Source organism: Theobroma cacao, chromosome 1 (assembly GCF_000208745.1).
Source record: "Theobroma cacao cultivar B97-61/B2 chromosome 1, Criollo_cocoa_genome_V2, whole genome shotgun sequence".
NCBI lineage: Eukaryota > Viridiplantae > Streptophyta > Magnoliopsida > Malvales > Malvaceae > Theobroma > Theobroma cacao.
This window is the reverse complement of record NC_030850.1, coordinates 4,235,011-4,298,747: the sequence shown is the minus strand read 5'-3', so window position 1 is coordinate 4,298,747 and position 63,737 is coordinate 4,235,011. Positions and strand designations below refer to the sequence as shown.

At 35.1% G+C, this 63,737-nt stretch overlaps 4 protein-coding genes, 2 long non-coding RNA genes, 1 other non-coding gene and 1 pseudogene across 8 annotated transcripts in view; 3 read left to right on the top strand and 5 right to left on the bottom strand.

Annotated features, from left to right (window-relative positions):
* Window positions 5,343-7,635, bottom strand: LOC18611419 (L-type lectin-domain containing receptor kinase IX.1). Its single transcript, XM_018116521.1, has one exon. The coding sequence runs from the start codon at window positions 7,501-7,503 to the stop codon at window positions 5,548-5,550; it is 1,956 nt and encodes a 651-aa protein (XP_017972010.1). The 5' UTR covers window positions 7,504-7,635; the 3' UTR covers window positions 5,343-5,547.
* LOC18611416 lies at window positions 23,918-26,129 on the bottom strand (annotated as a pseudogene).
* Window positions 28,261-30,437, bottom strand: LOC18611415 (L-type lectin-domain containing receptor kinase IX.1). The gene has a single exon (XM_007047654.2). It carries the CDS (start codon window positions 30,404-30,406, stop codon window positions 28,451-28,453), a length of 1,956 nt encoding a protein of 651 aa, XP_007047716.2. The 5' UTR covers window positions 30,407-30,437; the 3' UTR covers window positions 28,261-28,450.
* LOC18611413 (agamous-like MADS-box protein AGL21) lies at window positions 42,836-52,018 on the top strand. Its single transcript, XM_018116851.1, has 7 exons — window positions 42,836-43,033; window positions 43,146-43,353; window positions 48,796-48,900; window positions 50,916-51,015; window positions 51,107-51,148; window positions 51,244-51,327; window positions 51,462-52,018. Exons 2-7 carry the CDS (start codon window positions 43,172-43,174, stop codon window positions 51,612-51,614), a joined length of 666 nt encoding a protein of 221 aa, XP_017972340.1. The 5' UTR covers window positions 42,836-43,033; window positions 43,146-43,171; the 3' UTR covers window positions 51,615-52,018.
* On the bottom strand, window positions 53,073-54,969 carry LOC18611412. Its single transcript, XR_001928782.1, has 2 exons — window positions 54,768-54,969; window positions 53,073-54,329 (listed from the first exon to the last, which is right to left on the bottom strand). It is a non-coding gene; the product is annotated as an uncharacterized LOC18611412 (long non-coding RNA).
* Window positions 55,305-57,628, bottom strand: LOC18611411. 2 transcript variants are annotated; one of them, XR_001928775.1, is made up of 3 exons: window positions 56,045-57,628; window positions 55,816-55,961; window positions 55,305-55,680 (listed from the first exon to the last, which is right to left on the bottom strand). It is a non-coding gene; the product is annotated as an uncharacterized LOC18611411 (long non-coding RNA). The 2 variants fall into 2 exon arrangements; XR_001928780.1 differs by having other exon boundaries at window positions 55,816-55,912; window positions 56,045-57,626.
* Window positions 59,977-60,050, top strand: TRNAN-GUU. Its single transcript has one exon. It is a non-coding gene; the product is annotated as a tRNA-Asn (tRNA).
* LOC18611409 (serine hydroxymethyltransferase, mitochondrial) overlaps window positions 60,634-63,737 on the top strand; it is a 5,214-nt gene continuing 2,110 nt past the window's right edge. Inside the window, exons 1-9 of the mRNA XM_007047647.2 lie at window positions 60,634-61,069; window positions 61,165-61,215; window positions 61,322-61,408; window positions 61,566-61,687; window positions 61,830-61,906; window positions 62,150-62,274; window positions 63,055-63,147; window positions 63,467-63,559; window positions 63,675-63,737. The exon at window positions 63,675-63,737 is cut by the window's right edge and continues 135 nt beyond it. Of these exons, the coding sequence (XP_007047709.1) occupies window positions 60,980-61,069; window positions 61,165-61,215; window positions 61,322-61,408; window positions 61,566-61,687; window positions 61,830-61,906; window positions 62,150-62,274; window positions 63,055-63,147; window positions 63,467-63,559; window positions 63,675-63,737 (801 nt within the window). The 5' untranslated portion in view covers window positions 60,634-60,979. The remainder of the gene's footprint in view (window positions 61,070-61,164; window positions 61,216-61,321; window positions 61,409-61,565; window positions 61,688-61,829; window positions 61,907-62,149; window positions 62,275-63,054; window positions 63,148-63,466; window positions 63,560-63,674) is intronic.

Genomic DNA, 63,737 nt, shown 5'->3' with positions numbered 1-63,737 from the left:
AAACTCATAACCCTTATCCCACGTACACCTAAATCACTCTCTCTAAATTTAGGTGATAATTATTCTTTAACCCATAGGGTCCCTTTATAGTATCAAATACAATAACCTTATCCTAATTTAATTAGGAATCGTATCCTAATAGAATTAGGAATTGTTATTCTAATCTAACTAGATTTAAAGACTATTTAATAAGGTATACTAATTTAATTAGAATTAAACAATCCTAATTGAATCACAATTCAAGACTATCCTAACAATTGTTGTATAACAGAGTCATTTTACAGCAGCCATTTGTTCTTAAAATCATTCCACTAACATGGTATCAGAGCTCCATTAAGATCTTAAGGGATCACAATAAGGCTTCATCACTTATAAACCTTGTTTAAAACATCCTGCAAACTCATAAATTTCTTTCTACTTGTTGCCAACACCATTAAAATGGGTACAAGTTCTTCTTTTTCTCACCAGACACCTCCTATATTTGATGGGAGTAATTATCCCATTTGGGCCATCAAAATGAAGGCTTATTTGAGGGCTAATAATTTGTGGAATGTTATTCAAAATGATACTTTACCTCCACAGTTAAGAGAAAATGCTACATTGGCTCAAATCAAACAGCATGATGAAGAGGTGGCAAAACATTACAGAGCTTTGTCATATCTGCATTCTCCTGTAACAGAAGTGGTGTTTACCAGGATCATGGCCTGTAACATGGCAAAAGAAACATGGAGCAAGTTGGAGGAAGAGTTTCAAGGGTCTGATCGTACCAGGCAGATGCAAATTCTCAATTTACTAAGAGAATTTGAGGTTTTAAAGATGAAAGATGCTGACTCTGTCAAAGACTATTTTGATAGGGTAATGAAGGTGGTGAATCAGTTGAGGTTATTGGGTGAAACCATGCCTGACAAACGGGTGGTTGAAAAGGTTTTGGTTAGCATCCTTGAACGCTTTGAATCAAAGATTTCTTCCTTGGAAGAGTCTAAGGATTTGTCCAAACTTTTCCTTACAGAACTTGTAAATGCTCTTCAGGCTTCAGAACATAGGAGGGCAATACGTTTGGATGATAACACTGAGCATGCTTTGGTGGCTAAGTTTAAGGGAAAAATAATTGCAGATACTGGAAAGAAGGGACACAACCAGTCAAAAGAAAAAAGAGGCACTCATCACAACAAAACACCCAACAAAAGGAGCAAATTTCCAATATGTCCACATTGTAAAAAAAGAAACCATACAGAGGCATACTGTTGGTTCAAACCGAGTGTGAGATGTCATGCTTGTAATCAGTATGGTCATATTGAGAAGGTTTGTAAAAACAAATCAGAAAAGCAAGACAATTCACCCCAAAAAATTGAGGAGGCTGAGGTGGCAGAAGAACAATTGTTTACGGTATTGAGTAGGACCAAGGTTGCTGATCCAAACCAGTGCTTGTTGGACAGTGGATGTTCAAGCCATATGACTCCAAATGCAGAACTTTCACTGAACTTGATCATCAACATAGATCAAATGTTGAAATAGGCAATGGAGATTTTCTTCATGCAATAGGGAAAGGAACTGTGGGAATTCAAACTACATCAGGTAACAAGTTTGTTTCTGGAGTTCTATTTGTGCCTAAAATTTCTCAAAATTTGCTTAGCGTTGGGCAAATGGTTGATGATGGTTATGTCTTATTATTTAAAGACAAATCCTGCACTATAGTTGATCCCAAAGGAGAGTTTGTTATGACTGTTCTTATGAAAAAAAGGTGTTTTCCTTTGAATTGGAATGATGTGTGTTGTCAAGCATTTGAAAATGGTTTGAACTCTACCTCTCTGTGGCATAAACGTTTAGGACACTGCAATTTCTCTTCATTGATTCATGCTAGCAAGTTGAGTTTAATGGAAAATCTACCATCTTTGACTGATTCAAATAAATTGTGCAGCATTTGTCAATTTGGGAAGTCAACTAAAAAACCCTTTCCTACAACTGGTTCGAGCAGAGCTGTTGAGAAGCTAGATCTGGTTCATACTAACATTGCAGGACCTATGAGTGAATTATCACTCAATGGAAGTAAATTCTTCTTAATTTTTATTGATGATGTTACTAGAATGTGCTAGATTTTCTTCCTAAAAAATAAATCAGAAGTGTTTGACTGTTTTCTGAAATTCAAGGCAAGAGTTGAAAAAGAATCAGGAAGAAGAATTAAAATTCTCAGATCAGACAATGGTGGAGAATACAAGTCTTTGGCATTTTCTAAATATCTTGAAAAGGAAGGCATTCAACATCAGCTCACTGCTCCATACTCTCCTCAGCAAAATGGAGTTAGTGAGAGGAAAAACCAAACCATAATGGAGATGACCGGGTGCTTATTGATGGAAAAAGGGATTGTCCAAGAACTTCTGGGCAGAAGCAGCCAACACTGCTGTGTATCTACTAAATCTTCTTCCTACAAAAGCCTTGAAAGATGTGACTCCACATGAAGCTTGGTCAGGCCATCAGTAAGTCATTTACATATTTTTGGATGTTTGTGTTATGTGCATGTTCCTGCAGAACTGAGAAATAAATTGCAGCCTAAAACACAAAAAGGAATATTTATCGGCTACAGCTTGGAGTCAAAAGCCTACAGAGTTTATCTTATCGATTCTGGTAAGATTTTCATAAGCAGAGATGTTATTTTTGATGAAGATCACAAGTGGGATTGGGAAGAACCGCAACAAAAAAAATCTGATGACCAAAATGCTGTTCCAAGTGAACTTGATCTTGACCAGATTATTGATGAAGCACCAGTGAGAGGTACACGTCCTATTCAAGATATTTATGATAGATGTCAAGTTGCTATCTCCGAACCTGACTGTTTTGATGAAGCTGTACTCTATGATGAATGGAAAGCTGCTATGAAGGAAGAGATTACTATGATTGAGAAGAACAAGACGTGGACACTTGTAGACATACCGAAACACAGACAAGTGATAGGAGTCAAATGAGTCTTCAAGAAAAAATTAAATTCTGATGGGTTTTCGAATAAGTATAAAGCAAGGCTCGTTGCTAAGGGGTTTTCTCAATTGCCAGGGGTGGATTATTTTGACACCTTTGCTCCCGTGGCAAGGTTAGATACAATCAAGCTACTCATAGCACTTTCTACAGCATTTGGCTGAAAACTATTCAATCTTGATATTAAGTCTGCCTTCTTAAATGGTAGACTAACAGAGGAGATTTATGTTGAACAACCTAAGGGGTTTGAAGCTGAAGCTGGCAAAGACAAAGTGTATAGGCTTCATAAAGCCTTATATGGCTTAAAGCAAGCACCACGTGCTTGGAATGCTAGAATTGACTCTTATCTGCAAAGTCAAGGATTTCAGAAAAGCTTGAATGATGCAACTTTGTATGTCTTAAAAGGAGGTAATGGTGTCTCTTTAATTGTATCATTATATGTAGTTGATATTTTGATAACTGGTGCTTATTGTCATGAAGTTGAAAAATTCAAAGCAGATTTGCAGAAAGAGTTTGATATGTCTGATTTGGGGTTGATGAGGTATTTTTTGGGACTTGAAGTATCACAGACCAGGAATGGTATTCACTTAACACAACAGAAATATATTCTTGATGTCCTGAATAGATTCAAAATGAACAACTGCAAGGCAATAGCTACTCCTCTTGTCGCTAATGAAAAATTACCTACTGATGTAGGTGATAAACTCAGTAATCTTGGTGAATATAGAAGTCTTATTGGCTGTCTTTTGTATATATGTTCAACTAGACCTAAGATCATGTTCTCGGTTAGTTATTTGTCAAGGTTTATGCAGCAGCCATGCAAGTCACACTTCACTGCTGCAAAAAGATTACTGAGGTATCTAAAGGGCACTTCAAGCTATGGTGTCAAGTTTACACGATCCAATGTTGTTGATCTTGTATCATTCTCAGATAGCGATTGGGGAGGCTGTATTGATGATGCTAAGAGTACTTCTGGATACATATTCACTCTTGGTAATGGTGTTTTCTCATGGAATTCACACAAACAAGAATCTGTAGCCCAATCCTCAGCTGAAGTTGAGTATGTGGCAGCTGCTGATGCTGCAAATCAAGCTCTTTGGTTAAGAAAGGTGCTGATTGATCTTGGTATACCTCAGACTAAACCACCAAGCTGTTTGTGGATAATAAGTCAGCTATATCCATCTCTCAAAATCCTATTTTTCACGGAAGAACTAAACACATTCACGTGAAATATCATGCCTTGAGAGACGCACAGAAAAAAGGTGAAATTCTGGTTCAATATTGCTGCTCGGCTGATCAAGTTGCAGATATCATGACCAAGGCACTTCACAGAGCAAATTTGAACTCAACCGAGGAATGCTGATGGTTAAAGATGCAAGCATTAAGGAAGGGTGTTGAAGATAATGTTTGACCAAGTGACATGTGTTTTTCAATTTAGATATATACAGTTATTATGTGTCTGCTGTGTCTTTCTCTAAACCGTAACTAAGTCATGAGATCATGGATGTTTTATGTTTAGTTTATTAACTAGTATTTGTAAACCACGTTTCAGCAGGTGGTTATGTTCTTTTTTTTTAAGTTCTAAGCTATATGTAATATTTATTAGCTTTCTTTAATGAAGATGTGTGTGAGCTTTGCATCCTCTGTTCATCTCTGTTTTATTGTTGTATAACAGAGTCATTTTACAACAGTCATTTGTTCTTAAAATCATTCCACTAACAGAAAGTGGGTTGATGCTGATTGCCGTTTTGAAGGGGTCACTTAATCCCTCATCCAGTTCTTCTCAAATGGTTGCTCGGCTATATCTCGTCTTTGATAAAAAGGGATGCTTCCAGTCTTTGATGAGAATGTAAAGGCAGCAGGGGATTTTCCTCTTGCAATGAGAGCTTCATGAAAAATCTGGAGGGTCAGCTGATTAAGAAGGCCGACGCTTGTGCCTCTATCCAAGTTTTTGGTTTTTTCTGTGTGCCAACTGCTGAGGATGACAGGGGTTTCCTTGGATCCTGATAAGGATATGGATGCTTTTTTACTTTCGGTTTTACTGTTTTTTGGATAGGGATTGTTTCAACTTCTTCTTTGGGTACAGCTTAAACTCTTTTGCTTAGGGGCTGCTCTTTTGTTCTGAGGATGATACCATCTAGTTTTGAGTTGCTTCGATTGGGTTGTAGTCATAGTTCCAAGTACTGTATGTTAGATTCAATGCCAAAAGGAGTCTTTTACTATATAAAGTTCAAGACCCAACATGGCATTCTAGCTCTTCTATCAATAAAACACCAACTTTCAAAAAAAGATCTTTCTTTTCTGAATAATTGAAATATTCCATTGATTCCAAAAACAAATACAGGATAGTCTGCTACTAAAGAGAATCAGTCCAGTTCTATCTTTCTGTCTTTATTGTATATCACTATATTATCAAGAAAGGACTACAAAAGATATACTATCACTTTGGCTGTAAGAGATCAAAACATCTCCCAATAGCTCTACGAGTTGATACATTCAAATTCAATTTTAGTAATTACATGATAGATTCAGAAGGCAAAACAATTAAAATGTTCTAGGGCCTTAGTAGGGAAATCGAATCTAACGACCCACTTCCATGCTTGAATTAGTTAACGAAGGTTCCTCGCTGGTGACTAATTGTGTAGGTACAAGATACGTAGGAACAGGCATCTCCATAGGAAGATTTGGCTTCTCTATATCAAAATTGAGAACTTGAATTGCTTGCCTGATCGAGGGTCTCGAACAACAATCAGGGTGAGCACACCACAGTCCAACAATCATCAAGTACTCCACTTGTTTCTCATCAACTTCCTTGTTCAACTTCTCATCAACAGCCAAAGGAAGCTTTCCTTGCCCGTAAAGGTCCCAAACCCACGCTACCAATCCCATTTCAAAATTTTCTATGCGATGAATAGATTTTCTTCCAGTAGCAATTTCTAACAATACCACTCCAAAACTATATACATCCGATTCTTTACTTGCTCTACCTGTGCTTACATACTCCGGAGCCAAATAGCCTAAAGTCCCTGCCAACCCAGTTGTCTTGGGGCCTAGCTCATGGTCCATGAGCCTGGCCAACCCAAAGTCACCGAGTTTAACATTGAAACTAGAATCCAGCATCACATTGCTAGATTTGATGTCCCGATGCACTACACACTGCTCCCACTCTTCATGAAGATAAAGAAGTGCAGACGCTAATCCGAGTGATATTTTATACCTGACAGGCCAAGAAAGTGGACTTTTTTGGCCAAAGAGGTGGAAATCAAGGCTACCATTTGGCATGAACTCATAGACGAGTATGAACTCACTTCTATCATGGCACCAACCAATTAGTTGCACCAGATTCCGGTGTCTTAACTGGCTAATGACCTTCACTTCAGTTACATACTCCTTTTTGCCTTGTTTTGACCCTCTTGAAATCCTTTTTACAGCAACTACCATGTCTAAATCAGGGAGGTAACCCCTATAAACCGCACCGAACCCTCCTTCGCCCAACTTTCTTTGTTCTGAGAAATTGTTGGTAGCAGAGACAAGATCACTATAGGAAAACCTTCTAGGTCCAGCTCTTCTTTCGAGGTCATCATTGATTGATGTTAAGTTTACCGTCCCTTCTGTTTTTCTTTTCATGTTCTTCTTCCGCTGCCTGAAAATGATGAGTGTTATGACGGTCCCAGCTACCAAAACACCTAGAGCAACTACAGTACCTTCCACTATTTTAACATTTCTTGCCGTTGTTCGACCAGTTTCCTCTCTTTCCAATGTTGAATTGAACTCCCACGATTGAAGAATATGTTGCTCTGTACTCACACCTGTGGCAGCTGAAAATCCAACCATGACCCACTCAGGTAGAGCCTTCATAAGATCAATTTGATAACTCAGACTAGAATTTTCCTGAGGATTATTGGTGGCGCGGTAGCTCCAAGATGCACTCAAATTCTTAGTTGTAGCATTGTAAGTAATCAATACATCCGCAGTATCTCCATTATGAATGCTTGCATTCCATCTGGTGTAGACGGCTGAAACGATCGAATTGTTGTTAATCCCCACGTGGTTATCAAGTTGATCAGGATCCCAACTATTTTTGTTAGTGTCGAACTCAACCAGGACAACTTGGCCCAGAGTCGAAACCCACTGCGAAGTGTTAAAAAGGCCCAGACGCCCAGCAGCTGAGTTTGGTGGGATCTGAGATCCAGCAGGAGCCAGGAAGAAGACAAATCCGTGACCATAATTAGAAAGGTTGTTGATGTTGATGCTGAAGGCAAAACGGGTACTAAAGTCAGAAAGCTTCCCTGTTTTAGGCTCCCATAGCGGCACCCTGTTAGCATATGTAACCCATCCTACTCTGAACAAATTGCCCAAACTGTTAAATTTAATAATTCCATCGGAAGGGCTTGCCTCACCCTGATAGAGAATCCTGTCATCATTGGGTTCAAAGCGAGATATCTGAAAGTTTACTGAATTGACCGATGGAAAAACTAAAAGAAAGAAGGCGAAAATAAAGGGTAAATAAAATGAGTTGTATAAACCAGCAGCCATGGCAAGGGAGAGGAGGGAAAGATGCAGCTCGGCACTGAAAGGAATTCTAAAAACACTATACAATGATGCTGGTATTTTTATGATGACTTGGTGCAGAAATTTCAGCTGCCAAGTACCAAAAAGTTCAGAGCTGTATGAAGCTCAGAGAAGCTTCGTTGAAATGGAACTATAATTTTGTCCTGGAAAATACATAGAGAAACAAAGTGATTTTTGTATGCAAAGTAAAAAAAATTCCAAGGCGCTAGCTGTCTAAGTGTTTGACTGTTTCTTTAGTAAATATTTATAGCAATTTTAAAAGGTCGAAAGGTTTGAATAAATTGACCGGCAATTCAGAAAACTTGGTAGAGAAGTTTATCAAAGAATTTTAGTTTAAAAAAAAAAGTTTTTCAAATATAGAAAGAAGAAATCAATCTTCTGATGATGAAATCGGGGTTAGGAAGAATATAAAAACTAAAAAGTCAAGAAAACGATAATAAGAAAAAGCATTAAAGTAACTTTAAAAACTTTAGTCTCTATCAAATATAAAGTAACTTGAAATGCAAACTATGCATTTCAAGACATCTCCTATTTATAGGTCTTAGGTTGAAAGCAATCACATAAAGTAAATTTTTAATTTTTAATTTGAATTGCTATTAACAATCCAATTAGCAATAATAAAAACAATCAAATCAAAATAATCGTTAATAATAATGGTATAATGCTCGAAAAAATACTTGAATTATTAAAAAATATTTAAATAAATATTTATTTTTTTATTATGTTCAATCAAATTTATGTATTTTTATTTGGAGTCAAATTAATTCTTATAAGTAATGGTTGACTAATTACAATTAATAAAAAATATCACTAATTATTTTATACCCATATGATGTTAATGTGGACGGTAAAAAATGTTATATAATCATGTTAGCATGTCAAATCAATATGCTATACCATCATCCATCATAGTATGTCAACATATCACATGACATAGAATCACAAGTTTAAACTAAACATAATACTTAAAAAAACTCCTAAACTATTCAAGATTGTTCAATTAAATTCTTATTTTTTTATTACGTTCAATCAAATCATTTATTTTTATTTTGAGTTAAATAAAGCTTTATACTTTTATTTTGAACCTAATAAGCTATCATAACTAATGGTTAATTTAGTTAAAATATTACTTATAATTTTATATCACGTAATGCTGACATGACATATTCATATATCATAATAGATGATGACGTAATATAATGATATATTTATGTGACATTTTTCACTTATTTAGCATTACGTATTTATAAAATGATAAATAATATTTTGATTAAAGATAATTAGTTAATTATTAATTATAAGGGTTTATTTGATTTAAAATAAAAGTATAAAGACTTGTTTGAATATAATAGAAAAATAATAATTTATTTAAATTTTTTAAAATAATTTAAAAAAATTTTAGAACACTATCTCTAATAATAATAACAGTCCTTAAATGCTACGTAAAACAATTTGAAAAGATCATATGAAATTAATGCAAATTTTAGGTTTATAAGGTATTACTTTCGTTTGCCATATGCTAGAAACTATATTATGGGTCATAAAATTTATTACAAATTTGAATTTTCAGCATTAAGCGATCGTGTCTATGTTTAGTTTGACTAATTATTATAAATTCTTATCTAATTTAATTTAAATTTATATTAAATATGTAAAATGTATAAATAAAAATAATAAATGTAGTAAATTTAATCTTTCGATACTAAAATTAAACTATTACATTGGTTAGTAGACACATAACATAAGCTATTCACACAAATTTATTTCTTTTTTATATGTATATTATAGTTATTACTATCATCGAGAAACATAAAGAAAAGAATATTAGAAAAAAATTTTACATATAATTTACATGAAGTGGCAATTATAATTATGGTGTTTTTTGCATTCTTTCCACTTGTCTCCTTTATATCCAAACTTGAATTGAATTCCCATGACTGAATCGTGTGTCGTTCTACATTCTAACTTGTAGCAACTGAAAAACCAACCATTACCCACTTAGGCAGAACCTTCATCAGATCAATCTGGTAAGAAAGACTAGAATTCTCTTTTGGATTATTGGTTTTTTTGTAGGACCAGGACATGCTTAAATTCTTAGTAGTAGCATTGTCAGTAATCAGTACATCAGCAGGATCGTCACTGTGAAAGCTGTAAAGAAACTATGAGAGAAGAAAAATTGAAGTTATAACAAAGCAGATGATAACATATATTGCTCTCGTAAAGAGAAGTGAAAGGCTAGAAAAACAGAGAGGAATGTGCTGAAGGTTCTTCACACATTTCATTCAACCATGAGCAAAAATATTTATACAAATTATACAAGTTTAACACCTGTTAACATAAGAGACAAGTGTTAAACTGCATTAGAAACTGAGTATGCATGACGATACATCATAAACACCTGTGTACTATACTCAACAACCAGTACAACGAAGCAACGTGCATAACAGACAAAATGATAAAGTCAGACAGCTTCCCAGTGTTCGAGTCCCAGAGACGTACGCTCTCAGCACACCTGGCCCAACCAACACGACATAGATAATTGATCTTGTTAAATTCAATGGCTCCAACTGAAGCTGCCGCATCACCCTGATAGAGCATGTCGTTTGCATTTGGGTCAAAGCGAGGAATACTGAAGTTGATTGAATTGGCAGAAAGAAGAAGCAAAAATAAGGAACAAAGTAGGTGTAAAATAAGAATGTTATAAAAGGCTATGGCCATGTTAAGAGCAAAGGAATTCAGCAGCGCTACTCCTGAAAGTGGCTAGCTTATAATTGATAAATGATGAGGCTAGGATTAGCTTAAATCTTGATGCTAAGGCTCAGGTCAGCTATCTAATTTAGTTTTTACCTGGAAAAGCATCGCTGACATTGAATCATTTTCCTAGAAAATTATATAAAGAATAGCATGTTTTCCGTAGGTACAGAAGAGTCAACCTTAAACTGAAATGAAAACACCAATGATCATTTTTAAGATCAATCTGCAACAACTCATTTTTAAGTTTAGGGTCCCGGTATTCAAGTGAGCTCGCATGACACAAATTTAGACCCTGAAACTATGTTATCAACTTCAGCCAAAGGGTCAACCAGATTTTAGAATTTTTCCAAGACAGTTGGAGTACATAAAAAAGGAGCTAGATAGAGTAATAACTTTAAACAATTTTGTTTAATAATTTCATAGAGTTGATCTTGTGCAGCTCACATCTTAATTGAAGCCGAAATTCCTGGGGATTCCTATCTGTTCTTTCTAACAAAGAAAAAGAATGGGCTTTCCCACAGCCGATAATATTATCAAAAAACTAAGACAAGTATACAATCGTGTTCGTTGTTGAAAGTGTTCTTTTTCCTATAGCCAAAACCTATCAATCATTCCTGTTCACGAAACATAAATCATCACAACGGCATAGTATTAATTAAAAACTATAGCGGGACTAAGCTCTTTGATAATCACACCCTCTTCTTCAAGATGAAACTCTCAAAATCCCTCCATCCCAATCTGTCAGTATTTTGCAAAGAATAAGGATATCTGAAGAATATTCCTTTTGTCGATTATGAAGCATCAATAAGTTGACATAAAATGTTAGACTTGAATAATATAAGGAGAATCCTTGTAAAAATATATTGGCGTCGTTACACCTAATTCACCAGTTCAATATGCCTTGATGTTTCTATGCCAGGTTAGTCAGAAACCTGGAAAAGCATATCGCCATTCTTTTTACCACACCTCCTTCATTGCCTAATCTAAAAAATGTGGGACCTCAAACTTTCTTGTAAAAGTATATAACACCGCTAGTAATAGTTAACTTGCTGCTGAAGTTTCACCTGCCAGCTTTAGGCATGCTTCAAGGAAGCTTCACGCTGAAAGGGAACCATTTCCTTGAATCATACATATAGAAAAGCCGCATTTGTGAAACTACTGCCGGCGGTAGATCCTGAACATTGGAATTACATATAAAATTAAACCAAGTATTGACAGATCTCTCTTCCACAAAAGGAATATATATATATAAAATTGAAACTTCTTGCTTCGAGGATTCTACATTATATATTATATATGCAATTGATGACTGAGCTCACAGAAACCAAAAAATTCCAAAGGGTGGTGTCCATTTTCCTGCTATCTTCAAACATGATTGGATTATCAGCTGAGGCAGTTGAGACATGTCAAGTAGATATAAAGTAATGATCCACCAATAAAATAAATGTTAGAAGAAATCATCGTAATTTTCCTCTAATCTAATAGAGTTGACTCTGATCAATGACTAACATATGACATTCAATTGAAATTGTAATGGAACAAATTAAATTATTCCTGTACATGGTTTCTTTTCTACAGGAACATTAACTGAAGACATCTGGGGGATTTTAGCATGCTACTTCCACAGAACTGTAATAGTGCATTTAAGAATCTCCAATGATCCACATGATGGAATGATCATGTCTGCCCTTCAACTTGGCTTTCAGTTATGGCTAAAGAACCCTATTTCCCAGTAACCTAGGAGTTTTGGCTAACAACAAATATCTGTCCGTATATTGCACTCACACAATGAAGTCAATAAACTTCAACATAAACAATCTCTTATTTTGCAGGGTGTGAACACATTCCCAGAAAGAAACCAATAAGAAACATACTATATAGTTCAGAACCCGAATTTCCTGATGCTTCTATTGAAATTAAACAATGCATAAAACTATACACTTAGCTCCTATTTTGGCCAAACCCAGCATGGAGTCTGAAAGTCGGTACTAAAGCAAGAATATTAGGAAAGTACAATTATGTTTTCGATAATCCTTACTAACATAAGACACATTATGAGACTTTAATTGAGTTTTAGTCACAAAGAAAGTGAGATTAACAAGTTACAACCACGTATATTCGAATAGAAATGTGCAAAGAAATATACTGACATAATTAATCAATCAGAATAAAAATTTAAGTAAAGAAAATTTTAGAGAGATTAATGGGGTTTGTTCTTGTTGCCTTTCAAAGGAAGAAAACTCACCCAAGTAAAAGACCCATGGCTGCTGACTGCTGAGTGCTGCAACAAGAAGGGAGTAGTGATTTGTAGACACCAAATTCTTTGAGATTCTTCCATCCTTCATTACATTTTAATATGCTTAGGGATGTTCATATCCAAATTGAAAATCCAGATACTTGCTTCGTTGTCCCCGAAGAGGGCAAACTAAAGAAGTAAAGAACGGCAAAAAAACTAACCATTTTATTAAAGAACTGAAGTATTTAATATATAAAAGAATGCCAAGTGAAAGAATGAAAAGGGAAGAAGGAGGGAGAAATTAAGGCTCGGATTGGAAGGCTAGGCATGAAAGCAAAGCAAAAGAGCAAGGCAAATAAGACTTCTTTAGGTTCAAGCTAGGGTTTTTTTTTAGCAAGACAGTACGCACAAATTATAAGTTAAAAAAAATACTGTTATTTGAAACAGTTTTGGAATACCAGAAAATAAGATAAAATGAAAGGTTGCTTGATATTTTAAGGATTTTAATATTAAAAAATACTTTTAACGTATTAACTATTGATAAGTATTAAATTTTTGGTTAAAACTTAAAAATCAAGAAGGATAAATGATGCTGAAAGGCTTACAGATAATAAAATTCACAAATTTTATCAAATATTTTTCCCATGAAAATGCATTTATGTTCCCGAGATAAGACTTAGTTTTATTAGAAGCATTCAGGATGAACAAGCTCAAGATTTTTTGGAGGAACTCTGCACCAAGCTAATGACTATAGAACTAAAGAAGGGACAAAGAGACTTGAGAGCAGGAAGACACCAAAACACAGAGTTTAAATAAAAGAGAATGAGAGCCACCCAAACTTTGCGTATCAAGCTCAGCTAAGAAGCAGTAACTACAGTGGAGTTGACGAAGGCTAATCAATTGATTGGAGGCAGGAATTGCTATCACATCGTCCGACCACAAAATCCTCCCGGAGTAACCCCCACCAACAAAAAGCCTATCCTTACCATGAACAACTTTCTCAGCAACCAGTTCCACCCTCTGGCCCCACCAAACCATTTACCGGCCCCACCCCCCAACTGGCCACATAACGGAGGTGTTACCCAAACTTTCCAATACCCACCATTCCAGCCGGCCCCTCTGCACATCCCCCAACCACGAATCTCTACAACCACCCAAAAGCCATTCCAAAGAGACCTCAGCAACAATTGGCGCTCGTCCCTTCACTCCATTTTTGTCGCGAATCTCAGCAGAAGAGTGACTAGACAAGGATTGAAAGACTTCTTTGATGTCTATGGGAGAGTACGTGATGTCTTCATCTCACTTAAACAGAATCCCAACAAAACCACCACTTTTGCCTTTGTCCGCTACAAAGAGACGTGGGAAATGGAAAGAGCCATTCTGCAAAGCAACGGCAGAAAGCTGGATGGATACCATTTAATGGTAAAGAAAGCTGACTTTGGCTAGGATCAAAGAAGGAAAACCCACTTTAACGGGCACCCATCTGTCCAGAGCAAACCAAACACACCAAGAAATCAAACCAATCAAAACCCTCCACCCCAACGCTATCGTCCTAACTCTCCAAGGGACGGAAAGACCTACCTTGAAGCCTTACAAAACAAAAGCCCCACGCGACCTCCAGCACAGATCAGCTGCGCCATTGATATCGATTAGGAAGAGTTTGAATGGCTAAATAGAAGTGCAGTTGGGACCCTCTCAACCTATGTCCACCATGAAATCCTTCAAGGCATTTTTGCAAAGGAAGGATATCAGTGCATTGTTAAACCAATGGGCGGCAAGAATGTTCTCCTTACTTTTTGTATGATGGAAGATTTTAAAGCCTACACCTCAGAGTACAGGGCATGGTTAAATCTCTGGTTTGAAAGTGTTGTTCCATGGAAGGATGCTCAACCAACCTCAGACAAGATGATTTGGCTAAGGATTGAAGGAGTTCCCATCAACCTATGGACGGAATGCCTGTTTAGAGAAATAGGTGAGCAATGGGGATCGTATGTCTTCACTGATGATGACACGGCTCATAGGAGAAGATATGATGCTGCTCGCATTCTGATCATTACCAAAAAAAACAGTGTCATCCCTCACGCAATCACTTTCAAAGTTAATGGTCATCTTCTTACTCTCTCCATAAAAGAGGAAGATATAAAGGAATTCCCTAAACCTCGCCCCATCGGCGATTCACCTGCAACTTCACCTAGATAAGAGCACTTGCAGCTTAGTAGGAACAGTGATTCAAATTCAAACGGGAGGGACATGGCAGTGTACTAGAACTTGGGCAGAGAGCCCTGTAAAGTTCAAAACGGTCATAGCTCCCTAATGAGTAGTAATAGTAGACTATCCTCTCCTACCCTAATTTGGGCCCAAATCGACAACTCTCACAATAGCTTAAGATCGCCCACAACCTCGCCTCAACCATCAGGCCGTATGCATCTCAACCCAACAACAAGACAAACTCAAACCATGAAACCTACAGATTCAACCCCACAGCACCCCAAGTTTGACTTAGCCACAAAAAAACTACAACAAATGGACCCTTCAAACAAAACAATCCAGGAAGCCCAGGTGAAAATCCATCCAAACAAAAGCAATTCGCCAACCCCTAACCCAAAAGGCAAGGACAAAGAAGAAGCCACACCCACCAGGAAATCAGACCGTATTGCTGCCAGAAACAAAAAAGCACTCCTTAATTCTAGTCAACCTCCCTCTTGTGAAATGGAAGCCCCCTCCTCTAACAGTGATTTCACCCCTCTTGCCCAACTTAAAGCCAAAATCAAAGCTAGGAAATCAAAAGAGGAAAAGGCCATTTTTCAATCAAAAAAATCCAGGAAGCTAAAGAAGGTGACCAATGTCGACAAAAAACAGAACAGAAAAAGGAGTTTGACAAAAAAGGGCCTAAAGATAAGGAAACGCCCTGAAAAGAGTAAGGTAGTGATTCAAGATGATCGGATCTCCTCTTTCGATAGCCCATCAAGCTCAAATGAATCAACCAAAAGAAAGAATTCTCTTACTCTCAAGGAAGCTAAAACCACGATGGAGATTAGTTCTCTTTTGGGACTTCTTTTTGAAGATGACCAAGACACTGTCCTCAACCACTTCTTGAGCTCTTTGGTCACAACTGAGAAAGGGAAACTTTAAATGCAGGTCTCTCTTTTGGCTTCTTTGATTATTAATGATTAACATCATTTCTTGGAATGTTAGAGGCCTCGAGTTCGGAATCAAAAGACGGGCTGTCAAAAGACTTGTCTCTTCTAAAAATCCCGAGATGTTGTTCATTTAGGAAACAAAAAAGAATAAAATTGAGGTCAACCTTCCAAGATTCATATGGAAGGACAATAACTTTTCCTTTAAATTTTCAGGAGCTATAGGTACAGCTGGGGGTTTGCTTTCTATTTGCTCTAACAGTTTCTTTGACCTCAGTTCCTTTATCACTAATCAAAGGTATATTCTTATCTCTGAAACTATCAAACCCATCAATTTCCATTGCACCTTTTTGAACATATATGCTCCTAATTGCCCTGTGGAACGCTCCAATCTTTGGATGGAAATCTTATCTCTTAAAAATTCCTATGAGGGTCCTTGGTGTATATGTGGAGACTTCAACATCATTAAATCAACTGAAGAGAAAACTGGGGACAATCTTGACTACTCGGGTATGGCTTTATTTATTGATTTTATTAATTAAATGGAACTGGTCAATCTCCCTCTCTCGGGGGGACTGTTTACTTGGTCTGACAACAGGGAATTTCCCACCATGTGCCACTTAGATCGTTTCCTTGTAAGTGACGACATCATGTTAAAATTTCCAACAGTTATACAAAGAGTTCTTCCACGATCCACTTCTGATCACAATCCCACTTCTTTGTCTGTGAATCAATCCGACTGGGGGCCAAAGCCTTTTAAACTTTTCTCTCACTGGTTAGAAAACAAAGATTTTATCAGCCACCTTCAAGAGTCTTGGAAACAGATTCAGGATTTTGCCTTACCAAACACCAGCCTTTTTGGCAAAATCAAAAAGCTCAAACACTCAATCAAGGCCTGGCAACAGCAACATCATGAGGATGACTCTAAAAGAATTCTTCAACTTGAAAACGACATTGACCAGATGGAGAAAGTGGCAGAACAGAGGCAACTTAACATATTTGAGAAAGCTAATTATTCTGCTCTCAAATATGATTTATGGAAACTTCGCCTTCGTGAAGAGCAATCATGGCTTCAAAAGTCTGGTCTCAAGTGGACTCAACTTGGGGACCGCAACACCAGATTTTTCTATCTTACAACCTCTAATAGAAGAAGAGTCAATTGCATCCAGCATCTCCAATGCAATGGCTTCACTACTGATGTTCCAAATATTATAAAAAATGAGGTGGTTCCTCATTTCTCAAATTTTTTTAAGAAGCAGGACACCTTAAAACTTAGACAATTCAGCTATCCCCTCAACTCAATCAGCCTTGAACAGAAGCTTCAACTTGAAGCCCCTTTCACTGAGGATGAAATTTGGAATGTTGTCCAACAATGCGATGGGAACAAAGCTCCGGGGCCAGACGGCTTCAACATGGATATCTTTAAGAAACAGTGGTCAATTTTCAAAACTGATATCATCTCATTCATGGCCGAGTTTTTCAGAACAGGGAAGCTCAACCCAAAATTTAATGCCTCATTCATCACTTTAGTTCCTAAAGTCAGCAGCCCTTCCTCTATTGCTCAATATCGTCCCATTAGTCTTGTAGGGAGCGCCTACAAAATTCTTGCAAAAGTTCTTGCAGTAAAACTCAAATCAGTGATCAACTCTGTGGTGGGCAATAACCAATTTGCTTTCGTAAAGGGACGTTAAATTCTAGACTGTTCCTTGATTGCCAACGAATTGGTCTACTCCATCAATAAAAGCAAAAAGGCTGAATTTCTCTTCAAGGCTGACTTTGAGAAAGCATTCGATAGTGTTGACTGGAACTATTTGGATTTTATTATGAAAATCATGGGGTTCGGTGCTAAATGGAGAAAATGGATTCACCAATGTATCTCTACTGCTTCCATTTCTGTCCTTCTCAATGGCTCCCCTTCCCATCAATTCAAAACTCATCGAGGCCTCAGGCAAGGATGCCTTCTCTCTCCATTCTTATTCAATATCGTGGTGGAATCACTCAGCTCTCTTTTTCATCAAGCTGTTGCAAAAGGGTTATTCGAAGGAATCAAAATTGAGAACACGCATACCACCATCTCTCACCTTCAATTCGCTGACGACACATTTTATTCTGTGGCCCCCAACTTGATCAGCTCTAAAACATTGCCAGGATCCTTAGAATTTTTCAAGCTATTTTTGGCCTCAAAATTAACTTTGAGAAAAGCAGTCTCTTGAGAATTAGAGTTGACATTGATTTTCTTCATTCTTGTGCAAATCTAATATGCTGTAAGGTGGATAAACTTCCCTCCAACTACCTTGGACTCCTTCTCGGAGCTAACCCACGTTCGATGAGCACTTGGCAGCCCATTGTTGATAAATTCAATGCTAAGCTTGCTACTTGGAAAGGTCAATTCCTCTCAATGGGTGGCAGGCTCACCCTTATCAACTCTGTTCTCTCTAGTCTGCCTCTATACTATCTCTCAATCATGCAGCTTCCTTCAGCAGTCAAAAAGAAACTTGAGAGCATCCAACGTAACTTTCTTTGGGCTGGAAATGGTGAGAAGAAAAAAATTCAGTTTGTTAACTGGACTACTGTCTGTAAACCCAAATCTCAGGGAGGACTTGGCATATTAGACCTTGAATTGAAAAATCGAGCCCTCTTGAGCAAGTGGCTATGGCGATATGCCAATGAACCTGATTACTTATGGCGCATAGTGGTGGCTGCCATAAGTAAATTGAACCCGAGCTTCATGATCCCATCAAGGAAGGTCTCTAACCTATCTTTTCTTTGGAAACAGATTTCAAAGCCTCTCCTTCCTGGGAACAATTATCACAACTTTGTTATCTCTGGGTTTGGGCATTCCTTAGGCAATGGTACTACTATTTCGTTCTGGAATGATGCCTGGCTTGAAAACTCTACCTTGTCAGTTCTTTTTCCTAGAATACACGCTCTTGCAGTTGATAAGAAAGCCTCTATTGCAAGTTTGGGACAGTGGATTAATGATAAATGGTGTTGGGACATTAAGTTGCGTAGGCAACCCCTAAGTTGGGAAAAAAATCAATGGACCAACTTTAGGAGTTTTATTGAAGATATCCAACCTCATCGCACTGATATGGACAAGGTAATTTGGAAGCACTCCACTAGCGGTCAATACTCATCCTCTTCTTTCTATAACTCCTATCAGAATTCTTCTGATGCCGTTTTTGAGCCTTGGAGTTTCCTCTGGACTGGTTTGGCCCCCCAAAAACTAAAACCTTTTGCTGGCAGGTCCTCCATGGAAAGCTAGCTGTTAAAGCTACACTCCACGATAGAGGAATCATTTGTAGAGAGGAAGCCACTTGTCTTTTTTGCAAAGCTCACCTCGAGACCCCTTTTCACTTATTTTTCAATTCTTTTATGGCTTGGGAAGTTTGGTCCCTTTGTTGCAAGAAATGGTGCATCAGTTGGGTCTCTCCAAGTGATGTTGTGTCCTTTTTCAAGGCCTGGATGCTTATGCCTCTCCCAAACCATAAGAGAGAGCCCTGGAGAATGCTCTTTTTCGCCACCCTTTGGTCTTTATGGCTTTGTCGTAATGAAATTATTTTCAGGAACAAGACCTTTGACTCTCACCAGATTGTTGATATTATTTTCTTATGCCACACGCTTTGGTGCAAGAGCAACTGGCAATTGGGGCATCTTTCATCTAATATGTGCCTTACTTATTCCATCACTTCCACTGTCAAAGAAAAAAGGAGTAAGCTGAAAGTGAGCTCCACTTGGACACCACCTCCTTGCAGCACACTTAAGTTGAATATCGATGGAGCAGCCAAAGGTAAACCCGGGCCAGCTGGTATCGGTGGAGTTCTTAGGGACCACCAAGGTATCATAAAAGGTACTTTCTCCCACAACATTGGCATAAAAGATTCAAACTTTGCTGAATTTCAAGCAATTCACGAAGGCCTTAAATTTTTCCTTGCCTCTCCATGGGCCTCCAACTCTGACTTGGAAGTTGAAAGCGATTCCCTTAACGCCATTCTCTGGACGAGAGACCATAGCAAAGTCCCTTGGCGTATGAAACTAATCTCCAATGCCATTGAAACTCTTTCTAAATCCATCAGGAAAGTCACCTTTAATCATATCAGCCAGGAGCTAAACTTAATAGCTGATGGTCTTGCTAAAGTTGGGGTTTTGATAGCTGTAAACTTCAGTACCTTCCTTCAGCCGCCAAGAATAGATCCTTCCTCTGAAGCTTAGCAAGGACTTTTTCTGACGCTTGCCAATCCTCGTATGTGAGGATGCTTTTGTTCTTTTGAAAGCTGTTTAGCTTGTTATCTCTTTAAGAGACTTCATCAATAAAATTGCCTTTCAAAAAAAGAAGCAGTAACTGAATAAGCAATGTACCGTTTTGTATATATATAATTATTGTTTTAAAAGTTAGTTAGGTTAGTTACGATGTAATTAATTCTTTTTTTTCTTTACTTAATTTTTAAGCTCTTGTATATATAGCTCGTTTACTGAGCCCTGATGATGAATGAATAGAAAATCATTCCCTCAGCCTTTTCAGCGCCGCTTGTCCTCTCTTCCTTGTCATATTCCTCTTTTGACAAGCTTCAAGATCAAGTAAAAAAAACGTGATGAATAAAGTCTTGTTAATGGGAGATTAATCAAATATAAAGTTTGATGCAACATATAGATGGCTATAATATTTGCAGACAACCCATCAATATATTGCTTGATATTGACTTCTTTGATTAAGTCAATCAGATAAAACATTCAAGAATAGCTTAAGAACAAAATTCATTATTGAAAATGTGATTAAAATATATTCTATAACTTAATATAAAAGGAAGTTTCAAAAAGGACTCTAAAATAATGTCATGTGTCGATTTAGTCATTAGACACGTCGATGCATGAAAAAGTTCTTGTAAAATTTGTTTTTGATGAGTCATATGGGCTGAGGTAGGTTATTATAGATGAGCTATCGTGAGATTTGGTTTTGGACTGATCGCATTATTAGTGGCCTGTATAGGTGATGGATTGCTATTTGCAAAAATTGTCAGATCAAATTCTAGCATAACTAATACTCTTCTTAGGCCTACCATTGAAAGAGACTGAATCCGATGAAAACGATTTGTTATTCATTAACACTTTTGTGAGGAAACTCTAGCCAAGTGATTCAAAAGAACAAGTTTATAGAGCAATTAGCTGGAGCAGATTTATATTAGACATTACATATAAAATGGAGAAGACCTATTCCGGTTCATCAGATTCTAGTATATAATGAAGGGTAAAGCTTACATAGCTGCTAGTAGGGAAACCCAGTAGATTTTTCCTTCCCCCTTCCGGTAATTTCTCAGCAAGCAAACATAATTTTCTTTTTGGGTGATGAAAGAAGAATCAATCCAGTAGGTCTTGAAACAGAACAACGGTATAAAAAATGTGCTCCTGTTTATAGCTAATAAAACTAGTTTCAGGAACTCTTTAGCAATCTCTCTTTGTTGAGACAAAGATTCCCCTCAAAATATCTGTGGACTGCATCTGCATTGAACATTACTTTTATAGACAAGGTAAGAGCATGTTCTCTAACTTCTTCCCTTGGTTTTCGAATTCACATTGAAAGAGCAGAAATTAACAGAGGGAATTAGCACCCACAAGACATGAGGGCCGTCAACCAATCGTTCAGTAGACAGGTTTTTCAACGACAAATATATCCCTGTTGTTTTGACATAGAATTTTGGTGATTGTTTGCTTACAGGAGCCAGAAGCAAGAGCAATGACCACACCAATTCATATTGTTGTCTTCGGATACTTTTTAATATTTGTTCTATCTCCAATAATTGTCATGTTTCAAGATACAGATGATTGACGAAAATGAATGATTAAATCATTGATAAAAATGATTAGTTGAACAAAAACAGGCAGGAACTGTTGCTTTCATCCGCAATCAGAGCACATAACTACTGTTTGTCATCTCAGAATGGTACAGAAGAGTACAAGGTGCCATTGCACTGCAGTATTAGTTTCCATTCGAAGATCAAGTCATCATAATATTTATAGTTACCATGAAAATACAGCCTCAGGAAGACTTCCTATGACAATATTTACGACTAAAAATGATTAAACAATAGTAGAAACATCCAATCTAGAAGCACATATGAAGGAAAAAAGCAAGTATTAAAAATTTAACTGATAAACAAGATGACTAATTCATGATTACATATAACAAGTCAGACCAAATGAAGATGACACATAAGTTTTTTTTTCTTTTGTAAGAAAATAAGTCCAAAGTCATCAAATCAGAAAGGTTGTCTTACCTGCCCAGCAAATACTTTCTTAATTTTTAACTATAACCGTCTCAGGTTCATCTTGTTTTCTGCATAATATACCAATTCTGGGATTGACTTGAATATTAAGGGGAGTGACAAGCATGGGGTATATTTTAGTAGAGTTGAAGAAATGTTGATAGATTACTTACCGAAGTTTGTGATGATAACTATGACCTTAATAAGAAGGAAAGGAATGGATTAATTAAAAAGCAGGAATAATTAACATATATTCTGAATCAACTGAGACAAGTGCCCAAATATGCCTTGATTGCTTGCAGCTAACGGTACTTGAGACCTAGGTATATGAAATGTTTCAATATAACTCAATCGGAACAGCGTATAAGCATAACCACACAAGCTTTGTATAGTGATCTTACATTTTGGAAATTCCAACTATCATTTTATGTCTATATTATATATGATCAAGAAAGGAATACAGAAACAGAAGGAAGGACACCCATGGCTAAGGCTTTTGTTTTTTTTTTTTTGACCGCCCATGGCTAAGGTTCAATACTGTAATGTTGCTAAATTCCTTCTAAGTCCCCGGTAGCTGCATGACACCCACCGCAGATTCTTCATGGGATCAATTTCAGGAGCTTGGGTGTCCACTGCATTGCCTTGTGGGCTTCTATTTTCACTCCCTTTACTGATTCAATAAAATAACCATCACCTCAAACCCGACTGTACAATGTTTCCTTCAAATTGATTACCATCAAATTTTGGTTCTTATTCCCTGTTTTCTACAATGTCATTAAACTATCTGTCTTTGAGGTTTTACAAATGACCTGATTGTCAGTAAACAATCCCGTTTCAGTTGTTTCTCCAGGGGCGGCTGACTTTCTTCCGTCAGACCACTCCGATCCAAAGCCAAATACATCCGACTATTTATTTGTCCTTCCTGTGCTTTATATGATCTGGAGCCAACTAGCCTAAAGTACCAGCCAACCCAATTGTTCTGGGACCCAGCTCATGGCTCATAAATAGTAACATTAAAGTTATAAATAAGAATAAATCCTGTCAAAATCTAAAAATCAATCTCTAACATAAAATTTTTTAACAAATTATTATAACTAGAAAATGTTATTTATGCATTGAACATTTAACTTAATGATAATTACATATATTTATTTGTTCCGAGAGTTGAATTTGAATTCTATCTTTCTCAAAATAAAAAAGAAAATACTTTATGTCAGTACCTAGAAGTTTCGGTTAACTGTATCCATCATCCCATTCATTGCACTAAAAAATGTGAAGTCCTTAACTTCAAGATAAACTATATATCTGTTCTTTGCCATTGTTTTACAGGTGTAAGACAATCGCAGAAAGGAAGCGATTACAAACATTATACAAATATACAGTGATAAGGACTCTCTCTCTCTCTCTATATATATATATATATAAATCAAACAAATTCTTACCAAGAATTGGTCTATATTATTCATTATGTGCCACGTCTAGTTCAAACATCCATATAATATAGACTTCAGAAAACAAAACAGTATTTCTCCCCCTAAAAAGGTATCTTGTCAATTAATCTGTATAAACCACAGAACTTCCATTTTCTTTCCTTGAACCATAGGAACAGGGACCTGTGTAGCAAGGCTTGGGATGGCAGCTTCCTTTAAATTCTGAACTTGGAACAGCAAACTTCAAGGAGAATTAGTCCTGCTTTCTGATAATAAGAGAACTTCCTTTTCTCCAACCATCATAACTTCAGTACTTTACTTCCTCTATTAAAAAGAGTCCACTTTTTGAACTTCCAAATATCATATTTTTTCTATCGTTATTATCTTTCTTTTCTGAATAATTGAAATAGTCCATTGATTCAAAAAACAAATGCAGGATAATCTGCTACTAAAGAGAATCAGTCCTGTTCTTTCTGTCTTTATTGTATATTACTATATTATCAAGAAAGGACAACAAACATATACTCACTTTGGCTGTAATAGTGCAAAATATCTCCCAGTAGCTCTATGAGTCGATACATTCAAATTGAATTTTAGTAATTACATAATAGATTCAGAAGGCAAAACAATTAAAATGTTTAGGGGCGTGGTAGGGAAATCGAATCTAACGACCCACTTCCATGCTTGAATTAGTTAACAAAGGTTCCTGGCTAGTGACTAATTGTGTAGGTACAAGATACGTAGGAACAGGCATCTTCATAGGAAGATTTGGCTTCTCTATATCAAAATTGAGAACTTGAATTGCTTGCCTGATCGAGGGTCTCGAACTACTATCGGGGTGAGCACACCACAGTCCAACAATCATCAAGCACTCCACTTGTTTCTCATCAACTTCCTTGTTCAACTTCTCATCAACGGCCAAAGGAAGCTTCCTTGCCCGTAAAGGTCCCAAACCCACGCTACCAATCCCATTTCAAAATTTTCTATGCGATGAATAGATTTTCTTCCAGTAGCAATTTCTAACAATACCACTCCAAAACTATATACATCCGACTCTTTACTTGCTCTACCTGTGCTGACATACTCCGGAGCCAAATAGCCTAAAGTCCCTGCCAACCCAGTTGTCTTGGGGCCTAGCTCATGGTCCATGAGCCTGGCCAACCCAAAGTCACCGAGTTTAACATTGAAACTAGAATCCAGCATTACATTGCTAGATTTGATGTCCCGATGCACTACACACTGCTCCCACTCTTCATGAAGATAAAGAAGTGCAGACGCTAATCCGAGTGATATTTTATACCTGACAGGCCAAGAAAGTGGAAATTTTTGGCCAAAGAGGTGGAAATCAAGGCTACCATTTGGCATGAACTCATAGACGAGTATGAACTCACTTCTATCATGGCACCAACCAATTAGTTGCACCAGATTCCGGTGTCTTAACTGGCTAATGACCTTCACTTCAGTTACATACTCCTTTTTGCCTTGTTTTGACCGTCTTGAAATCCGTTTTACAGCAACTACCATGTCTAAATCAGGTAGGTAACCCTATAAACTGCACCGAACCCTCCTTCGCCCAACTTTCTTTGTTCTGAGAAATTGTTGGGTAGCAGAGACAAGATCACTATAAGAAAACTTTCTAGGTCCAGCTCTTCTTTCGAGGTCATCATTGATTGATGTTAAGTTTGCTGTCTCTTCTGTTTTTCTTTTCATGTTCTTCTTCCACGGCCTGAAAATGATGAGTGTTACGACGGTCCCAGCTACCAAAACACCTAGAGGAACTACAGTACCTACCACTATTTTAACATTTCTTGCTGTAGTTCGACCAGTTTCCTCTCTTTCCAATGTTGAATTGAACTCCCACGATTGAAGAATATGTTGCTCTGTACTCACACCTGTGGCAGCTGAAAATCCAACCATGACCCACTCAGGTAGAGCCTTCATAATATCAATTTGATAACGCAGACTAGAATTTTCCTGAGGATTATTGGTGGCGCGGTAGCTCCAAGATGCACTCAAATTCTTAGTTGTAGCATTGTAAGTAATCAATACATCCGCAGTATCTCCATTATGAATGCTTGCATTCCATCTGGTGTAGACGGCTGAAACGATCGAATTGTTGTTAATCCCCACGTGGTTATCAAGTTGATCAGGATCCCAACCATTTTTGTAAGTGTCGAACTCAACCAGGACAACTTGGCCCAGAGTCGAAACCCACTGCGAAGTGTTAAAAAGGCCCAGACGCCCAGCAGCTGAAATTGGTGGGATCTGATTTCCAGCAGGAGCCAGGAAGAAGACAAAGCCATGACCATAATCAGAAAGGTTGTTGATGTTGATGCTGAAGGCAAAACGGGTACTAAAGTCAGAAAGCTTCCCTGTTTTAGGCTCCCACAGCGGCACCCTGTTGGCATATGTAACCCATCCTACTCTGTACAAAATGTCCAAACTGTTAAAGTTAATAATTTCATCGGAAGGGCTTGCCTCACCCTGATAGAGAATCCTGTCATCATTGGGTTCAAAGCGAGATATCTGAAAGTTTACTGAATTGACCGATGGAAAAACTAAAAGAAAGAAGGCGAAAATAAAGGGTAAATAAAATAAGTTGTATAAACCAGCAGCCATGGCAAGGGAGAGGAGGGAAAGATGCAGCTCGGCACTGAAAGGAATTCTAAAAACACTATACAATGATGCTGGTATTTTTATGATGACTTGGTGCCGAAATTTCAGCTACCAAGTACCAAAAAGTCCAGAGCTGTATGAACCTCAGAGAAGCTTCGTTGAAACGGAACTATAATTTTGTCCTGGAAAATACATAGAAAAACAGAGTGATTTTTCTATACAAAGTTACAAAAATTCTAAGGCGCTAGCTGTCTAAGTGTTTGACTGTTTCTTTAGTAAATTTTTATGGCAATTTTTAAAAGGCCGAAAGGTTTGAATAAATTCCCCGGCAATTAAGAAATATTGGTAGACAAGTTTATCAAAGAATTTTAGTTTTCAAAAAAAAAAGTTTATCAAATATAAAAAGAAGAAATCAATCTTCTGATGATGAAATCGGGGTTAGGAAAAATATAAAAACTAAAAAGTCAAGAAAACGATACTAAGAAAAAGCATTAAAATAACTTAAAAAACTTTAGTCTCTAACAAACACGTACCAAGAGAGTAGAAAAAATTGCGAACTCTGCATTTCAAGACATCTCCTATTTATAGGTCTTAGGTTGAAAGTAATCACATAAAGTAAATTTTTAATTTTTAATTTGAATTGCTATTAACAATCCAATTAGCAATAGTAAAAATAATCAAATTAAAATAATTGTTAATAATAATGGATCAAATTAAAATAATCATTAATAATAATGGTATAATGCTTGAAAAAATATTTGAATTATTAAAAAATATTAAATAAGTATTTATTTTTTATTTTGTTTAATCAAACTCATGTGTTTTTATTTTAAATCAAATTAGTTTTTATAAATAATGGTTGACTAATTACAATTAATCAAAAATATCATTTATCATTTTATACTCACATAATGTTAATGTAAAGAGTAAAAAATATTATATAATCATGTTATCATGTTATATCAATATGTTATATCATCATCCATCGTAGTATATCAACATATCACATGAAATAGAATGACAAGTTCAAATTAGACATAATACTTAAAAAAAAACTCCTAAACTATTCAAAACTGTTCAAATAAAATCTTATTTTTTTTTATTAGGTTCAATCAAACCATTTATTTCTATTTTGAGTCAAATAAGTTTTTTCACTTTTATTTTGAGTTTAATAAACTCTTATGACTAATGGTTAACTTAGTTAAAATACCACTTATCATTTTATACCACATGATGCTAACGTGGCATACTGATATGTTATAATAGATGATTACGTAATATAATGACATACTCATATGATATTTTTCACTTACGTCAATATCACATAAGTATAAAATGCAAATAATATTTTTATTAAAGATAATTAGTTAATTATTAATTATAAATATTTATTTGATTTAGAATAAAAATATAAAGACTTGATTGAATATAATAAAAGAATAATAATATATTTGAATTTTTTAAAATAATTTAAAGAGTTGTTAGAACATTATCTCTAATAATACTAACAATCTTTAAATGCTATGTAAAACAATTTGAAAAGATCAAATGAAATCAATGCAAATTTTAGGTTTATAAGGTTTTTCTTTCGTTTGCCATATGCTAGAAAATATATTCTGGGTCATAAAATTCATTTTAAATTTGAAATTTCAGCATTAAGGATTATGTCTATTTTGAATAATTATTAGAAATTCTTATCTAATTTAATTTAAATTTATATTAAATATGTAAAATGTATAAATAAAAATAATAAATATAGCAAATTTAATCTTTCGATACTAAAATTAAAATGTTGCATTGGTTAGTGGACACATAACATAAGCTATTCACACACAATTATTTCTTTTTTATATGTGTATTATAGTTATTACTATCATTGAGAAACATAAAGAAAAGAATATTAGAAAAAAATTTTAAATATAATTTATATCCCAATAATCGGCAGAGGCGGCTGAGAAATTCTACAATCCAAAAGCGCTCAAAACAGTATACTAATATAAGTTGATTGACTATGTAGCATGACACTTTGTCAGGTTGTGTTTTTTCCTCCTTCCACAGAATAATTAAGTTTGTCAACATCAAAAAAGTCAAATTGCTTCACAGACAAGAATTTTCGATAGGTCAAAAATCTACATCAACCGGTCCCATGGCCACGGGAAAATATCCCGACGTGGTTCTTTTAGTACAAGGCAAGGTAATACTAATAAAGAAAAAAAGGAAGAAGTGTTCAAATAAAATTATATGTACATTTTTCTGTGGCATTTTTATTTTAATATTTTAAACTTGGGAAAGAAAATTTCTAATTCAAGTTTCTCAACTAAAATGTACATACACTTATCATTAAAAACGTGGTCCGATGTTTTCTCTAACTAAAACTAATTAAGAGCAAAGCACATATAACCGCTGAGGTGTTTCCATGGTAAACAAAGCACATTGTTCAGACTAAGCCCTGTCCCATAGCGATGAAGGGAATCATGTCTAATAATAACCAGCTTCAGAGCTCGAGTAATTTAGTACAAGTCCCTTAGAAATGAATGAGATAGGAGGTACATGAAAGGTAGGAACAGGCATCTTCGTAGGAAGAGTTGGGATGGCTGTCTCCAAATTCAGAACTTGAATTGCTTGCCTGATTGAGGGTCTTGAACGGCTATCAGGGTGAGCACACCATAGTCCAGTAATCATCGAACACTCCACTTGTTTTTCATCAAAATCCTGTTTCAACTTGCCATCAACAGCCAAAAGAAGCTTTCCTTCCCCATAAAGATCCCAAACCCACTCCACCAATCCTGTTTCAGTTGCTTCTCTAAGATCAGCTGACTTTCTGCCGGTAGCAATTTCTAACAGTACCACGCCGAAGCTAAATACATCTGACTCTTTACTTGCCCTTCCTGTGCTTATATACTCTGGAGCCAAGTAACCTAGAGTTCCGGCCAACCCAGTCGTCTTGGGACCTAGCTCATGGCTCACAAGCCTAGCCAATCCAAAGTCACCTAGTTTGACATTGAAGCTAGAGTCCAGCATGACATTGCTGGATTTGATGTCCCGATGCACAACACATTGCTCGCACTCCTCGTGAAGATAGAAAATTGCAGATGCCAATCCAAGGGATATTCTATACCTGACAGGCCAAGTAAGGGGAATTCTCTGTCCAAAAAGGTGGTAATCAAGGCTACCATTTGGCATGAACTCATAGACAAGTAATAACTCACGCCTCTCATGACACCAACCGATTAGTTGCACTAGATTCCGATGTCTTAACTGGCTAATGACCTTCACTTCAGTTGCATATTCCTTTTTCCCTTGTTTAGACCCTCTTGAAATCTTTTTCACCGCAATTGCGATGTCTAAATCAATAAGGTAACCCCTATAAACCGCACCAAACCCTCCTTCACCCAACTTTCTCCCTTCTGAGAAGTTATTGGTAGCAGAGACAAGGTCCTTGAAAGAAAACCTCCAAGGTCCCGCTCCTCTTTCAAGTTCATTATTTATTGAGGCTAAGTTTGTTGTCTCTGCAGTTTTCCTTTTCCCCTGCTGCCACCGCCACCAAATGATAAATGCTATAACTGTCCCAGCTATCAGAACACTAACAGGAACCGCAGAGGCTACTAATATGTTGATCCTTCTTGCAGTCCTTCCATCAGTTCCCACTTCTTCCAAACTTGAATGGAATTCCCACGATTTAAGTATATGTCTCTCCACATACTTACCTGTAGCAGCGGAAAAACCAATCATGACCCTCTCAGGTAGAACCCTCCTTAGATCAATTTGAAGGGAAATGTTTGAATTTTCTCGTGGATTGGTGGTTGTGAAATAGCTCCAAGACACACTTAAATTCTTAGTAGTAGAATTGTAAGTAATGAACACATTTGCAGTATCTTTACTATGAAAGCTAGCATTCCATGGAGTGTAGACGGCTGAAGCAATAGAGTTGTTGTTGATCCCCACATGACCATCAATTCCATAAGGATCCCATTCAGGATTTTCAAAGGAATCGAACTCTACCGAAACAATTTGGTTGCTAGGTGAATCACTAGTTGTAGTGTTATATAGTCCCAAAAAGCCGCCAGCTGAATTTGGTGGGATTTGAGATCCAACAGGAGAAAGAAAGAAGCAAAGCCCATGGCCATAAATAGGATCATTTTGGACGTTGATTTCAAAGGAGAAGTGAGTAGTGAAGTCAGAGAGCCTACCGGTTTCAGAATCCCAGAGCAACACACTGTCTGCATATGTGGCCCATCCAACTCGGTTTATATAATTGACAAGGTTAAACTCGACAGTCCCAACAGCCAGTTTTGCATCACCCTGATAAATAATGCTGCTCAGCGTAGGGTCAAACCGGGATATTTTGAAGCTAACTGAATCAGCATAGGGAAGAAGAGAAAGAAAGGAAAATAAGCAGAGAAAATTAACTGAGTTAGAGAACTTGGTAGCCATGTCAAGGCGAGGAAAGAGAAAAGGTAGCACAGCTCGGTGTGTCATATATGTTTATTTTTTTGAACAGCTTGGGTGTGTCATATGATAGCATCTATGCGAGCCATCTAAAGATGCTGAGGGGTCAAATTTCAACAGCCGACTGTAGAGATGGACCGTTGAAATGATGATGCAACTAAAGCAAAAACAGTTCATGAAGTCAGGCCATAAAATATTCTTTTTCTACGACTATCATCCCTCACCGAAAATTGAAATTTCGTTCAAAGACGTAACTGAACTACAGAACTCAGAAAACGTGATAATTATTTTCGCCCATACTAATACATACAATTGAATTGGAGAAAATTATGAGAAATAATTTTTTTTAATAAAAATATTTTTAAAATAATTATTAAAATAAATTTAATTATTTTTAATTATATTTAGTTATAATTTGATAAAAATACCTTTAAAACTATTTTAAATAAATTAAATCATTCATAACAATTTTTCTTTATTTACGTTTTTTATTTCTCTCTCTTACCATCCAGCTCTCTCTAATTTTATCAATTTCTCTCTTCGATATTAATTTGCTATGCTCTCGATTTCTCTCTCCCACGCTTTCAGATTTCTCTCTCCCACGTTTTTAAGACATCAAGTGATGGTTTTAATGCGCTTAGAGTAGGTGGCTATTTGGAGAATTTGATTTTTAAGTATTTTGGATAAAACTAAAACAATAGAAATGATCATAGATGTTTAGAATAGCTTTTAATTGGATCAATTCGGGACCTAGACACAAAAATTCAAGAATTTGAAATTTATAAACCTAAGTTTTCAAAAGAAATTTTTTTCAATTTTTAGTCGAAATAAGTGTTTCAGATAAATAAATTTATTTATTGATTTATGAAAACATATTAAAAACACTTTAATCGGTGTCAAATTATCCAAAAACCAAAAAGAAATTAAGAGAGTTGAGAGGATTTGAAGTTTTGGTTCATACGTAACAATATTTTAGGCATTAAATTGTAACAAAATATTTTTAAATATAGCGTGTAATAGCAATATTTTTTCAACATAACGTGTAGCAACAACATTTTTTCAACATGACATGTAACATGTTTTTATATATGATGTATAACAATAATATTTTTTTTTCAATATAACATGTAACAACTTTTTTTAACTATGACGTATAACTTGTTTTTATATATAACGTGTAACAACAATATTTCTTTTTCAACATGATGTGTAACAATTTTTTTTAACCATGACGTGTAATTTCATTAAGGGTAATTTTATCTAACTTGACTAAAAACAGTTAAAATTGTAAAGAGAGTTATTTTTGAAAACATCTTATTTTTAAGTGTTATTTTAAAAAGTACCCCATTGAATTATCATCTAAGTATGTTGGAGACACATAATTAACTAGAGTAAAATTAATAACCTAGCAGGAGAAAAAAATAAAAAAAAAATACTCATCAAGTCGTTGTACTCATATATTTTGCTCAATTTAATTTTTGAATTCAAAATCGAAGTCATTTAGTCTCTTGATTTTGAAATTATTTAAATTTAGTCCTCTCTTCTAACAGCATCTAATTTTGTCATTAAATGAGATGACGTCAATGCTGACGTGGTACATTTTGATGGCATATGTACCAACATGATAATGTGACAAGTCACGTGACATTGACATAATGATATACCAATGCGACATGACACTGACATATTGACGTGTTGATGTCACTTGACAGATAAAAAAAAATTTCAAAACAAATTATTGTCATATTGTAGGGGTTAAATTGAACAAAAATATATAGTATAGAGAATAAATAAAACAAAATTGAGATGGTAAGGGACTAAATTAAAAAATACAAATCTTTAAGTAGATGATAAATATAATTATTGATAAACCAAATATTTAAGTGTAAAAGAAGATTTTTAGTGTTAAAAAAAATATAAATATTTTATTATTTGATTATTTGATTTTAAAATATATACTTTAATTTATCTTATTTGCAAAAATTAAGTTTGAATTATCTTTCTATAAAAAAAAAATTTGAAAAAATTTTCATATCTAAAGCCAAATTTATATAAATAACTTGCATTATGTTGAAATAAAATAATATAAAAAGATTAAATAAATTCTTTTTTTCTATTTATAATAGTATAAAAATTTGAAATTTATTTGATTTAATTTTTAACTTGAACTGAACTCAAAATTAGCGAAATAAGTTAAATTAGTTACAACTTTCACAATTTACAAATTCTCATTCTTTTGGGTATGAAATTAACCAAAAAGAAAAAATTAAATCAACCTATTTTGTTAATTTGAGTTCAACTCAAGTTAAAAATTAAATCAAATAAATTTTAAATTTTATACTATTATAAATAGAAGAAAAGAAGAATTTATTTAGTCTTTTTATATTATTTTATTCTAACATAATGCAAGTTATGCATTTAAATTTAGCTTTAAGCATGAAATTTTTTTTAGAATTTTTTTTTTATACAAAGAGAATTCAAACTTAACTTTTTCAAAGAAAAAAAATTAAATGTATATATTTTAAAATCAAATAATTAAGTAAGAATATATATATATATATTATTTTTTTTTAACACCATAAATCTTTACACTTAAATATTTGGCTTATTAATGGTATAACTATCATCTATCTAAATATTTGTATTTTTTAATTTTTTTTCAATTTAGTTCTTTAACATTTTAATTTTGTTTAATTTAGTCCCTATATTATATATTATTGTTCAATTTAGTCACTATGACGTGGCAAAAATTTTTTTTTAATTTTAAAATTTTTTTTGATCTGCCACGTGGCATAGACATGTTAACATGTTAGTGCTACGTTAGCATGTTAGTGGCATGTGGCACTACCACATCATCACGTGACATGTCACGTCATCATGTTGATATCACATTATCAAAATGTGTCACATCAACATTGACGTCATCTCATTTAACAACAAAATTGGATACCGTTAAGGAGAGAGACTAAATTGAAATGATTTTCAAAATTAAGATATTAAATTGCTTCAATTTTAAGTATAAGGACTAAACTCAAAATCAAACAAAATGTATGAATATAGAAACTTGATAGGTATTTTGACAAAGAAAAATCCTGAAGCCATTATTTATTCATCTGATGTAACAGATTTGGCCTTTATTAACTTACAATAAGAAAATTTAATTGAAATTGTGCTAGAATGAAAAATTATTCTCTAGTTGACTTAGTAATAGGAAAATGTTAGATACCGAGGGATTTCCTTTCTTTCTTTCACTGTGTTTTTTATTTTTTATTTTTTTAGGCGAGGGGTTGGGGGGCGGGGGGCCGAGGGAGGAGCACCTGGATTTAAATTCAAATCCTAGGGCAAATCATTTAGTCAATTACCATGTAGCACCTTGTATTTTGATACGGTGGCTAATAAAGTTTACGGATGTCAATTAAAGTTGATTACTGAGTTAAAAGGGTAATTCAGAAGTGAACCTGTGAAATCTCGACCTCTATAAACACGTAACTAAAAGTAGATGCGATAATGTGGACTAAGGGTAATTTCGTAATTTCTCTTGGTAGGCTTCTATGAGTGGGTTTTTTTATGCTATTAAGGTCTAAATAGGCCTAAGAAATGAATAAATGATGTTTATGATGGTAAATAAATGAGGAAATTAAAAATAATGATAATTTTCACGGTAGGGGCAAAATGGTCATTTTACATCTTGGGTCTAAATTTTTACGTGTTCATGAACCTGAGTATTTCTGAACTATTATGGATTTTGTCTCATTGTCAAAAGAGTAAAAAGATTGCACAAAGGATAGGAAGAAGACAAAATGACCTTATTAAGGGTATTTTGGTAATTACGTGAGAAAATGGATAAACATAAGGCATAAATATCCAAGTTTCTAGCAACTTCTTCAAATTTCTAGCAGATTCTTCAAGCTTCCAGCAACTTTTTCTTCTTCCTCACCCATCCAATGCCATTTTTCATTCCACCTCCACGAAAATCAAAATTTTCATGTGATTTTTCCTTGTTTTCTTTTTATTTCTTTTCTTTTCCTAATCCTTCCTTCTCCTAACTTCTTGGGCACTGAATTTGTAGCTTCTAACCCCAATTTTCAGCACATCTAAACCCTAGGAGAGAGAGAGAGAGAAAAATCTCTCCTTGTTTCTTATATTTTCTATTTCTACTTCACTTTCAACAACACTTGGATTTTTGGCTTCAAATCTTCATTTTCAAGATTGAAATGTATATATTTCCAACTTTTGGAATTTTTGAATTTATGGTTATATTTTCATATTTATTCTCTAATTTTTTCAAATTATTTTTCTTGGAAAGATTAGGTTTTTGGTTGATCTTCATGCCTCCAAGCTCATCCAAGTAACGAAATTTAAATTGGAGTAGTTGGCCAAATGGGTTTGTGAATTAGACTAGAAACTTAGGTTAAATGTTAGGTTAGAGGGTAGATTGCCTATTGTAAATTCATTAGAATTATTAGATTTAATTTACAACTTAATTGAGATTGTTATGGTTTATTGATAAATATACGTTTTAATGGTATTTCGAGATTACTTGGATTAGGACCTTGTTGGTGCTAGTTTTGTCAGGTGAGTGAACTNCTTAGGTTAAATGTTAGGTTAGAGGGTAGATTGCCTATTGTAAATTCATTAGAATTATTAGATTTAATTTACAACTTAATTGAGATTGTTATGGTTTATTGATAAATATACGTTTTAATGGTATTTCGAGATTACTTGGATTAGGACCTTGTTGGTGCTAGTTTTGTCAGGTGAGTGAACTGCATTTCAAAATCATTTTGGGAATGTGACTGTTTTGTACAAAACATTTGAATGATTTTAAACAACTTTATCTTAAAACAAGTGCCTTGGGAACAAGCTTTTGCTAAATGATTTTATGTTATGATATGTGGTTATTATTGATTCATGCACCATTTTATTATGATGATATATATATATGTTGTGCATGATAGTTGATATTGTGTATGATGACTATAACTGTGTGTGTGCACGATGTGGGGGGATGCACATGCCGGTGATGATGGTGGTGTGGGAGATGGATGATGATAGTGCCCGTGTACACGACATGAGGGGATGTACATGATGGCACTGATTGTGCACGATGTGAGGGGATGCACATGATGGTGCCGGCTATGTGCACGATGTGGGGGGATGTACATGAGCCGGGTGTGATTATGCTGATATTGGTGTTATCTATGCATTTATATATATACATCTATGTTTATGAAATCAAAGTTCATAAGTATGGTATATGGTTTTGCATATGTGAATCTTTCATGTTGAACTTTGAAAGTTGCTAAGTATTGTTAAATTGGTGTTCATTGTAACAAGGAATTTGGCTGTAGCGAAATGGATTCTCGCTGCCGCCAGAAACTCTCGGTGGTGGTGCAGTGCTGTCACTTTGACAGCGATTTTGACCACCTTTCGATCAGAATTGGACAAAGTGGTAAACACTAAAGTCGTAGCCCTGCCTCTTAGCTTTCTAATGAGATAACAAGCATGTCAATTGGACCCATGTAGTGGAAGATAGGCTTGAAAAACTGAATCATGTGCAAACCAAGAATGCCTTTTGCTGTAGCAAGAAACGTGTTGTCATGTTGCTACCTTGCTCGGGTTCCGATATAATTTCCTTCACTCCCTTATCTTCATGATTGAGCATGGGTCTTTGTAATACTAAGAGTCCACTGATCAATTTCCAAAACAAGGGGGTTTAAGAAAGAAATTAAACCAAATTGCATTGTTTTCAAAACAAATGCATCATTATTCCAAATTCTTCCTATTGATTGTTTGTTCCCTTCTTATATTCGCTCACTGAGTTTTATACTAACGTTTTTAAAATTCATATTTTCAGATTTGGAGGTAGTTGGAACTTAGTTTGAGTCGCACATATATACTCGTCTTCTTAGTAGGTACTATGACATCTCAATAGCTGCACCTTCACTATGATCTCTCTGTTGGAAGTCTAGAGTCCTTTTCGTTGAACATATGTACCATGATGTAAATTGTTAAGATATATATATCTTAAGCAATAGACTTTGATGTTGATTAATGTTGCCACTACAAGATGGCACGAATGACATTATTTTGAATTATAAATGTGAACATATGGTTTTGATGGAAAAGTATTGAAATACTTGTTGATAAGAATTATGAAATACGATTGTAAGAACGAGTGATGAAATCGATGAATGGAGTCACATAAATAGACTTGCTTGGGCTTAATGGGCTATGCCCATTGGGCTCATGCGCTGATTATGGCCAGGAAATTTAGGCTGTGACATACCATGCACTGGAAGGACGATTGAATTGACATTTTCTTTCTAATTATAATTTTATAAGGCTGCCCAAGCATTTTTTTCTACTCCATCTGTTGGACTAATCAATCTGATCATAGCAAAGGTTTATCCTTTCTTCTCATGTTCCCTTGTGCATCACGGATCAAAAGGCAGTATGCCCATTTGTCTATTCTCAGAAACTGTCTCCGACGATTTCCAACTCAGTGGTTTCAACTAGTCAATGTCTTGTCTTAATAGCTACAGAAATAATCTTTAACTTGTAAAGATGAAATTCTCTTACAATATTAACAATCATAGTACGGTATGTTTAACAGCTCCAAGCAATGTGAACTGATATATCCAACAACTTAATTTTGATAACTTTTAATCCAATTTTGTCCGATTGGGTTTAGCATATAAGCCAAACTAGTTAGAGACTGGCTGTGTCTGCCTAGAGAGGATGTATATGTTAGATATTAATCCCTGAGTTTAGACAACCATCTAATTGATTAATTAACTTTTAAGTTAGTTGCTTTTAATTAGAATTCACATCAATGCAGCTAGTTGAGACAACTGGCTATAATAAATTGGCAGCAACCGCTAATTAGCCTACAACTCAATTAGACCCTTAAAAATAGTTGATGACGCGTTTGGGCATATCCTTTATATATATATATATATACATTGAATAATAAGCAAAGTCCATAACTTCTCCTTTTCCTTTCTAATCCAACAATGGCTTCCTTACTGCCATTAACCTCCAAACCTTCCATTAAACCCTGCAGCATCTCTAGAATTATTCTCATGTCGGCCTCTACAATCACCATCACCGTCCTCCTTTGCTCATTCAAAATGCCTATGGCATTTATGTTCTATCCACAAACACCTATGATCCAACTAAACAATCTTCTTGTTTCAAATTTCCAAGTCTCGAACTCAAATTTGGCAGCCACTTGGTTGGCCAACCTCACAATATATAACCCAAACATAGCCTTGGAAGTACAAATGGATCAAATTGAAGCTTCCATTCTTTATAAACACGACAATGCTCTCTCCTTAACTTCCATGGACAATTTCAAGTTGGGTTTCAGGGAGAGAAAAGATGTGTACGTGAAGTTTGTGACGACCGGGAACGAAGGTGATCAGCCAATTGTGGAATATCCACTGTTGAGGGTGATTGAAAAGGATAGGAGACAAGGAAGGGTGAGCTTTCGAATGAGATTCAATGCAATGACTACGTATGAGATTGGTTGGCTTGGTTGGAGGACAAGGCCAGTGATTATGAATCCCTATAGTATAGATTTGGATGTTGTTAGATATGGAAGAAGAGGCACTGCAAGCACCATTATTGGTGATTCCCCCATGGATGGTTCTTTGCTTATGATGGTTACTGATTGAATTCAATTTTTCGTCCACTTGTATTTGATAAAGGAGCAGCTAGGATATATAGATAGATAAATCATCATTGCAATATCAAACAAGTTAATTGCTATATTTATCTGTCTTATCATCGAGACAATTTTTCATTAATTGTATAGAAGATTGTTCTTTATGAATTATGGGAATTTCTGTACAAATTTTTTTTGCCATCATTGTGTAAACAAAGTGACAGAACTTAAATTTGAAGCATAGATTGAGTTATAGATTAAAGGTTACAATTGTGAAGACTGTAGAAATAATCATTTGTTTGTTTCTAATTTTCTCAACAGTTTTATAGTGACAAAGGAAATTTTGAGTGATATCCCAATTTAATTCTGGCTAGTTGGATTGTCAAACTTTGGTGGCATTCTAATTAAAATAAAATAATTGTTGTATTAATTATTTTTCTTTTTCTCAATATAACTCTCTCTCCTTACTCACTAGTATTTAATTTTATGTACATTGTTTGACTTTTAACCTAATAGCTGGGATGTTTAAAGAGCTAAAGACGCTACACTCACACCTATCAATGTTTGTGGAATTTATAACATGTAGGCAATTAGAATTTTTCTTTCTTGTTTGACTTTGATCCTAATTTCTTAGTTTCAGCTTTGATTTATTTTTTAAAAAATATTATTACATGATAAACTATACACACACACACATATTTTTTATCATGCAATCATTTTTTTTTTAAATAAATCAAAGCTGAAACTAAGAAACAAGGATCAAAGTCAAACAAGAAAGCAAAAATTCTGACTGCCTCCCGCTGAAGAGGCCTCAGAGTTGAGTCCAACACAAGAAACTGGCCCAAAATGAAGAAATGGAATAGCAAATGAGAAACAAATCAATCTACAACATACAGTAGAACTGTATCGAGGAGGTCCTGTGTTGACACCTGTACGGGACATGGTTGGTATTGTTTAATCTGTTTTGGTTGTTTTGGAGTTTTCGGACATGGTATTCAAATTGTTTTGATTGTTTTAGATATTGAGTTTTGGGTTGAAATAAAATGTTGGGGGTGCTTTGGGGTTTTTGAGTTTTTGTCAAGTTTTTTGGGTATTTTCTCCTTTTATTCTTCCAAAATATTTCTTCTCTCACTTAATTGTTCTGCTTTCTCTTCTTTTTACTTCATTTGCTGTTTTGTCTTTCGCTCTCTACTGTTGGTTCTTTCTTCTTTTCTGTGATGGATTTGTTTTCTTTCAGTTAGTTTTTGTCATTTTCTTTGTTTAATTCATTGTATACATCTGACTATTTCTATGTTTACTAGGGATTGATTGTTCTTATTGGATGATGCTATGTTGTGTTTTGTTTTTGCTCTTATTTTTTCCTTTTTATTTTTGCTTTACTGTTTCAATAATCCATTTGCGACGCAAATGCTTCATGAAATGCAAAACCTTGGCTTGCTGAAATTGAGTGAATGGTTCCTAACATGAACGTTCTCTTTTTTGTTATATGTGAATCAATTCCCGACTGAGGTTTTACTTTTTGTAAATTCTCTGGAATTCGCTACTTGGCCCTAAAAAGAAAGAAAAAGAATATTACAAATGTTGAGAGTATTCGCTTACTTTATCTTTTATATTCAGAGACCACGTTCTTTGTTCAATTTTTCTTTTTGTTGACGGCAGTCATTGCATAAAATGCGCCATTCAAATTTTACTTCTGTTTGGTACTGTTTTATTTCTGTTGTCATTAATGCAATAGTTTTATTTTTTTTTTTGAGAAATAATGCAATAGTTTATTTCTGATATATTTTCTAATCTTAATATTAATTTCATCAAATTTAATAGTTGCTTAGCCTTGAATTCATGTGTCAAATTTTTTGTAAGTGAACATGTCTCACTTAATACACTATTGGAGTAAAATGCTTTGTATATAATTATTATCAAATGGCACTATATATTTACATGTTCATTAAATACAAGATTTGTCAATATCAATTTCAATTTACTTAAAAAATTACCTGTTTTACCGAGCGTATCGTTGTGGTTACATTTTAGTATTTCAGATAAATTTCTCTATTTCTATTAAAATATTTTAATTCATCTATAAATATGAATATGCGTCACTTTTTTGTTATATAAATATATGATAAATAAATATATTTGAGTATATAATTTCGAATTTTTGAAATAAAATAAATTTATATGTGACGTTTATAAATAGCACAAAACTCTGGAACTCATTAGTATGATATATCTATAAATATATGAGTTTACAAGTTGAAGCAGATCATGTGGGCTTGAAGCATCAAAAGAAGGCAGATCCCCCTCTCCTCCTTTCAAAGAAGAAAAAGCGAAATCTTCTTTTCTTGGGTGGAGAAACTGTTTGAGAGTTATGATACAGTTCATGTGCATCGATTTCTTATGTATTTTATGTCTCACTCTTTAAAAAATTTGAGTAATTTCCAATGGTGGGATGACTCAGAAAAGCGACATTTACATTTGTTGGGATGATAAATTAATGGGAAATTGTTCTCCATAACAACTTTTTCCTTGGTCTATGTTCATATATCATTTGTTGATGATTGACACCTGGCTAAGCTCGTTTTAAGCTACCATTAAATTAATCTAAATCTCGGATTTAGCTCTCCTTAATCTAAGGACCCCCTAGCCTAGCCTTGGTTCAGTTTTGGGCAAAGATCGAATCTTATTGGTCCAACAAATCCCACTCACATGGGCATTAACCAATGGCAAGTTGTGTTTAGTGTCAGGCAGTCACCAAACCATTATTATAATTATCTATTTAGCATGGACTTGGCCCCCTCGCTAAACGCCCAATTGTAAACTTAATTAATCATAGTTAAAGCATTCTAAAATTTGTTTTAAAATTTGATAGAGTGATAATAATAATAATAATAATAGTGAAACCTAGCTACATGTCCATTGTGATGAAATGTGCTTTTCCCTTAACCAAGTTTGCAATATGGTGGATAAGGGTGTACGGGATGTTTCCCATTGCCTGAAGCCGATGCAAGCGTGCCGAAACCTCCCTCGGTTGGTGGATGGTGAATTAATTTTAGGCTTTCACATGTGTGTCAGTACTTGTATTTTCCAAAAATAATATTGGTACACATTGTACCCGCTTTATGATTTAATCAATGCACTATTAATTATATATATGATCAAGTTAAGGGTTTGGTTAACCCGTATTTTTAAATATTGATTAAACTAATTAAAAGAAAAATATAATTATAACAACATTTGCTAAGATGATATTTATAAAAATAGTTTATAATTAATGTATTATTTCTTCGTAAATTTGAGAATGGTGAGAACTTTTTAAAGCAACCTTGTCGTGGATCCAAAAAAGGAAGCTATGCATTAATTTTTTCACCTCAAAATTGGCAAGTTATTGTTTGCATATTGTTTGCTAACCATGTTTGGCATCTAAGTATAAACGCATTAGGTGTATTTGGGTTAGAAGAGGCAACCAAATCATAGAAGAGATTTGTCCACATACGTAAACTATTAAAATAAACACATATAAGCATTTTCTATTGAAATTAAAGCCAAGCTTTCGACAAAGACCTTGATAAAATAACATACAATAGTATTTAAATAAAAAAAGTTTAAACTTTTTAAGTCATCATTGACTCGTTTTATGTATAAGTTCTTTCCTTTTTTCTTTTTTTAATGGAAGTAAACAAAAAGTTCTTCGCCAAGTGTAATTACATCAAGAAATTAACTTTCAAGAAAATTATATCAATATTGTTTTGATATGGAAGGTGGAAGTTGCAAGTTCATCCTCTCTAGATCACAAGGTTCACGTTGAATTGAATTTGGATATGATGAAATCAATTAAAGAATAAAAACCTTTTTGCTACCTTTAGCATTTTAATATCACCAATACTAGCTATGGTTGTGCAAACTAAAGGTACGATTGTGTAGGCTAAAGAATACCTACATGTTAAGCCTAACAATTTCAACATTTATAAGGAAAAAAAAAAATTAAAGAAACCCCTAGAATCTTTTGTTTATAGTTGGATGTGAAGTTTTTAAAGAAATTTTAAAGATATGTTTAGTGGTCTCCTTTTGTGTCAATGAAAAGAAAGAGAATTATTCTTAAACAAAAGACAATTTCTTAATCCCATAAGATGCATTTTTGTACACTTAAAAATGGTAGGTCGCAGTTTCAAACTTCTAATTAATTTTGGGTAAAGGTTTTGCCTGGAACCAACATTGAAATGAAACAGGACCTACCAACCAAGAATAAAGCTTGCTACAACCAAGAAAAAAATATCTATGAGGCCTTCTATATTTGGATTGAAGAAAATTGGTTTCCCTATCCATATTTGGAAACTTTACAAGAAAAGAATGAATCCCCTCTCCAACTCCAACGCTCTGTCTGACATGTGGAAATAATCCCATATCCTACAGTTGTACTTTCTGATATATGGCAAAAACTTTATCACATATATGAAAAAGATCTCAAAAAAAAGTGGTCAACAGTAATGTAAATTGGCTACATTAGCATAGGGTTCATCATAAAATATTCAAACATGGCTACAGCTTTGGGTTACGAGTTACTGTTGATAAACTCAACCTGGGTCCTGGGACATACTAACATTATCAGAGGCAACAAACCAATAAAAAATAGTTGAAAACGGAAGATTAAACTATTATTTACTGGTATTCCCACCTGTCAGTGACTTATAAGTGCGACGGAGCCATAAAAATACAGGAATTCTGTACAGTCTAAATAATATGCCCTAAAAAGTATTGCACTGTTCCAAGTCCAAACCATATTCGTAGTAAGCAGTTTAAACCTCAATGAGCAAATTCCCCATTAATCTCCTCAATATGCAGCTCTAGTTTCACCACAAAAGCCACTTTTTTCACTTATAAAACTCTTGATGACCACCTTAACCACTAGCTGATCATTTCCGAAAGCGGTCCATTGGCTTAACCCTGTAAGCTTTTTCCTTCTACTCTTCTGAATAAGCTAAGAATCTTTGGTTTTCATTCACTAAGATTGCCCTTAACTCTTTCACTCCTTTTAATTTGTCTTTGTTGCACTATTAGGAACCCTAGAACAACAAGGAGAAAGGATGGGGAGAGGGAAGATTGTTATTCGAAGGATCGATAATTCTACAAGTAGGCAAGTAACCTTCTCAAAGAGAAGAAAGGGGTTGATTAAGAAGGCGAAAGAGCTCGCAATTCTATGTGATGCAGAAGTTGGTCTTGTGATCTTCTCCAGCACTGGGAAGCTCTATGAATTTGCAAGCACCAGGTTTGATATCAGTTTGTTATAGATTTTTCTTTATAATCCACATTTTATATATTGAGATTAAGGAGAAAAAAGAAAACTCACCCTTGAATTTCGATAATTTGTTGTAAGAATAACAACCATAAAAAAAAACCTAAGTTACTCATGTTATCATAGTTTAATGTGCTTCCTTCTTTCTATTAATCTTAGGCTTAATTTCTGCTTTCTAACCTTTGCAATAAAAAAATGTTGCATTTTAAGCTTATATTTTTCTCGCGACTGCCAATACTATTTAACACACAAATTAATTATTTTTGTGACACTATTGTTGATTCTTATATATATATATATATATGATTAAACATTCTTCATTTGCTTTACCAACATTTATGTCAATTAACGGTGTTATACAGTCGAGGTTTGCCGTGCAAGATATTGCATGGCATCCAATTAAGAAAGGCAAGGTTTCTTCGTGTCTGATCTGCTGTAAAAATAAAGCCAAGCATAACAAAGCTCTGGGATATGCAACTATGCATCTTATCTTATGTCCTAAATGATGAACAAGTAATTATATCACTGAAATAAATTCTAGTGAACCTGATATATTATTCAAGTATAGCCAAAGTCTTAGAACTCACTCCCTAGGAATATCAAAAGATTAGGAAAGATACAATTTTTGCAAGCTTTACTTATCTGGAATGTTAATGGGGTTTGAACTTAAATATAGAACGTTTAGTGACTTGATTTTTAGTTAACTCAATATTTGCAAAATATATCATGGGAGGGAAATAGATAGAGTTACTGTGTGTGTATGTGTATATATATATATATATGATGATGATGATGATAAATCATAGACTGAAAATACATGTCATAGCTCATTTTCTTATCCTTAATGAATCTCATAATTACTTTCTTTTCTTGAGAATTAGCCCCCAAATAAATCTCTGTTTTGGACTAGGGTAATGTTATTTTCTATGACTACTCATAAATTATATTGGGGTAATAAATAAGAAATTGGCATTAATTATTTGACACTTTAATATTTCTTGCGAATGCCTTTCAAAAAAAAACTTCTTGTGAATGAAACTACCTTTGTGATAAAGTTAAGGTTAAAAAAAAAAAAACCTAAGATCTATGTCTAGGTGACCTACAATTTTCTCTCCTTTTTCAATCCTATAAGTCTTGTCTTAGAAATAATTTTCAAATTATAAACATGATTATAAAAGTTTAGGTTAAGTACTATTTTAATGTTGGACAAGCATCGTGTTGCAGTTTTCTTAGACTTTAGTAAAATTGGGAGCAGAATCTAGGAAGTAGCAAGTTTGGTTGTGAGGAATTACTCAAAAGTGAGAATTTATGTATCTTGAAATTGTAAAAACAATTTTCATTTCCAAAGAGCCCGCTCACAAGGAACAAGAGTAGGGGCATTTCCCTTGAGAAAATAATTAAGGGTGTGAAGCAGGAATCGGCTGGCTAGATATGAAGAATAATGGAGTATCAGATGAATGATTTGATTAGGAGTTTCAGCAATAATGCAAAGGTAGCCGTACTGTATGTTTGACAAACTATAGTAAGTTCGGTAGGCCAGTGAGGAAAAAAGAATAGTAAGTGCTTCTCTATGAAGAATGCACTATTAGTAAGGGATTTGGATTCAATTTTGGTGTGCTCCAAAGACGATAGCAATGGTAGAAGGAGCATGATGAACACTGAGTCACCGACAATAAAAAGGTGGAAATGGACCATTACCAAATAAACAATATACATATAACCCCTTAATGAGTTAGCCGATGAACTAGATACAGACTTTGGGTTCATGGTTTCGATTGAAGGGTCTTATCTTTTACCTAATTCTCCCCAGTTTTTGTTGATTTGATATGTTGATACTTTCTTCCTTCTTTCTGACAGGGAAAACAAATATTTAAACTAATGCATCTTCAACCACACTAAACAAATAGTAATTAGACGAAGTTGTATATATATAACAATATAGAGCATTTAGCTTTATCCAACGGGGTATTTGTTTTCTTTTTCTTGATTATTTTCCTTTAAAAGGAGGAAGCAATTTTGCTAAACTTTTAAGATACTTCTCAAACCAGACCTGTCTCTAATCACCAATTTGAGTTAAACTAAGATATGGTACAAACTTTATGATACGATATACGTCTGTTATGTATATATAGACACCACATTTTCTGCACCCGTTTTCCATTTCAAAAGAAATTCCCCACTTCATGAGTTCTTTTCCTGTGCTGCTGCTGGTTCTTTTATTTCAACTTGTTAACACTGTTATCTTTTGACTATATCTCTGCTTTTTCTTGTACCAAGTCAGTAAAATTCTTTCCATGATCTTATTGCTAGAAAGATTATATATCCAAAGATATTACTTAATTATGCTGTTGATTTCATATTTTGCATCAATTCCCATTGCATGCTGGCATTGAAGTCAAAATTATACAGCTAGCTTTAGTTGAAATTTTATGTGATTTACGTCTATATCTCAACACAGTCATAAAGCTGCTTGTTTAATTCCAATTTCTTACAAAAACTTTATAATTCTACATCCTAATCCAATCCTTTTTATCAATGTATGATGACATGCATATGACTTCCCACTAAGGCGATCACCATTTTGTTTTCCTTATAAGAAACAAAAAGTATTGATTCTTTAAAACTTTCCCTCCTCAAGAAAATGATTGTTGAACTAAATTGCTTAGCAGCCAATGATTTTGGCATGGCATGTTGGGTTCATTGCATCACACTCTTAGCTTTTAAAATTAATTTATAGCCAACTTCCACAACTTGAGATCAAAATGCTAGTTTGATTCAACTTTTTTCGTAGTGTACCCTGCTCCCTTTTAAAGTTCAATGCTCCCACGAGAGAAAGAATATTATAAATAGATATCCAACTTGTATTTTACTTTTAGCATTTCTTAATTTATAGTTATCTATATTATAAGAACCATATTAAGCAAAGCATTAGGTATCAACTATTCATTTAGGTCACCTCAAATGACCTCAAAAGGGAAAGTTCACATAGAAAACTAATTTAAAGAACCAAGCATTTGATTCATGTTAAAGGTATTTTATAGCCACTAAGCGATGGGTAAATCTCACTTTATCTTCCTCAAGTTTCGTTGTTTTTTTTTTTTTTTTGTATTGTACTCTTCTCATGGAATAAATCAGATCAATGAATGACACTATATATACTAAGATTATATATATATATATATATATATATATATATATATATATACATATAATATATATATATNGCCATGCATCTTTAGAAAATGTAACACCCCGTACTTTGATATTGTCACAACCCAAAACCCGGGCCACAACCAGCGCATGGGCCCAATGGGCATAGCCTACTAAGCCTAAGCAAGCCTCTTTATGTAATCGGGTTCATCATGTCATTAATCATACATCACTATTTCTAAACCAAAATTCTCAACCATACATATTTTTTTTCTTTTATGTGTATTATCCCAAAGTATTGTCATTCATTGCCATCTTGTAATGGCATCATCAATCAAAGTATACATATATCATTTGCAAAATAATTTTAGCACTACACATCTAATGTATTTATACACATACAAATGACTCTTGATGACCAGCGGAGTGACTTTTGATGGGAAACACGGCTACCTAATGCCATAATACCTACCAAAGGGTGAACACCAGTGAGCGCCTCAATTTATGGCCCAACTACCTCTGAATTTGAAAACATGAAGTTAAAAAGGAGTGAGTATAAACCCAGTGAGTGAACATAGGAAGGGAATAAGCATCAATATGAAAATTTTTAGAAAACGTGATGCATTTATGTTGAAAACAATGCACTTTAGCTTAATTTCTTATCAAAACCCCTCAATTCAAACCTTGATTATTTGGTGCCTTAGTATTGAAAGATCCATGATCAACAATGAAGTTAAAGAGTGAAAACTATGGTAAAGTCCAAGCAAGGCAAGCATGGTAGGGTAGATCTCGCTGCAGCGAATAGGCATTCTCACTATAGCAAAATTTCGGCCTGGATCACTCGTAACCATCTGAGAGTTACTCGCTACAGCGAAAATACGAAAACTAGTGCCAGTTCAAGCCCCAACACCCAAGAGTTTCTCGTTGCAACGAGAAATAGAGCAATAAAAGAATTCTTGTCACCACAAAAATCCATTTTTGCTGTAGTGAAAATCAATTGGAAAGCATTTACCAAATTTTAACAATCAATAATCAATGCAATCACAATATATTTCCCATAACCTCTCTATATATAACATATATAACATATATATGCAATTACTGGCATCACCTCAACTCTCCGCCAGCTCATGTGCACTCCTACACCACACATTACAATATTATCATTAGCATCATGTGCTCTCCCACACTGCACATGGCATAAATCATCGATGTGTGCACTCCCACATCACACAATACTAGCACCGTCATGTGCACTCCCCCACCGAACACGCACGGTTATAATTATCACATAATATTATTTCCTAAAGCATAACCTACATTTTGCATAATATATATATATATATATATATATATATATATATATTTATATACATACTACTTGCACTTGTGCGGTGGGTAATGCACTATGCTATATCTTATTGTCAAGAAAAATAACAGCATATGATAGCAATGAATATTCTAAAAGAACATATGTTTATACATATAATCATAGTCTATTGGCAGTCTAATATTAACCAAAGTAAAAACTGCAGCAAGCGAAAGAATCCAAGGTTTCAAAAGTCACCTTTCCTAGAGAAAAATTCATCTTTCTAGTGGTAAAGTGAACAGCTGATCATCTCTAATTGTAAACAAATGACTTCCCTGGTCCTGCACCAAACTAGAACAGTCAGCCAACAAGAACAGCAGGCATATGTAAGGGCAACTTTATTACCAGTATTAAATATAAATTTTGAGGAAAAGCACCTTTTAGAAAGCCCAGGTACACTACAAACCCTAGTTTAGATGAGCTCCAAGTCCAAGCAAGTCGACTTAAGTAAACTATACTATCAAAAATTCCCAGCAGAATGCAAACCGCAACAGTTCATTAGGAGTCTCCTTGAGAAATATATTTTTGAATAATAAAAAGCACCAATCAAGTGATCATATTTCACTAACATAAACCTGTCATGCTGGCAATAATGTAACTAATTCAGGTATGAACCAATTGATTTCATATCTTTGAATAGTAGGATCCCATTACAAATATATAAACAAATAAAATCACATTAATTATGAATAACCTTCAATCAACCCAAAAACTAAAATGAAAACCGTAGAAAAGCTATATTATTGTATTAATCTATTTCCAATCAGATTGTGTGATGATGAAGCCTCTCTAAAAGCTAAGGAAACAATCTTATTACTCTCATATTATCATTTTCACAATATGTTATTAAAAAGCACTTTGCTTACTTTCCTGTGAGAATGAAGCAAATAAATTTCTTATGTTCCAAGTAAACTAACATTTGCTGTTTTTACTTGCCAGTTTTGGCAAAGAGAGGCTGCAATCTTGAGGCAACAACTACAGAATTTGCAGGAGAACCATCGGTACATTTTTGTCTCTGAGCTTAAAATTCCATAACATTTTTGTTTAAGATATTTCTTATCCTGAAACTAAATTTTAAATGAAAAAAATTAGCCACAGAAGCAGGCTCTGCTATCTTTTCCAATGCTTTCAGTTTTTCAGGCATAAGACATAAAAATTGTATAAAGAAGAGAAAAGTAGTATTGCAATACTAGAAAACATCAATTAATATTCCAGAAATGATGAAGAAAACATGCAAGAACACAGAATACCTATGGGAGAAAGAAGAAATATACATCCATATTGCTGATATTTGAAATGTTGAAATGATTTAGCATACCACAGGTAATTAATAATTCAGTGTACATGGAATATAGGGGCAAAAGAAGGAAACAAAAACAGCAAGTAAGAAACAAGTAACAATAAAGAAAAAACAAAAGAAATTCTAGAAGGCATTGCAAAAGCTGAACTTAGCAAGACCAGTGGCACAATGCCTCACAGCTTCAGAATTGTCCCATAAAAGGCACACATGACAACTCAAGCCACCATCTAATGTGTTCCTTGCACCCTTGTCAACTAGTGCCGGTTACTTGCCTTGAGTAGTCTGATATGAGTAATTTGGATGCTTGAGACTGTATAGAAACCTTCTTGTATATTTCTTTTGTAATGGCTGGTTTTTGTAAGCCATCTCGGTTCTGACCATAACAGAAAGTCAGATCCTTTTGTAAGTTACAGGGATTCACTGAATTGATCAGTGAAACTCCTTACTTCTTCAAAAAAAAAAAACCCTTGCTGGTTAACCATGGAACAAAGTCAATAACCATAGATTCAACATATACATGCTCTTACCCTAGATCAAGACCTTAGGCAGCTTATGCTCTACACCATGGAATAAATTTCTAAACACCTTAAACAGTGTCCCATTGCATCTCCATTTCACCTGTATATTAACTTCTCATATCTTCAGATATTTAAGAGGGTCTCATGCCCCAGTCTTACCATGGAAAAGTTCCTAACAAAGATAAACCAGGAGATACACAACTCCCAACTTGCATTTGCCACATCTATGTAATGGAAGCATACCTTGTTGAAAAATTACAGCAAAACTAACTTGAAATAAATCATAATAGCAAAACTGCCCTCTTAAGCAAAAACCCCCTTGCCGCCAGCCCAAACCTTTTTTTCTGTTGTCCTTGAAGACCTCAAAGCCTCTGTTATATATCCATGTTCTCACTTCCCCAAAATATGACCTGCTAAGTATCTCTAAGTAGCTGCTTCCTCAACATAAGAATTTCTATTCAATCATTTCAAAGTGGAGTGAGTCCTAATGATAATGTCAATGGAACAACAACAAAGCAAAGGTTTTTTATGCTTAAGTTGCTAAATATGATTCAGCTTCTCTTTAAGCAATAAACTATATGGAAATAATAGTTCACAATTCATCAAATTACATCCATAAGGTTCACAATTTGTCAAAATACCCATCAGAACTGTGAGGTAACTACAATCATAAACCAATCTTTGCCTGTATAGGCTCTCCGCCTCCAACAAAGATGGATCTGTGACATCGAAAGAGCATGATAATGTTGGTTAATTATGTACTAACCTATAACCGGACTTCAGACCTCCTACAGAGAGGTTGCCATTCAACAGGTTCAAACATTTCAGATAACCATTTTCCATAACCATAAAGCTAGTTTCAGACAGCTAACAAGAGGAACAAAAAATTACCGCCCAGATCCTTTATCCATCTCAGAGTCTGTTTGGTCAAAGACCTGGACTCAGAAAAGATAAAGGGACAAATCACCAATCAACAATGAAAGTAGCAAACTAATGCCCAAATTTCGCCAGATCTTTACAGCCACTGATAAACAAGCACTGCATACAGCATCTTGCACTGAAGTTCAAGAAACCGTTATGAAAAAAACCACATTACCAGATCTAATAAAGATGTGACTCTATTATATTTTACATATGGATGTGAGACCTAATTCATAAAATCTGGTGATTGACCAACACATATGATCTGATAAAGCAGGCAACTGATGGGTGAACAGCTTCACGGTTTGAGTGTTGAAGACCTGCAGAATCTAGAGAACCAACTGGAGATGAGTTTGAGGGGTGTTCGTATGAAAAAGGTCAGATCTCCAGAATTTATACATAATCTCGTGGCAGTCAATTTGAAGCATATGCATGAAACTTGACATGCTTTAGCTTTAACTTTTGCAGGAACGGATATTAACTGACGAAATACAGGAATTGAGCCAAAGGGTCTTTCAACAATCAAGCTTGCTGTGTTTTGTTAAATTGTTCTATATAGAATCACTTCAATTGTTATACTTACAATGTGCTTGCACTTTTGTCAGGGGAATATCATACATCAGGAGAATGTGGAACTGTACAAGAAAGTAAATCTTATGCGCAAAGAAAACATGGAATTATACAAGAAGGTATTCCATTTTATTGATGATACAAACTTTAGACAAATACAAGAATACTAACTAAAGAGAATAACATCCTCTAAAACTACATAATATCAAATTAACAATGGCAATGAGTTAATAAATATTGCTTCATGTCTCAGGTTTATGGAACAAGGAATGTAAATACATCAGATGGAAATGCCTTAACTTCATATTGTTTTGACTCTGGAGAGGGTTCACATGTCCCCGTTCATCTTCAACTAAGCCAACCTGAGCCACAAAATTATGACACACCAAATAGATCTAAGGATTAAAGGTAAACGCAGTTTTTATATCAAATAGAAATCTTTTCATGTCAACATCAATCTAAGTATATTCCATGAAACTGCAGAAGCCCAGGAAAGAAGGTTGTGAGGAATTCAGACTCATGTTACTTCATCCTCAACAAACCTCAAGTCTATAAGAAAATTATTCTTGGAGAGATGATCTAGATAAAGTATAATCCGTGCAATGACCAGTCTGACATTGTTTGTGGCAGTACAATGAAATCACTAAAGTTATCAGAGGACGAGGAATCCATGTACGTGCAAATCAAAAATTTAAATAAAATATTGTTTGCACAAAACTATCTCCTCCATAAAAAAAAAAAAATTTACCATTTTTAATGAGATCTAGGTCTTCTTATACTGTGTTCATTAAATATATCACATTCGAATGATTAACAAGTATTAGAGAGATTGAATAACATGAGATCCCTTTGCTTGACACGTTTCTACAAACTGGAATGAAAACTTATTTTGGAAGAAAAGGGGGAGGGATTAAAAATATATCCGGTTACCTCTAGAGTGAACAAAGAAGGGAAAGGGCAGAAAGAAGCTTCATTGCTTGATATTTTTCACCTTTTGCATGATAGGTTCTATCTTTTACATTTTTTGTTTTCAATATAGTCTGCCCGATCCTACAGCACAAAGACTTGACTTTGTCTTTCAGAAAAATAGGTATCAAAGAAGGAGGCTCAAACTTTTAAATAATTTGAAACTATATCTTAAATTTTTTCTTCCTCGAACTTCATGTCACCACATCAGTTTAATAATATGTGGGCAGCTTCTTCCTCGCAGCCAAAGCCATCTCTTGTCCTTATAAAGGTTTGAATTAGAAACAAATCACTTCTCCATGTTGCAGCCTCCCAATGTAGCTGCACTTAACTGAAGTAGCGAACCATCAAAACCAATATTCTTTTATCTTTTGCATCACTGGTTGTACCTATCTTCTCAAAATTGTAAAATGCTGAAATGCAATGCTATCATTTAAGAATGGATGACATAAAAGTTCTTCTGAAAGTGAACTGACAAGTCACCGGCATTGAATTTCTAAATTGCAGGGAGTTCACATATGCAACTTCCGCACAAATAAAATTTTAAAGAATTTCAATTTACTAATCATAAGAAAAACTGCCATATATGATACTGCTGCACTCAATAGAATACGTTGAATGAACCAATGGCTTCATCAATCTCGGCCTCACTAGGAAATAGATAAAGGATGGCAGCATGGCACCATACTAGATTTTGAATAAAAGTTTAATCATGGGATCAACAAAATCTGAATGCCCTTTGAGAAGAAAACAAACCCTAAATTAAAACTAATACATTTGTACATAAGGGTGACTAGTTTGCTAAAGAGTTGAAATAGAAGTTTTATATATTGGAATTAAGCAGTCTCTGCCAAACTATCAATTTAATGAAACAGAAAAAAGAACCACTTTTTTTTCTGAAAGATGATCGTTTATTCCTCCTTTATCCGTGATGCCATAGCAAGTCTTAAGCCTTTTAGGCTAGAGACTCTAATGGCATAGCAAACCTGATAAGGGCAAAGAAGACTGTACATTCACAAAAATCGCTTAGACAATAAGCCATTAGAGCCTATACCGTTTCAAAGTCTAAACCAGGTCAAAAGTCCTACAAAAACAAGGTGAAAAGAAATTCTACATAATCAACAGGAACAAACTAAAATAGAAAACAACAAAGAGCCTCCTCAAAAAGAAATCCACATGAGGACGACAAAGGAAACAAAACAGCCTGAGCAGAGTCGTAAAGAAGGCTTCCAACCATGATGGATTCAGGACTGAAGCCTCACATTCGCCACAAAGAAAGGTGGTCAACTCAAAATCCTCAGCCAAACAGGAATAAAAAACCAAAGCAAAACCTCCAAATCCACAGGCGTCAAAGAAGTTCCCAACGCTCCACAAAATCGAAGCAAGGAGTGCTCAAAAACCAAGAACCTTCAACAACAAAGAACATGACAGCAAGCACAGAAACGAGCCAGAATCTCCCCAAAAAAGTCAGAACAAGCCCCTCCCAAGTCAACCTAGAGTCCCGAAACAGTGCACCACATAAAAACCAAGGTGCTCCTTCATGCACCCCAAACCCCATCCAACCAAGCATACCGCCCTGTGACAAACTCAGCCACCCCAAGAATCCAACCTCCTCCATTGATCAAGAAGGGGGGAAGGCCAGTCCTTATCAAGCCACAAACACCAAGCAACCAAACACCCTTACTCCCTTAAATGTGCAACTCGAAACTAATCCAATCCATTATGTGCAAGTTAAGATTGAAAATTTCAAACTTTATTTACTCCAAAAGGAAAATCTTCAAGCTTTAAAAAACCAGGTTGAGAAAATATACAGGGCTGGGGTTGTCTAAGCTAAGAACTTTCAAAGATACAACCCAAATCAAACCAATATGTTTAACCTTTCATCGATCCAATATGCATCTGTCCATAATAGCTTATCTTTGGCACCTACAGGCTGATGACTAAGAATCTATACGTTTATATATGAAGTTGAGTCTCAAAATACAAATAAAAATAAGTTGACCTTCACCTCATGTTAACCTCCCTAAGTAATTATCAACTTCAAACATAATTAATAAACTTAAAGATAATTACCTATGTAGATATACACACTGACAAATTAGCTCCGACATGGAAACGGCATAAATTCCAACATCATTCATGTGGATACGACAACCTTCAACATTATAAATCATGAACTAAGGTATTTAACCCTTCAGCCTAAACGCAAAGGTTGAAAATTGACAAAACAAGCGGCAATTTCTTATTTTTCGTATATTTGGTGGTAGTAACTGAATCATATCAAACGACCATTCAATCCAAGGGTTCAAGACATGAAATCCCAACTCATGAGGTAAAGGAAAAAATAAAAATAAAAATAAACCTATAAATCTTTACAATCTTCTCTTCGAAATTTTAACACAAAAAGGGAGTTCTCTCACTATCACTTCTCTCTAACCGAAATGATAGTAATACAATCGAATATGTATCACAATTTTTTCAAAAAGAAATGAGAAAATTTGCTTAAAAGCAAGCAAGGGTTTCGAATTTTAGAGAGGAAACATTTATGAGATTTGGAAAAGAAAGAAAATGAAAGAAAGGATCGGATTCTCACCTGGAGAGAAGCTGAAAGGGGTTAAAACTGTGTGGGAGAGTGGAATTTGGAAAAGCAACGAGCAGCAACCGAAAGTAACTGGGCTTCCCAGATTTAAATAATGGAGGGAATGTGGTCCCATTTTATATAGGCTCCACGAAATCCCCTACTGCTACGGGTAGAACCCAAGCCCAATACACGTAATATAAAACCCAAATATGCTCCAGGCCCAAATATGCTCGTTAAATTAATCAGATAACACGTCAATCCTTTGCATAACAAAAGTTGCATAACAGAACAATATGGTAGCTTATGCTCTAAAAGAAAAAAGGGTTTCAATAGTTTATTTCTCGAGTGAGCTGCTTCTCCAAAGCATAGAGTTATTATAATACTAAGTATATTTATTTCAATTATAGCTACATGTATTTTTATTTAAAAATTTTTAATTTTGATTTTTTTTCCAAATTAAAAAAAAAAAAAGGAAAGAAATAACTCAAGAGGTACTAATTAGACTTTGGTTTTAAGAAAGAAATAAGTCAAGAGGCACTCATTAGAATTTTTGTTTGAGACAGTGCTAAGCTGTATTATTTGATTTTTCATGTTAAACATCTATTAGGAGATTTTAAATGATTATTAGGACAACTATAAATTGGTGTTAATCACAGAAATGTTTATGAGGAAAGGCCTTCTCTATCTAAGAAGGAAATTTCCCCCGACAGAAAAAGAGACAGAGCTTGACTGGTGAAATTACAAATGAAATGACAATGTTTTCTTGGCTATATATATCAACAGTGTTGATCACAAAAGCACACTCTGATCAGTCTCAGACAAGCATACGGATCATATGCAGTTCCAGGCCTACTCAATGCAACTTGCACGGCTCTACCCCACAATTTGCCTTCAATAATTCTGCGACCTTTATTGACAGGTGAAGCTGCATCCAAAAAAGCATGAAACTTAGCACTGTAACTCTGATCAATGTCTAGAAGATGTTAATAAGTTATGACCATCGATTTCAACAAATCCAGTTTGATCAGAAAAAACCAATCAACAAAAGAAAAAGAACAACCTTCCTTTTCCTTGCCATCTTGGCGTATTAGCTTGTGAAAAACTAGAGTTTCACATGCAACTCTGATGGTCTCTGATGACATTTGAAATTACATTCTCTGCAATGTGTGCAGTTATCAATCACCGTTAATTAGTCTTGTCATGGAGCTGAAAGGTTGTTTTCCAGATGAAAATCAAATTAGTTAAGATTTTAATCATTGGTGAAGGCATTTCTTTGATAAGAATCTGACCTTGGAAGGTTATTTTGTCTCTTCACTGATGATCAGAATTTAGTTAAGCAGATTAAGAAGAACAAGAAGGTCTTGCTCCTGTTGTTTTTCAGTCGGTCCTGGAACCTGAAAAATGCACCCCCAGTGGCCCTCGCAGATTCAATATGTCATCATCCAAGGCACAGATCCATTATTTCTAATCATCAGAGCTAACATAAACATTTCGAGGGAAAGAAGAAGAAGAAAACAAAGCAACAGAAACAGTAATTCGGCAGAAATGTGATTCTTGGAAACTTAATTAGCAGATCTTAATATATATATATATATATATATATAGTTACAACAAAGATGATCTGAACTTAAAAAAAAACACATAAACAAACACAACATTACTCATGTACTTCCCATCTAACATCCTGAAAAACTCGCCGGCCATGGCCAGATTCATCATGATGACAGCCATCATCAAAATTCTGTGAATAGCTAACAGCATCATAGTGAAAAGACAAAGGTTTTGATCCATATATGCTGCTCTTGCCATCCCTTACCAACCTCCTTAGCAGATTTCTCCATCTCCTCCTCGTCTTGTCACTGCTGCTGCTTCTATAGTGAATGCGTGAGTACTCCATTTCTTCATGCACAGGGAAGCATGATGGGGACATCATGCAACCGGAAAAATAAAAGGATCGGCGGCGGCTGAGATCTCTCTCCATTTGAGACATTGGTTTCTTCTCCCCTTTCTAGCTAGACTTTATTTAGGTTCGAATTTGATGATGTCAAGTTTCTCTTGTGTTTCCTCAACAATCATATGAGTGAGAAGAGGATGTTGTATCTTTTATAAGTAACAAGAATGATGGCAAAGAATGCAAAGCTTTATCCTTTTTGGCACTAATTCAGTGGGCCTTTAATGTGTACTAGACTATTATTTAAGCTGGCAAAAGTTTTAGCTGGATTAGAAAAAAGAGCAGGATAATAATCAATTAATCATGTGATCCCTAACATTCAAATACATTGGTTTTTTTCGCTGACTTCTGATTAGTTCACAAGCCAATTATCTTCCTTATTAACCACATCAATTCCCAAAGTTGATCTGATGTGAGACAACCTGAGCTTTGGATTCACACAGGGTCTAAACAAAATCAGTCAAAACACAGAATTAGTTTGCTTGAACTTAGATATCAAAAGAAGGCCAAGTTGTTCTAATTGCTATGCTGATCCTGATCCAATAATTCCGAGGAAAATACAAAAATTAAGTTAATAACAGCAAAACAACAGACAACAATATTTTCATGCACTCACAACTGACAGATAACGCTGTGTTGTATAAACCCCAAAATGAATAGCAAGGTTACACAAGAAAGTGGCACAGCTCTCTTGCAGGTCTTTCACTTGAATTTTCAATACCTTTCTTAAAGAATTAAATTCCTGAAATTGAAATGGAGAAATAGTATAGAATCCAAATGCAAACAAAAACAGTGAAAGTAAAGAGTATGAAAGTTTTCTTGCCTTTTTTGTCTTGGCAATTCCTGTTTTCCTTTAAAAGGAATTTATATATTTTAGCCAGAAGGGCAGAACCTGATCATGCTTGGTTGGTGTCTGTTGAGCATGTAATTAATAGTATTTAGGTTTGGTGGATTGCCCATAAAGTTGCCAAGCTAATTAGGAATAGGCAAATATAAAAGCTAAAGTGAAATTTACAAATAACCAGTCACGTTGTTAGTTGAGAAGCATCGGTCATCAAACTACTTCCAACTTTAATCATGATAACATTAACTTTCTTTTAATATATGATGGTAAGCACACTTAATTGTGTGAAGAAATGCTCGTGACTGTATCGTTTTCATGAATCCTCGCCTCATGAAATGAAAACAGGAAGAATCTCAATCAAACGATACTTGATTGATTGAACAGCTTTGCTGTTATTTCTTAAGGAACATTAATGGTGGTAGGTGTGACAAAGAGTGTGTTTGACGCCTTATTTTATATGCTCAAAGATTCTCTTAAGGATACAAAAGCTCAATATACTAGTACTAAACAAAGGTTAGCTACCCTCTTGAATTGAATAAGAAATAAGAACTTTTATCACTTTTTCTTAAACCCAGAGATCCTGTTGTTTTGCCTAAGCTAACAATAATGTCATGGTTCAAACAATTCATTCAGAAATTTTGATTCTTGAAGCAAAGAAGAATTAGCTGAATGGGTTAAGCAAGTGATCTTGGTACAACAAAACCTGCTTGTGGCTACAACCCAACACGAAACTAGTGGGCACTAGGGCTGGGGCTTAGTTTGTCGTATATATCTGAAAATTTTTTGATTTGGGAAAAAAGACATAAAAGCAAGCAGGGTACGTACACACTGTCATATGCAAACATTTCACTCTTCTAGGATTCAGGGTCCCAGCTCCGTCCCTCTTTCATCGTCTTCTATCTTTGGATTCTGTTTTCATCTTTATGGTAGTATATATATAAACCATGTTGGATATAAATGAATTACTGTTTTAATTTGGTAAACGTGTTGATGATTATGATATAAAATAAGAGTAACTAAAAATCAAAACATATTTTCTATGTACTTGGACTTCCCCCCACTCTATTTACGTCACCAAAACAAATAGTAGGTGAAAATGCCACGGCATCGTTTCTGAAACGGTGATGGAAAGAAATGGCATCATTCCACCGACTATACTGACAAAAACTTAATGGTTCTGATCAATACGTGAGATGATTGCTGAGGAACAAAAATCAACATTTCCCATGATTCAAGAGTGGGGTAATAGTCATTTCAACTTCTGCTATTAAATCTAGCTCCGGGTAAACAGGTTACAGGTTTTGAAGTTGAGAAGGTGATTGAATTTGTTATAGGAATTGTGAAAAAACAGGTTTGCGTGCACTTGAAGAGTGTCATTGAACCTGGATTTTGACTTTGGTTCAATTTCTGTACATTTTGATCTTAGTTAATAATTCCCTGTGAAGATAAGGTTAAGGTGAAGGTGAAGGTGAAGCACACCTTGGCCCAACATGATCCACAGCCGAAACTTTTCTAACCGTTGCAGGTGATGTATATTCCTCTTACAAGTAGAGTAACATATGTCTCCTATCTACCCTCCATTTATCATTGATCAGTTTACTGTTGCTACTTGAAATTAATTGTCAATCTAGGAAGTCGTGCAACTGTTATGGAACATGATTTACCTCCTCTGCAAATGTTTTGAACAGATATGGGATAATGGGGAATGGGTTGCTCAAGGAGATCAGTTAGGAAAAATGATAAGAGTAAGAGAGATGAGCTTTGGGTCATAAACAAAAGAGAACGGGCTTTATATAGAGTGAGAGTAAAGAAGATTATATTCCATGGTTGAACCAAATCAAACCAAACTAACTATCCAAGATTAAGTTATGTTGGTCTGAATCAATCTGTTTTTTTGCTTCTTTTTTTTTAAAAAAAATAACATTTCGGTGTAAGACAGCAAATCACATTTTGAAAAGTTGTAGAGCATTTGAAACCCATCTGGTCAGGCCAGGGACCCCATGTGGAGAAGCTGAAGTATGTCTTGGACCAAAGACTTGGCGTTTCACATGTTGAGAAAGGACGCAACTGGACAAGGATGGTGGGTGCACATGGCCCGAATCAATGAACTTGACCCTGTTTTGCTGTTGCAATGTAGCCTGTTATTTCTGCTTCGGTTAAGCGGCAGACGGGGGATGGGGGTTGAGTTGATTCTTCAGACAATTAAGTTTTCTTTTGCTTTTTTCCTTGATTATCATAATTAGTGTTTTCATCTACTTGTTACGTGGGCTAAAGGGGTGTAAGGCCCCGTTTGACTGGGGGACATATCAAGGGGACAAACACGGTGGTTTAGCTGGCCGAACGCGCACCCTACATGTGGCTTTGCCTGAAACCTCAAAACCGCAAAAGATAGTTGAATTATATTTATGTTGAAAAATATAAAATAAGCTGGAATAGCTCAGTTGGTTAGAGCGTATGGCTGTTAACCATAAGGTCGGAGGTTCGAGCCCTCCTTCTAGCGTTTTTGTTTTATTTTTCATGACATTTTGGGCTGGCCAGGTGAAGACTTAAAGGCCCATGGGCATATATTCCGGTTTCATAAAAAGGGTTAAGACAGTTCAATTTTTCATGACATTTTGAGCTGGCCCGGTTAAGACTTAAAGGTCCATGGGTAAGCATTCCGGTTTCATAAAAAGGGTTAAGACTTAAAGGCCCATGGGAAAAAATTTTCTTATATACTGAATGGTGTTTTCATTTTATTTTTCATGACAGTTTGGGCTGACCCGGTGTCATAAAAAGGGTTAGACTTAAAGGCCCATGGGAAAATATTTTCTTACATACTGAAGTTCAGTGTTTGTGCTCAAGCCCAAGCCACTGTCCCAGCAAGAAAACTACAAAATTTTGGAGAAAATGACGTCTTGAGTTAGCGAGGAAGGGTCCATATCTTTGGTGGCAAACTCTCTCTCAAATACATTCAGATTCTATCAGCTTATATTTCTGAGGTTTTAATTCTGTGGCTAAGAAATGCAGAGTTTTGGATAGGCCTTTCATGGCTAGTTTCGTTGCCATGCATATCTGACGTTCGATTTCCATAAATCCTTATTTGATCATGTAAACAAGGGAATGGTACTAAAGATAATCGGCACTGGCAATCAGCAACGAAAGGCAAAGACAAAAGGGAGCACATACTCAGTGGGAGCCACCAACGGTTGGAGGATAGTCGTTGCTCGTTAGAGAGACAGCAGCACTTCTTCGCTCTGAGGAGAGCCAAACCAGCTTCGAAAGGAAAAGGACTTGAACCCACAGATTTCAAAAATCGGCTTCCAACCACCAAAAGCTCACCCTCAACCTATGCCACAAACCAAGCCTTAGAGACATACCCATACCCTAAGTAACAAACTTCTTCCACAGCTTCAGAACCCTAAACTCCAAAAGAAAGAAGAAACGAAAATGGCAATGGCAATGGCGCTTCGACGACTCTCCTCTTCCATCGACAAGCGTTTCCGTCCTCTCTACAATGCCACCTCCCTTTATTACATGGTTTCTTCTTTTCCTCTCTTTTATTTCTTCTAATTCGATATTCTGTGATGGTTCCTTTTTTAATTCTTTTCTTTTTCCTCTTTTTTTTGGTGCAGTCATCTTTGCCAAATGAAGCTGTGTACGAGAAGGAGAAGCCTGGTATCACTGTAAGAACTTCATTGTTTTTCTTTAAACTTGTTTAGTTTAGATTGAAAGTACTTTTTTCTTATTTGAATTATTCGATTGAAAAGTTGCTCTGCTGTTTCTTCACAGTGGCCAAAGCAACTGAATGTTCCACTTGAGGCCGTTGATCCTGAAATTGCTGACATCATCGAGCTTGAGAAAGCGCGCCAATGGAAGGCAACAGCATAACTATTTTCAATCAACTAACTCTCCTTTTTTTTGCTTTTTGTTTTTTTTTTAAATAACTTTGTTCTCAATGATACCCTGTTTTTGGATTGATAACATGTTGAAGTAGCTAAAATTTACTGAAAGAAAACCCTGTTTGATTTTGAAGGGACTTGAACTCATTCCTTCGGAGAACTTCACTTCGGTGTCGGTGATGCAAGCAGTTGGGTCTGTCATGACCAACAAGTACAGTGAAGGGTATCCGGGTGCAAGATACTATGGAGGGAATGAGTACGTTAATCAATTCTCTAGTCCTTTCTTCGTGCTCATATTAAGTTTTGTTACTATTATTTTCTTGGGTGTTTACTTGACCGGAATCAGTAAATTCATGTAGTATCCGGATGCTTTAGTGGTTTTAACTTTCATCTTGTAGGTACATCGACATGGCAGAGTCCTTATGTCAGAAGCGTGCCCTGGAAGCATTCCGGTTGGATCCTGAAAAATGGGGAGGTAAGATATGTCTAATTTGGTTATGGCAAGAGAATTCATAGCAATAGTTTTTTTTTTTTTTTAAGTTTGTTATTTATATTGGAGGGTGAATAACGTACCTAGAACTTTACAGATGTAATTACTCACTGGGTGCTTACGGAGATAGTAATAGGAATGGTTAGGAAAGAAATTTACTGCATGAGCTTTCATAGCATTTGGTTGCTGACAGGCTTTCTCTGTTTATCATGCTCTGTTGTCTGGCAGTGAATGTGCAGCCCCTTTCTGGTTCTCCAGCCAATTTTCATGTTTACACTGCACTATTAAAGCCTCATGACAGAATCATGGCACTTGATCTTCCTCATGGTGGGCATCTTTCTCATGGTTATCAGGTACTTCAAAATTACATAGCTAATTTTGTTGCACTGACTGTCCTTACTTGCTAACAGTATTTAAGTACACTGTGACTTTGCAAACAAGTTTAAGCTAGAGTGCAAGACATTATTCTCTTCAAACATCAGAAGATGCCTCAGCAATTGCTGGAATTACTTAAAATGAAATTACGGGGTTGTAAATGTATAATTGTCCCTTAATTTATTTTTCTTCTTTGTTTGATTTATCCAAAACAGTGCAGAGAGTAAAAAGATAGTGGTAATAATTAAGAAATGAGGCTATTATTTAGACATTTTTTAAGCATTTCCCTTGTTTTTTCTAAGAACAGATACTGAGTACAAGTTTAAGAAACACCAAGAGCCACTCTCATTCCCTCTGTCTTGGTTAAACTTCTAGAGTCTCTCTCATAGTCCCAGCCTCCTTCCAAGTTTTCTCCTGACACAGATATTCTGTCTAGATTCCCAGCGTCGTTTTTAAAACAGACAGACATATGAGTTGAATTCTTGAAATAAGTGGTCACTGATATTTCGCCTGTTAGTTGAAATTTGAAGGTCTTCTTTTGAAGCTTTCATCTCTTGTGCTGCTGTATGATAATGCATGCAACATTCTTTCTCTTTGGAAGTGTAATCCTATAACCAATGAATCTACGTCTATATACTCTGAGGATTAAGCAGGATTAAATTCTGAATGTCAACAGTTTCTTAGGATGTCTTCTTGTTTGTATCACTATTTTTGTGTTGTGGCTTGATGCTTATGTGGTTTCTTTTGTGATTGCATAGACGGACACCAAAAAGATATCTGCTGTGTCTATATTTTTTGAGACAATGCCATACAGATTGAATGAGAGCACTGGCTACATTGACTATGACCAGGTACTTTATCAGTTTTCATATTGTGATGGCTTCTTAGTTTTTCTTTCATCACTTTTCGGTCAAAACAGAATACAGTTTCCCAGATTGCAAATCAGTTTTTGTTTACAACTATTTTCCTTCCCAGTAAGGCAACACATATTTTTCTTCTGCTAGTTAACTGACACTGTGCTGCATCAACTTTTTATATTACTTTTAATTGATAGAAGATGTCCCCTGTGTAGTTTTGGTCTAGTTGAGCAGCTTTTGTAGTTTTTCATTTTATCAGATTCCCCTGAATCGTAGTAGAAGTTTTTCTTGACATCAAAGTTTTTAATTGCAGATGGAGAAGAGTGCAACTCTTTTCAGGCCAAAATTAATAGTTGCTGGTGCTAGTGCTTATGCACGCCTATATGATTATGCACGTATTCGAAAGGTAGCCTTCTTTAGATTTATCTAAAGCTATCCAGCTAAGATTATCAATTTGTCATACATCGAAGGTCGTGATTTTGACCCCATTTGGATGTTGCATTTGTTATGTATTAAACCAGGTTTGCGACAAGCAAAAAGCAATAATGTTGGCAGACATGGCACACATTAGTGGTTTGGTTGCA

Coding starts and splice junctions, on each gene's coding strand:
- LOC18611419 (XM_018116521.1), bottom strand. CDS start 7,503: ATGGCTGCTGGTTTATACAACTCATTTTATTTACCCTTTATTTTCGCC.
- LOC18611415 (XM_007047654.2), bottom strand. CDS start 30,406: ATGGCTACCAAGTTCTCTAACTCAGTTAATTTTCTCTGCTTATTTTCC.
- LOC18611413 (XM_018116851.1), top strand. CDS start 43,172: ATGGGGAGAGGGAAGATTGTTATTCGAAGGATCGATAATTCTACAAGT. Junction 48,901..50,915: donor AATTTGCAGGAGAACCATCG/GTACATTTTTGT, acceptor CTGATAAAGCAG/GCAACTGATGGGTGAACAGC. Junction 51,328..51,461: donor ACATGGAATTATACAAGAAG/GTATTCCATTTT, acceptor TTCATGTCTCAG/GTTTATGGAACAAGGAATGT.